Source organism: Sciurus vulgaris (genome assembly GCF_902686455.1).
Source record: "Sciurus vulgaris genome assembly, chromosome: 9".
Lineage (NCBI taxonomy): Eukaryota > Metazoa > Chordata > Mammalia > Rodentia > Sciuridae > Sciurus > Sciurus vulgaris.
The window spans coordinates 62,424,385-62,496,473 of record NC_136469.1 but is presented as its reverse complement, the minus strand read 5'-3'; positions in this window follow the sequence as shown (position 1 = coordinate 62,496,473).

Genomic DNA, 72,089 nt, shown 5'->3' with positions numbered 1-72,089 from the left:
GATTTTGATATGATGTGTCTTTGTTCTCGTTTACTTCTAAGAATTCTTTAATTTCCCTCCTGATGTCTTCTGTTATCCATTCATCATATACTAGTGCATTATTTAATCTCCAAGTACTGGAGGAGTTTCTGTTTTTTATTCTGTCATTTATTTCTAATTTCAATCCATTATGATCTACTAAAAAGATAGTGCACCACGATCAAGTGGGTTTATCCCAGGGATGCAAGGTTGGTTCAACGTCCGGAAATCAATAAATGTCATTCACCATATCACAGACTAAAAGTTAAGAATCACATGATTATTTAAATAGATGCAGAAAAAGCATTTGATAAAATACAGCATCCCTTCATGCTCAAAACACTAGAAAAAATCGGGGTAGTGGGAACATTCCTTAACATTGTAAAGGCCATCTACACTAAGCCCATGGCCAATATCATTCTAAATGGTGAAAAACTGAAAGCATTCACCCTACAAACTGGAACAAGGCAGGGATGCCCTCTTTCACCACTTCTATTCAATATTGTTCTTGAGACTCTGGCCAGAGCAATTAGACAAACCAAAGAAAATAAAGGGATACGAATTGGAAAAGAAGAACTCAAACTATCCCTGTTCGCTGATGACATGATCATATATTTAGAGGAACCTGGAAATTCCACCAGAAAACTGTTAGAACTCATAAGTGAATTCAGTAAAGTAGCAGGTTATAAGATCAATGCTCATAAATTCAATGCATTTTTATACATAAGTGGTGAATCTTCAGAAAGAGAAATTAGGAAAACTACTCCATTCACAATAGCATCAAAAAAAAAAAAAAATAAAATACTTGGGAATCAATCTCACAAAAGAGGTGAAAGACCTCTACAATGAGAACTATAGAACACTAAAGAAAGAAATTAAAGAAAATCTTAGAAGATGGAAAGATCTCCCAATGTTCTTGGTTAGGCAGAATTAATATTGTCAAAATGGCCATACTACCAAAACTGCTATACAGATTCAATGCAATTCCAATTAAAATCCCAATAATGTACCTTACAGAAATAGAGCAAGGAATTATGAAATTCATCTGGAAGAATAAGAAACCCAGAATAGCTAAAACAATCCTCAGTAGAAAGAGCGAAGCAGGGGGTATCACAATACCAGATCTTCAACTCTATTACAAAGCAATAGTAACAAAAAACGGCATGGTATTGGTACCAAAATAGACAGGTAGATCAATGGTACAGAATAGAGGACACGGACACAAACCCAAATAAATACAATTTTCTCATTCTAGACAAAGGTGCCAAAAATATGCAATGGAGAAAAGATAGCCTCTTCAACAAATGGTGCTGGGAAAACTGGAAAACCATTTGCAACAGAATGAAATTAAACCCCTATCTCTCACCCTGCACAAAATTCAACTCAAAATGGATTAAGGACCTCAGAATCAGACCACAGACCCTACATATTATAGAAGAAAAAGTAGGTCCAAATCTTCACCTTGCTGGCTTAGGATCAGACTTCCTTAACAGGACTCCCATAGTCCAAGAAATAACAGCAAGAATCAACCACTGGGATAGATTCAAACTAAAAAGCTTTCAGCAAAGGAAACTATCAGTAATGTGAACAGAGAGCCTACAGAATGGGAGAATATCTTTGCCACTCATACTTCAGATAGAACGCTGATTTCCAGAATCTATAAAGAACTCAAAAAACTCTACACCAAGAATACAAATAATCCAATCAACAAATGGGTTAAGGAAATGAACAGACACTTCACAGAAGAAGATCTACAAGCAATCAACAGATATATGAAAAAATGTTCAACATCTGTAGTAATAAGAGAAATGCAAATCAAAACTACCCTAAGATTTCATCTCACCCCAATTAGAATGGTGATTATCAAGAACACAAGCAACAATAGGTGTTGGCGAGGATGTGGGGAATAAGGTACACTCATACATTGCTGGTGGGGTTACAAATTAGGGCAGCCACTCTGGAAAGCAGTATGGAGATTCCTCAGAAAGCTTGGAATGGAACCACCATTTGACCCAGGTATCTCACTCCTTGGCCTATATCCAAAGGACTTAAAATCAGCATACTACAGAGATACAGCCACATCAATGTTCATAGCTGCTCAATTCACCATAGCCAGACTGTGGAACCAACCTAGATGCCCTTCAGTTGATGAATGGATAAAGAAACTGTGGCATATATATACAATGGAATATTACTGTGCCATGAAGAATGATAAAATTATGGCATTTGCAGGCAAATGGATGAAATTGGAGAATACCATGCTAAGTGAGATAAGCCAATCTCAAAAACTAAAGGACGAATGATCTCACTGATAAGCAGATGAGGACATATAATGGGGGGTAGGAGGGCTTAGCATTAGGGTGAGGGTTAGGTTTAGGGTTAGGGATAAGGAGGGTGGTAAGAATGGAGGAAGGAAGGAGTGTATAGAGGGAAAAGAGGGGTGGGAAGGGTGGGGGGTGAATCAAACAACATTGCCCTATGTAAATACATGATTTTTAATAAAAAAAAAAGAATTTTGAAAACTCAGTCACTGCTGTTAACTTTCACTATCAGAAGGATTCTGCCTTGCCTATAGGAAATTATTTGAATTTAATTTTTCCCTACAAGCCCTAGAAGAAATGAGTCAAATCCTCATTGTTTCAATCCATTTAATCTTGTATTAATTCTAAAATGATAAAATTTTAAATAACACCAGAAATCTACGTAAGTAACCTCAGTTATATACTGAGTCTATGGATTTTAATAATTTGAAAAACTTCCTATTCTGGGAAATAAGTGGAACTTCGCACCTATAAGTTTACATGGAAATACTTTTTCAGATCTTTTCTACAGCAAAAAGTAAAAAAGTCAGGCAGAAATGGTTTCTTCTGTATTCTTTAGGCATTGTTTCTTAAAGAGATAAACATGACATATGCATATAAGCTGTTCTATTTCACAAACCTAAGGAAACACTTTTACCTTGGAACTTTGAAAAACTGATAAAATGATAATCTGAAGATGGAGGCCAACCTATCCCTCCTCATCTTCTGACAGGGGGAATGGCAGTTAAAGAGGAGAATACTTGCAGCTTCTCTCTCTACACCTGTTTTTTCTTTAACAGTGTAGCTCAGATTATTAATATGCACCAACGCAGGTAGTAGATTCATGTCTTCCACAAATAGAGGAATGTGTCCCATCCCCACACATTTCACATATGAACAGTCTCTTGTGTAGGGGAGAAGACAATTACACTGACCTCATTTAATTTCGCCAACAACCCTATGTAATATAACTCAAATTATCTCAATTTCATAGAAGAGGCAATCAAATCATAGAGATGTTAAATAAAATCTTTCATTCAGTCCTATAGATAATAGATAGTGAAAGTGGAGACTATTCCTGGATCAGGGACACCATCCTTTTTACCTGATGACAATGGCTTCTCCACTTACCACGTGGTTGGTAAAATGTTCTGACCCTTCAGGAAGTGTGTTGATAAATGCACCTGTAAACTTCTTTGCAGTCCCAGCTGTTTCAAGAAGCAGACTCGAGGAGGAGGAAGGAAATGATTCCCAACTTGGTCTTCTATTACACTAACAATGTAACATTACTGGGAGTTTTGACCAATATTGAAATAGTCATTTGGTATCTTGCATCTGTCCCTTTGCTTATACTGTCTGGGGTGGGACAGGAGTATTTAATTGTACCATCCAGCTATCAACAGAGTGGATGAGGATGCTAAACTATGCTAAGGTGTAGAAACACTTTGATTAGACTTAAACACACACCATCACCACCACCATAACACACAGGAATATTACAAGTAACACAAATAATGTACATTTGGGCATTGATAATTGATCAGCTGTTACTGTGATAGCAAGTGGGTTCTGTTGTTTTGATCTGGATGTGAGGTATCCACCAAAGCTCATGTGTGAGATGATGTAAGAAAGTTCAGAGGAGAAAGGGTTGGGTTGTGGGAGTCGTAACCCAATCAGTGATATTTATCTGATATGATAAATTAAGTGATAACTGAAGGCAGGTGGGATGTGGTTAGAGTAGGTGGGGCATTGGGCATGGCTTTAGGGTATGTATTTGTATCTGGCAAGTAGAAATCCCCTCCTCCTTCCTCTGCCTCTGCTTTCTGATCATCCTGGGAGCTACTTCTTTCTTCCACACTCTTCTGCCATGATGTTCTGCCTCATCTCAATCCCTGAGGAATGGAGCCAGCCTTCTATGGATCTCTGAAACTGTGAGCTCTCAAATAAACTTTTCCTCCTCTAACATTGTTTTTGGCAGATTTTTTAGTCATACCAGTGAAAAAACTGACTAAAACAGTTGCTATCAAGGTCTTGTTTTCCTTTCTTGGCTTATTGGGGATTTTTTTTATTGTTGTTGCTGTTTGGTTTTACTTCAGGTAGTAGTTCTTGTTTATCTCATTTGTATTATGCTATAAACAGCTATATACCATTCATAATGGACAAAGGAGATTAATGAGAATCTTGAATTCAAGTTCTATATTCAGAAGTTGATTTGTAGTACATATACATGTATAACCTCTTGTAGGTTATAAAGGAACTATACATTAAAATCTAGTTCTAGATGGAAGCAAACAAATATTAATCATGTCTATATTCTGTACATAACCGCAAGGACCAAGTGAATCTGATATTGTTATGCTCAATTTCATAGATTAAGGATTTGAAATTAAGGACTGGTGATTGAGGCTAGAAAGATTACTCTTTTGTTTAAGAACCTTAATAGTAGTAAATTACGAAGACAAGATTCCAGTCTATTCAGATGCCAAAACACTTGCAACATGTTTCTAGTAACACAGACTTCATTATTCCTACTTAACACCTCACAGTTACATAAACTTCCCAAACCTCCAAAATACAAATTTCATTTGGAATGTCATAGGTAGGGATGATATATTTAGGGTTGATAACTTTTTGAAAGACTTTTATTCATAGCTTAAAGATAAATCTCTTCATAGCTGTTTGCTGTCTTTGAAGTTTAACCTATTCCCTTTAGGCTGGACCAAATAACTATTTACTTAAAACAATCTTGCTGCCCCAGGGTTTGTAACCATTACATTGCTGTTGTGTGTATATATTACATAAGTGGCATTTCCTGTGATATTACCATCGATTTATGTGGCTATCGTAAATACCTTTCAAGCTTGATGCTTCTCTAGAGAAACTGAATGTTGAGCTAAGCATAGCAGGAATCTAGAAGGCATTTTTAGCAAGATATTTTTGGTCACATTTCTAAAATTATCCAGAAGCCCAAGCATGCTTTTAAAGAAGTTTTAAAAAGTAAGAAAATGAAAAAAGAAGATGCTACACCAATGTAGTTCCTTTCAAATATCAAACTTAAATGACAGAATGCTTTTTTAAAACATTGAAATAAAAACTCTTGGAAACCAGTAGTTACCACCTGGAACAAACCAAAGTTACTGGTAAGTTTGTAAAATCTCTGAGGAAAAGGATTGTTACTCAATTTTTGAGAGTCCTCTTCAGACAATGCTGAAATTTTGATAAAAAGATCAAACCGAATCAAGCCTTTGTTTAGTATAAAAAAAAAAAAAACTAGAAATGATGAAAAGCTATGATACTCTGGTATATTTATGGCTGCAACAGACTTCATCTTCCTCCAAACTAAGATCATCACACTGTGATCACAGCTTTCAGCTGCTTCTGATTTAGGCTGAATTGGAACCAGTGACCTAGAAGCAGAGTGTCATATTCCATTATTAAATGTCTTAGCCAGTCAGATACCTTCAGTTTTTTTTCTCTTTAATCTTTTTTATTAGCAGCATTCCCATTTTTACCATCAGACAATTTAAGAGCTCTCAAGAATGTGCCATGACATAAATTAAAGCTATTGTTTACACTTCCTTCTTATAAAGACAGACTATCCCCAAGTATAAGATTCACCTTGAATTATGCCAGATGCCTCCCAATTTCAGTATTTGTTCTCCCTTTATTCTCTGTTATAGTCTCTAAATGGCACTAGATGTGGTTGGAATGACAAGTGCCTTCTCGGGTCCATAAATGAAGGTGAATTAAGGAAGGTCCCAACAGACACCTGTCCATCATAACCAGGGGTAAGCTGGGCCCAGGTATAAGTTATGGAAATTAATCCAAAAATGCATTTCCTGCTTTCATTTGATTTTTTTTCCTGTTTCATTTCAAAGGCTTTAAGACCTCTAGAGTATATAATGTAAAAAATCAAATCACCTTTGTGCCTTCATATTTTATCAACAAACTAATTCAAAAATATACAAACAGAAAATAATGCTTAAAAAGAAACAACTCTTTAGGTCCTATATATTTTTCTTTGAACTTAATTTCTTGGAATGCCTGTCATGTCTACTGTGATCTGTGAAATAGAATGCCTAGATAGAAAGGGAGGTAAATCAATATTGCTTTAACAGAGACAGTGCTTCTTGAAGACACACAGGTACATAATTAAACAAAACAAACATTTCCCAAGGACAGATCTCTTTAACTGAACAAAATCAAACTCACATTCCTTTGTGCTTTCCCTTGATGAGAACTTTATAACTTTGGACTGCTGTAAAGGGATTTAGAGGACAATTCTGATAGCTGTTTTTAGAAAATGATAGGCACCCAGCTTAGACATAAACCTGAATCCAAAAGGAATACATTTAGATGAAGTGGTATGGACAATACAACTCTAAAGAATAAGATACTCAGCAAAGGATTTCCTCTTATTGGTTGGAGCTTCATGCTTTTCAGAGTTCCTCCTGTTGGCAGTCACTGAGATTTCCTTACAAGATTAAAAAAATATTTTCTTTGAATAAATTACATCAATAAAGATAGGGATAATTGAAATCAGCATGTCACATCTCTTACAACTGAAATTGTGTGGGATTATGATACATAGATATATTGATTCTATAATGTGTTTCTTAGTTGGGATTCTTTGATATCTAAAGCAAGGATTTGGACACAAGTAGACTATTCTGTGGAGATATTAAGAAACAGTGAAGAAGTGAACAATAAGAAATACAAAGGAAAGAAGTCAATAAAAGTTTTATTGGTGAGTGGGTTATTGCTATGGGAAATGGGAGCTTACTACTGATCTGGACCTTCTAAGAGATTCTATAGAATTACTTCACAATAGGAGGGAAAAACTACCTTATAGAGTCATTAACTTTTGCTTCATTGATAGAGAGACACTCCTGATGGCATTAACAACTGGCCAAGTACAATCCCAGGGCCAAAGACTGTCCCAAAGGAAAGGCAAGGATCTGTGTGCCAAGGACTTTGGAGGTGGGTGAGGAAATGAGATAGACACCTACAGCGTTCTCTATAATATGAATGGGAAACCCTAAAGCAAGGGAGAGTTGCACAAAGGAGGCAACTGTGTAGATGAAAACTATATTTAAAAATGGAGAGTCCACTCACCAGTAACTGTAACAGCTATGTAATCTTTTTTTTTCCAATGTAATTTTCTCTATATACTTAGAAACAAAGTCCTTACAGTTTTGATGGGTAACAAATCCTGTCTAAAGAGAAAATTCTTTTTGGCATTTATATATATATATATATATATATATATATATATATATACACACACACACACATATACACACACACACACACACACATATATACACACAGGCATACGTATGTATACACATATGTATGTGTATATGCACATATGCATATATACATGTATATATACACATTTATGTATTTATGTGTGCATTATTTATATTTATACACATATGCTAGAAGCATGATATTTGTTGCTTAAAAAATACCTTCTCAAGCTGTTAAGCTCTATTTTCAAAGGCTTTTCATTTTGTAGAGATGAATGACTTCATGCTCAAGGGGGATCTTGAACTGTGTGGTGTACCATTTCCTTCTTAGAGTTTAAGAGGATCCTGTACCATTGAATCAGTAAGGCTGCTTGTTCTTGAAGGGTTATTCAGATAGGATCAAGCAACGTTTCAGAGTGCTGGCAGATATCAGTGCTACCATATGACTGATGAGCGATATTCCAACTGCTCTGAAAGGAAAGTCCTTCTGGAAAGACAGAAGGAAATTTAAACATAGCTCTGGAGCAGGGGATATAAGTGTATGCTCCTGTGGTGGTCTGGGACACCGGACTTTTCTCCCCATGGCTCTCTGGAATCTTACCATGGACGATTGTGACTTGGATGGAGAACATACAGTTCTCATTAGGGACTTCAGTCCTGTCCTCATGGGCTTATCTTCCTCTCTCATACACCTTTATCTCTCCTGATAGTCCCTTGCTCACTCTGTTTCTTCTCTTAATCCTGTGAACTTTTTTTATTCCTTGGGGACATGGGGGAGAAAGTCATCTGGTACCTCTGTTCTTCTCAGTCTATTTTTATGACATGAACTCTATTCCCTACATATTTTAAGGTTTGAAAGTTTGGAACTCACCTAGCCCAACTCTTGCAAACCAAGACCTCAACCACAAATCTGTATTTAAAATAAAATCATAAAGAAAAATTCTTGTTTTTTGATTCTTCTGGGGGATCCATTATCTGAGATGTGGTCATCAGAGTGACCCAGCTAGTTGACTACCGGCAGAGCCATTGGACCCGTCCCACCTCAAAGAACAATTTTAAATAATATTTCAGAGCTTAATTCTCCCATAAATATCCTATAACCTGGGATTATAAATAATCTCTGTACATACTATAGACGAGGTGAAATAATAACAATGTATTAAACACTCATTTATTGAAATAACTCTGTTGTAATTTGGAAATAAGTAGTCCCTCAAAAGCTCCTGTAATGCAGGAATATTCAGAGGTTAAATGATTAGATTATGAGAGCTTCCACCTAATCGGACCATCTTAGTTTGAATGGACTGCCTACGTGGTAACTATAGGCAGGTGGGGCATGGCTGAAGGAGGTGGCTCACTAGGGTATGTATGCCCTAAAGGGTTGTTCACTAACACCCCGCCTTTCTCTCTCCTGACCTCACCATGAGCTGAGCAGCTTTCCTCTCCTGGGCCCCCACCCCATGTTTTGCTGCATTAGCTTGGTCCCAGAGCAATGGAGTCAGCCATCTATGGACTGAGACCTCTGAAACTGTTAACCACAGATAAATTTTCCCTCCTCCAAGTTGTTCTTCTTGGCTGTTTTGGTCATAGCAACAAAAAGCTGACTGAAACAAGCTTCTTATATCATGAGAAGGAAGCAGACAGAAACCTTCCAGTCCAGTCAGGGTCTCAGGATCTTCACCGGTTTCCAATTAAACATAATTGGTGTGCACTGAAAATGAAGCTAATGGCAATTGAAGCTCCACTGACTTGTCCTTTGTGTTCTGAAAAGATTTGCTGTAGAATATCTAGGATGTGTTTCTCAGACACTGACTCTCAATCCTGTCCATATGGTAGGATGACAAGGTCCTGAGCTATGATCCTCCTGGGGGTATGAACCACTAGAGATCTGTCTGTGATCCCTAGGTGTATCTGACTCAAGCTGTCTGCCACCTGACCCTCAGTTTCAGTTTATTTTGCCTTTTTCCAACTCTATAGTCAAGGCATCCAATCAGATTATTCATTAACTCCCTTAACATACTCAGAAATCTGAGTTTTTGACTACTTCATACAGAACTTGTTAAATTTAGTCCTTTCTTCTGCCCAATAAGCTAATTGTACTAATTTGCTCACATAATGTGTATGAGAAAGTTCTGTATTCTCTCTTCAGAGTCCAAGAAAGGAAAAGAGAAAGCCCTTTTTCCCTCAGGGTCTATTAAATGCACATAGACATTTCTATATATTACTGACTTACCCTGATTAAAGGGTTATAATGTTTGATGCAGACATTTATGTACCAACAGAAAGTGTAGCAGCCTCTCAGAATTTGTTGTTCTAGAATTTAAACTTAAAGACTCAAGAAGCATATCTGCCTTGTTCGTAGCTTCACCACAGCAAGAACAATGTATAAATAGGGTACTTAATAAGTCTTTGTTGAATGAACAAGTGACAATAACTTATGGCGTGCTGGAATTGCTCTTGAATGCACAGGAATTTTCTTCAGAGATGAAGAAAGACACTTTGGTTCACAGAGTTCTTGGAGCCTGGGATATGTTCTTCATGGGTTGTTGCACTGAATATTTTTTAAAAATTCAAGAAGAAACTGCAGCCTTGTTTTGAACACCTCCAGAATTTGAAATGGGCCCTGACAATAGCACTTGCATCAGACACTGGCAGTAGCACATTCAAAATTTTCGACATTGGCCATGAGTTGTGCTGCAACATCCAGGCGGGCACAGCCACCAGGAAGGTATCTACAGAATGAATGTGTACTTGGTGCAGGAGAATGCTGACTTCCATGTTCCAGATCTCCATGTCTCAGGAGCACCTTCAAATACCATGCCAGTACAGTTGCTGCTTTCATTAGCAGCATAAATAGAATCACACATGAGGCAAGCTGGAAGTGAAGAAGATGCAACACATGTTACATGGAAGACAAGAAGACTGATCTGTGGCAATTACTAGAGGTTTTAGAAAGGAAATTATATTTCCTCAGAGGGGGTAAGAAAAGAGTTTGATGTTTATTAATCATTATGACCAATATGATACTTTAAAAATGAAGAATCAAATGGCCTAGAAATCCTACAGTGTGTGTGTGTGTGTGTGTGTGTGTGTGTGTGTGTGTGTGTTTTCAGTTGTAATTTAGCAGCTTGAACTGTATAGAAAAATCTAGGCTCTGGCCTTGTTCTTATTCCTGTCAGTCTTGGAAGTCCAATAATTGCTGCAGCTTTCCAAGATTCCATTTCCTCATTTTAACTGAAGATACCAATACCTGTCCTCCTTACCTCACATACTTGTAAGAATAAAACAGGATAATACATATAAAAGTGTTTGAATTATGTACTGTTAGAAATTTCAGAATTCCTGTTTTCCAAATTAATCTGTTGAATAATTTATTGAATGACTTGGTAGCAAAGAACAAAGACCTAATCAAGCTAGCATAAGAATGAGATAGCGTTTTCTGAATGCACCAAGTTCACAGATCTCAAAGACCAGGAGATAATCTGAGCCAGGTCTCATTCAAATAGGATCTAGAAATGGAAACATAAAGGATTGAAGCTATTCTCTCACTTCTCTGGGCTCAGATGTTTTCTCTTACACTTCTGCTACCAGTGAATGCATCTCTTTTCTCTCTCAACTGTTTTCCTCTGAGGCTTTCTCCCTCCTAACTTCTCATGCACAATGTTCACACTTGCTAGTTTAGTTCTCACTTTACTTTCTCTTCTGTTTTAATTCATGCTCACTCAACATTGTAAGTCTTCCCCTTCATCTTGTTTCAAATTCCTGAGGTGGAGATCTAATTGATAATGAAGAAGGTCACAAAAATTAATAGTTACCAGTGAGTCTGTCTATTAGTCCTGCTTAAATAAGAGCTCCTTAGTGTTCTTCAGTAGTTCCTTTTTTTTTTTTTTATTGTAAACAAATGGGATACATGTTGCCTCTCTGTTTGTACATGGCGCAAAGGCATACCATTTGTGTAATCATAAATCCACATACAGTAATGTTGTTTGATTCATTCTGTTATTTTTTCCCCTTCCCCCCACCCCTCCCACCCCTCTTTACCCTCTATACAGTACTTTCTTCCTCCATACTTGCCCCCCTCCCTAACCCTAACTCTAACCCTAACACTAACCCTTCCCTCCCCCCCATTATGTGTCATCCTCCACTTATTAGCGATATCATTCGTCCCTTGTCTTTTTGAGATTGGCTTATCTCACTTAGCATGATATTCTCCAATTTCATCCATTTGCCTGCAAATGCCATAATTTTGTCATTCTTTATGGCTGAGTAATATTCCATTGTGTATATATACCACAGTTTCTTTATCCACTCGTCAATTGAAGGGCATCTAGGTTGGTTCCATAGTCTGGCTATTGTGAATTGAGCAGCTATGAACATTGATGTGGCTGTATCTCTGTAGTATGCTGATTTTAGATCCTTTGGGTATAGGCCAAGGAGTGGGATAGCTGGGTCAAATGGAGGGTCCATTCCAAGTTTTTTAAGGAATCTCCATACTGCTTTCCAGAGTGGCTGCACTAATTTGCAGCCCCACCAGCAATGTATGAGTGTACCTTTCTCCCCACATCCTCGCCAACACCTGTTGCTTGTATTTTTGATAATCGCCATTCTAATTGGGGTGAGATGGAATCTTAGGGTGGTTTTGATTTGCATTTCTCTTATTACTAGAGATGTTGAACATTTTTTCATATGTTTATTGATTGCTTGTACATCTTCTTCTGTGAAGTGTCTGTTCATTTCCTTAGCCCATTTGTCGATTGGATTATTTGTATTCTTGGTGTAGAGTTTTTTGAGTTCTTTATAGATTCTGGAAATCAGCGTTCTATCTGAAGTATGAGTGGCAACGATATTCTCCCATTCTGTAGGCTCTCTGTTCACATTACTGATAGTTTCCTTTGCTGAAAGCTTTTTAGTTTGAATCTATCCCAGTTATTGATTCTTGCTTTTATTTCTTGTGCTATGGGAGTCCTGTTGAGGAAGTCTGGTCCTAGGCCGACATGTTGAAGATCGGGACCTACTTTTTCTTCTATAATCTGCAGAGTCTCTGGTCTGATTCCAAGGTCCTTAATCCATTTTGAGTTGAGTTTTGTGCAGGGTGAGAGATATGGGTTTACTTTCATTCTGTTGCATATGGATTTCCAATTCTCCCAGCACCATTTGTTGAAGAGGCTATCTTTTCTCCATTGCATATTTTTGGCGCCTTTGTCTAGTATTAGAAAGTTGTATTTATTTGGGTTTGTGTCCGTGTCCTCTATTCTGTACCATTGATCTACCTGTCTATTTTGGTACCAGTACCATGCCGTCTTTGTTACTATTGCTTTGTAATAAAGTTGAAGTTCGGGTATTGCGATACCCCCTGCTTCATTTTTCCTGCAAAGGATTGCTTTAGCTATTCTGGGTTTCTTATTCTTCCAGATGAATTTCATGATTGCTTGCTCTATTTCTGTAAGGTACGTCATTGGGATTTTAATTGGGATTGCATTGAATCTGTATAGCACTTTTGGTAGTATGGCCATTTTGACAATATTAATCGGCCTATCCAAGAACATGGGAGATCTTTCCATCTTCTAAGGTTTTCTTCGATTTCTTTCTTTAGTGTTCTGTAGTTCTCATTGTAGAGGTCTTTTACCTCTTTTGTGAGATTGATTCCCAAGTATTTTATTTTTTTCGATGCTATGGTGAATGGGGTAGTTTTCATAATTTCTCTTTCTGAGGATTCCTCACTTATGTATAAAAATGCATTGGATTTATGAGCATTGATCTTGTAACCTGCCACTTTACTGAATTCACTTATGAGTTCTAACAGTTTTCTGGTGGAATTTCCTGGTTCCTCTAAGTATATAATCATATCATCCGCAAATAGGGATAGTTTGAGTTCTTCTTTTCCTATTCGTATTCCCTTAATTTCCTTGGTCTGTCTAATTGCTCTGGCTAGAGTCTTAAGAACGATATTGAATAGGAGTGGTGAAAGAGGGCATCCCTGTCTTGTTCCAGTTTTTAGGGGGAATGCTTTCAGTTTTTCACCGTTTAGAATGATATTAGCCATGGGCTTAGCATAGATGGCCTTTACAACGTTAAGGAATGTTCCCACTATCCCTATTTTTTCTAGTGTTTTGAGCATGAAGGGGTGTTGTATTTTATCAAATGCTTTTTCTGCATCTATTGAAATAATCATGTGGTTCTTGACTTTAAGTCTATTGATATGGTGAATTACATTTATTGATTTCCGGATGTTGAACCAACCTTGCATCCCTGGGATAAAACCCACTTGATCGTGGTGCACTATCTTTTAAATATATTTTTGTATGCGATTTGCTAAAATTTTATTGAGAATTTTTGCGTCAATGTTCATTAATGATATCGGTCTGAAATTTTCTTTCCTCGATTTATCTCTGTCTGGCTTGGGTATCAGGGTAATATTCGTTTCATAGAATGAGTTTGGGAGGGTACCCTCCTCTTCTATTTCATGGAATACTTTGAGAAGTATTGGAATGAGCTCTTCTTTAAAGATTTTGTAGAACTCGGCTGAGAACCCATCTGGTCCTGGACTTTTCTTTGTTGGTAGGCTTTTGATGACCTCTTCTACTTCATTACTTGAAATTGATCTATTTAAATTTTGTATGTCCTCCTTGTTCAATTTAGGCAATTCATATGTCTCTAGAAACCTGTTGATGTCTTCGAAATTTTCTATTTGGTTAGAATATAGATTTTCAAAATAGCTTCTAATTATGTTTTGTATTTCAATCGTGTCTGTTGTGATATTTCCTTGTTCATTCCGAATTTTGGTGATTTGGGTTTTCTCTCGTCTTCTCTTTGTTAGAGTGGCTAAGGGTTTATCAATTTTGTTTATTTTTTCAAAGAACCAACTATTTATTTTGTCAATTTTTTGTATAGTTTCTTTTGTTTCAATTTCATTGATTTCAGCTCTGAGTTTAACTATTTCCTGTCTTCTACTACTTTTGGTGTTGGTCTGTTCTTCTTTTTCTAGGGCTTTGAGCTGAAGTGTTAGGTTGTTTATTTGTTGATTTTTACTTCTTTTATTGAATGCGCTCCATGAAATAAATTTTCCTCTAAGTACTGCTTTCATAGTGTCCCAAAGATTTTGATATGATGTTTCTTTGTTCTCATTTACCTCTAGGAATTTTTTAATTTCCTTCCTAATATCTTCTGTTATCCATTCATCATGTAATAGCATATTGTTTAATCTCCAGGTGTTGGAGTAGCTTCTGTTTTTTACTCTTTCATTTATTTCTAACTTCAAACCATTATGATCTGATAGAATACAAGGTAGTGTCTCTATCTTCTTGTATTTGCTTACATTAGCTTTGTGGCATAATATATGGTCTATTTTAGAGAAGGATCCATGTGCTGCTGAGAAGAAAGTGTATTCGCTCTTGGTTGGATGGTATATTCTATAAATGTCCGTTAAGTCTAAATTATTGATTGTGTTATTGAGATCTATGGTTTCTTTGTTCAATTTTTGTTTGGAAGATCTGTCCAGTGGTGAGAGAGGCATGTTAAAATCACCTAGTATTATTGTGTTATGGTCTATTTGGTTTCTGAAATTGAGAAGGATTTGTTTGACATACATGGATGAGCCACTGTTTGGGGCATAGATGTTTATGATTGTTATGTCTTGCTGATTTATGGTTCCCTTAAGCAGTATGTAATGTCCTTCTTTATCCCTTTTGACTGGTTTTGACTTGAAGTCCACCTTATCTGAAATGAGGATGGATACCCCAGCTTTTTTGCTGAGTCCATGTGCATGATATGTTTTCCCCCATCCTTTCACCTTTAGTCTATGTGTATCTCTTTCTACGAGGTGAGTCTCTTGCAGGCAACATATTGTTGGATCTTTCTTTTTGATCCAATCTGCCGGTCTATGTCTTTTGATTGATGAGTTCAGGCCATTAATATTCAGGGTTATTATTGAGATATGATTAGTATTCCCAGTCATTTGGTTCATTTTATTTATTTATTTATTTATTTATTTATTTATTTATTTATTTATTTTGAGACGACTTGGTTCTTCCTTTATTTGACAATTCCTTTAGGATGGTTCCTCCCATTGCTGATTTGTTTCTTTGTTTTTCATCTCTTCCTCATGGAATATTTTGCAGAGTGTTCTGTAATGCTGGCTTTCTTTTTGTAAATTCTTTTAGCTTTTGTTTATCATGGAAGGATTTTATTTCATCATCAAATTTGAAGGTAAGTTTTGCTGGGTATAAGATTCTTGGTTGGCAACCATTTTCTTTCAGGGCTTGAAAAATGTTGTTCCGGGCCCTTCTAGCTTTTAGGGTCTGGATTGAAAAATCTGCTGATATCCATATTGGTTTCCCCTGAATGTAATTTGATTCCTCTCTCTTGCGGCCTTTAAAATTCTGTCTTTATTTTGTATGTTGGGCATTTTCATTATAATGTGCCTTGGTGTGGGTCTGTTGTAATTTTGTATATTTGGAGTCCTATAAGCCTCTTGTACTTGATCTTCCATTTCATTCTTCAGATCTGGGAAATTTTCTGATAGTATTTCATTGAATAGATTGTTCATTCCTTTGGTCTGTTTCTCTAAGCCTTCCTCAATTCCAATAATTCTCAAATTTGGCCTCTTCATGATATCCCATAGTTCTTGGTGATTCTGTTCATGATTTCTTACCATCTTCTCTGTTTGTTCAACTTTGTTCTCAAGGTTAAATATTTTATCTTCAATGTCTGATGTTCTGTCTTCCAGGTGTTCTATTCTATTGGTTATGCTTTCTATGGAGTTCTTAATTTGGTTTATTGTTTCCTTCATTTCAAGGATTTCTGTTTGGTTTTTTTTTCAATATCTCTAACTCTTTATTGAAGTGATCTTTTGCTTCCTGTATTTGCTCTTTTAACTGTCGATGGGTGCGATCATTCAGTGCCTGCATTTACTCTTGCATCTCGTCATTTGCTTCCCTGAGCATTTTAATTATGTACATTCTGAACTCCCTTTCTGTCATTTCTTCTGCCATGCTGTCGTTGGGTTTCATTGATGTAACATCTAGATTTGTTTGCAGCATTTTCTTTCCTTGTTTTCTCATATTGTTCAGGTATCAGTTGACCGCTGTGATATTGCAGAGTTCCTCTATTGTCTTATAATATCCCTGAAGATTTCTATTATATCCCCTCTTAGTCTTCAGTAGCCTGAAATCTTGGAGGAAGTTGATAATGCAGTGCTCCACAAGGGAGCTGACTCCCTAGGGGTGGTGGCCTTCTGGTGGGGTATATTCCCTGCTAGTGGGCAGAGGTACCTTCACTTGCTGATGAATGGTCATCCAGAAGGGAAGTAGGTTGTGGGCTGATGCAAGACCAGTTTGGGCCTGTGTCTCTGATTTTACGGTCCTTTTGGGAGAACCTCACCCAACAGGGAGGAGTCACCCGGTGGGGAGGTCTCGCTGGTCGGTTTTCCTCCCAGAGGTTCCGTTCAATTCACAACTACCGCCTGAGCTGGGCAGCCTTCTTCTGCAATGTTCCCAGGGACCCGGACCTACCTCCTGGGCCTGGAAGCCTCACCCTTCGCAAACGAATCTCCTTCGGCTGCCTCTCCTCAGAGAAGCTGCCTGCAGTCCTGGAGCCTTCGCTCCGCCCCTCAGTTTGTCTGTGGGGCCCTTCCACCAAGAAGCCGTCTAGGACCCTGCTCTGCACTTTTCGCCTGGCTATGCGGCCCCTCCTCTGAGCAGCCACCTGGAGCCCCTTACAATCGCTCCGAGTCCCAGTGACCCGCCACACGCCTTTTCCTCCGGCAGCCACCTGTTGATCCGTGCAGTCGCTCTAAGACCAAGTGACCCACCACGCACCACTTTCTCCACCAGGCAGTCACCCAGAGATCTGGTGCGTCACGAGTCCCAAGAACTCACTGTGCACCTTCTTGTCCCGACTGCCTCCCGTAGCCCTGGTGCAGTCACTTCGAGCCCAAGCACCCCGCCGCGCTCCTCCTCCTTCTCCAGACAACCCCCCTATGTTCAGGAGCGGATGCTCTGGGACCAAACCACTCACCACCCTGTTCCACTGGATAGCCGCCCAGAGCCCTGGCGCAGCTCCTCCAATTCCAAGCGACGAGCCGAGCCCGTATTTCTCCTTCTCCTCTGGGCAGCCCCCCGGCTGCTTTGAGTTGGTCCCAAGTCTCTCAATATCTCCTTTTCTTGAGTCCTGAGTCCACGCTGCTCCTCCGGATAGCCGCCCGGAGCCCTGGCACAGCTGATCCAATTCCAAGCGACATGCCGAGCCCGTATTTCTCCTTCTCCTCTGGGCAGCCCCCTCTTCAATGCTCCCAGCTGTCTGTGATCACTGCTCCGGCGGGGGGAGGGGCGCCTCGCCGGCCATTCTACTTTGCAAAGATCCCTGCTTTTGGGGCTACCGCCCCGTCCAGGACTCCTGCCCCTTCCGGGACGCCTGCCCAGTGGGAGATTCTCGCCCGGCTGCTTTGAGTTGGTCCCAAGGCTCTCTATATCTCCTCTTCTTGAGTCCTGAGTCCTGGAGCAACACGAAACGCAGCCACCCTCTAGTCCGCCATCTTGAATCCGGATCTCTTCAGTAGTTCTATTATCTGTGACTGGAGCCATGTGGTCAGGATGTGGCAGCTAGTGGGTGGGGTGAGTTCTTTGAGAAAAGATGAAGATAGAGCAGATGGAGAAATTGATCAGGTTGGTTCTGAACAAGTAGCAATGGAGAAACACTTGAGTACTGGATACTGGGAACAGTGGTTGGAATTGTAGAAAGAAGCCAGAGGCAAAGAAAAATAAGAACAAAGAGGAAAGGGTTTCACCAAATTTAAAATTTTCACTAGGTACACTGATGGGGGTAAATAAAATGAAATAATACTAAAACTTTTGTACTTACAAAGTATTGTAGGACTTTGATATGGTAGCACATTTGCCTTTCTAATTATTTTCTATTAGAATAAATGTACATTTCTTGAGAATACACATTAGTGAACTTTTCTGGGATTATAGAATTCTCCCTTTTTCTGGGTAGATCAAGTAGGTATTCACATACACACAAATGAATCACCAAAATGGCAAAACCAATCAAAAGATGCTAACACCTCACATATGATTTTATTTTCTAAGAAGTATTAACCATAGAATTTTTTTTTTCATATTTCTGTGTCTTCTCTTTTAAAGTGTTCTTAACATTCTTGTCTCAGAGGTGCTTTGATTGAAGAGAATTTGCCCCTTGTTGCTTTGCTCATCTAAGTTGAGACCAGGTTCCATTGATTGCTTTCAGTTGACAAATGACACAAATGTTAGTTATCCTTTCTGTCTCCGTGTGTGAAGCCCAGATGCATTATGTCATTGTACAAAACTGCATATGAAATCAATAAACTTGAGGAAAATGGCTATAAAACCACAATTCTTTAAGTCAAGAGAAAGTAAATTGCTTGTGTTACTCAGATAGGTTGGGATTTGTTGCCTGTTTCCATAAGAGAGATTTTCTTTCCAATAACTTCAGGCTCAGGAATTATAGTTAGTCACCATAAACCTAAAAGTCTGATGCATTAATCTTTATATATGTTCCTTTCCATTGCTTCTTGCTTTATTTATGGAAATCATTTTGCTAGAGTAATACCATAAGCTATACAACTTGTTTTCATGAGGAATTGAAGTTTTAAAAAATAGATCAAAATAAAACTAGTGATGAAATACCATTTGAAAAGTACCCTGAAGAAATTACTATTTATTGGTTTTGATAAATGTTTCCCAGATTTTCTTAGAGGTTGAAAGTTTGACCGTATTTATAAATCTTCACTTAACACTTCAGTGATTTCTCCAAATATATAATGTTTTGGACCTTCACTTCTTTTGTTCTAATCTTAGACTCATCTAATTTTTGTACCTTGCACCATTTATTCATCATGAAGGACCACCCAGGGAGAACAAATCACAGTGCAGAACCTGGAAATGTGACAGGGAACATCAAAACTGTGTTTCATCCTGAAATCTTCAAAAGTTAAAATTGAAGTTGTGATTGTAATAATGCTGTCTATAAAAATGTGTTTATTTTATTAAAATATCAAATATAAAATTTCTCAAAGCAATAAATGCTTTGATGAATATCTTAGTAGTATCTCTAGTTGCCATAAATATCTTCCTAATAATATGTTCAGTGCTCCAATCACTTCAACTTATGGACTCAACAATAAGAATTTTAAATAAAATACACTGAGTAACTCTCATGAGTTCTTCAATTTAATCCATATTGACTTAGGATTCAAGTCATCAACTTTTTGTATCAAAAGGGAGATACTCCTGATAGTACATCTTATTATTGAAAATGAAACATAAGTTAAAACATACTTTATTTGTTTAACTGCTATTAAGTGTATTATCAATTATTTGGTGGTTTTTAAAGAGGAATCCAGTTTTTGAAAGAAAGTTGCTGGAGTCCAGAAGACTCAATTTCAGGGACAATTGTTTTCTTAAGTAAGAAAGTAGCCATAGTCAAGGTATTCGACTCTAATCATGTTTCTGTGAAGGCAATAGCTCAAACTTATTTATATTTCACTAAATTCAAGAGCAAGATTTTTCCTAAATTTTTTAACAATCATCTTTTTGTTTAATATTTGTAATAATTTCATATAGGAGGTATTGTTATCAGCAGTTACAGGTAGAAACAAAACAAGAACAAGAAGATTTTACTCCAGGTTATACAGGCAAAAAGTAGAGTCCCGGATTTTAAAAAAAATTGTCTATCTAGAGTCTGTGCTGAATCTCCATATCTTTCTGTAGTTATAGAAAGGTGCATGCTAACAAGTGTTTATAAAAGTCTTTATTTTGATGTATTGTGTGTACAGTACAGTTTAATACCCTGCTCATACTCCACATTTGGTGCATAGAGATGATATCTTGTTCTCCAGAGTGTTTTAGTGTACTGATCTGCTTGGACAAGGAGAAAAGTGCCCCAGTACAACTAGATTGTTGTAGCCATTCCACCCTACCTGAGGTAGTTAGTCTTTGTTCCTCCAGGTCCATTCTATCCTTTTCTGTTCCACTCTGTGCCCTGAGAGTTTGTGACTTCCTTGTCTCATAGCTTTGGGTTGGAATTGGCAAACAGAAAAACCAGCTGCAGATGACAAGTCTGAAGGGAACACATCTGGGATCTGTACTCAGAACCATTTCTTATTGATCAGAACTACTGTTTTGGTAGTGGTTCACTTTCCATGACAAAGCTAAAACAAATCCTGAAGCTATTACTCCTTATTTTACATTTAAGAACCTACACACTACTTTAGTCTTTCTAGTTAAATGGAAAGAATTCCAGCCAAAGGACTTAAATTAAATAAAACTCTGAATGCATGTTATCACATTTAAAATATTGCATATAAAAGGTTATCACATTTTCTTCAATTAAGAAATATTTAAAGCAACTTAATGATGAAAAGAGAAATTTATAAAAGGTAGTCTGGAGTTGAAACCATTTAAAAATAGATTATGCATCACACTTATAGGCACTTATAATTTAATGACTTCCAACTAGTTATCATGTTCTGTGCCCCCAGCAAACAGCATCTCTTGCTTGCCAAATTGTTTCTTCCACCCTGTTCTTTGGATGGCAGTGACTGGAGCCAGAGGCTAATATTGGAAGATGTTCTTCTAACGACAACATCTGCTTGCATTGTAAAATTTGCCATGCATTAGTGGCTTTTTGCTTTTAGTTAAACTTTAACTGTGAAGAAATGAGATGTGCACATTGCACTTCTTAAAGGATGTATTTCCCCATAAAGAAAAATGCTGGGATATCTATATGCACAAAAGTTTAATAAAATTATTGCCATGAATGTTACACATTGGAAAGAAATCAAATTTATAAATGTTCTTTTTTGTTGCAAAAAGAACCCATGTGAAAGAAATGTGAATTATAAATATTATTGTTGTTACATTTATCATGGTGTCTGCACGACAAATGTCTTCCATATTTTTGAGACCTTGCAACTTCAATAGAGATTTCTGCTCTAACTTTGGTACAGGATAGGATACTTCTGTGGCTACTCTTGCTGTGAAGATGTGGCTTCTCTGTAAACTTCGATGGTCAAGTTTATTACTACTGCACTCAGCAGAGAAAAAGGAGAAAACCTGTGATGTCACTGAAACAATGGAAAATTGCTGTTGTAGTTTAGATCCTAAATGGGAGCAATGACCTATATGTCAATGGCATGGTCACCAGCCCATGGCCCTGTTGGAAAGTGGTAGAACCTTTAGAAAGAGGGACCTTCTGGAAGAGAGTTAAGTCAAGGGGTTTTGCCCTTGTGTTAGTCAGCATTGTGTCACTGGAACCAAATTTCCTGCTCCTATTAGTTAGGTTTTCAGTTTCTGAAGTACTTTCTGAGAAAAGATTTTTCTCAAGGAAACTTCAAAAACAAATAATAAATAGAAACCAAGCTCAAACAAACAAGATGCAATGGTCAAATAAATTTTGAGAAACTGCTTATTATTTGTCCATTAGATATACAGGCATAAGCTACCACATTAGAAATTCTGGAAAACATTGCAGAAAAGAAACTGTACTTTAACTCAACATTTCCCAAATATTTTATCATCATGGAACACCTTTTTCTCACAACAGCTATTAATATCCTAAGGCACAACTGTTTCTCTGACCACTTGGGAAATGCCCAGAGACAATAAAAATGTCTTAATATCCTGAATACTTATAAATAGCTCTTCTAAAGTGCAGTTTTGTAGATTCTGATTATTTAGAGCACATTTATTTTAAAGTTGTCAAAATTTTATCCATGGAGTATAAAAGTACTGCCTGAGCTTATTATTCATGCAGAGCAACCCAAGGGAATAATTTTAACAAGTGCAATTAAGTCAGAGGCATGAATTAGTTTCAAACAACAAACTATTTTTGGAAAAGGAACATTTGAAAAAAAAGTCAAATATATCATAATAGCTTAACTAATAATCATCCTAGATTGATTCTTGGAAAACTAATAGATACATAAGAAAATATAGACCATCTATTTTAAATCATCAAATGGTATATATGATTCCAGTGATGCAGATGGCTGAGGTCAGTCTTCTCAACATAGTGAGAACTTGTCTCAAAATAAAAAGTAAAAAGAACTGGGATATAGTTTAGTAGCTAAGCACCCCTGAGTTCAATCCCCAGTACTAAAGGAGTGGGGGGCAAAGCATGCATGGCTTAGCTTTCCTTACAGTATCTATGACTTTATTATTCTTTTTTTTAGATACCCAGAAGAGACTAAAGGTAGGATTAAAAATTTTAAACAGATCAACATTGAACTTTGTGTTCATTCCCATAACCTATCTAATGCAAATCAACAAACATTTTTTGAGTGCATGACATGTGCCATTCTCTATTAGGTTTTTACCTCAGTTTGTGCCCTATGCTTAACTTGCCACCACTTCATTTCATTCTAATATCAGCACCCAAGGAAGTAGTTAGTATTGTAGGTACAGAGGAGAAAACCAAAATACATAGAAATTAATTGACTTGAAAACTTCATAGTTGGTAAATGGCAGAATTAGGATACAGACCCAGGTGTTCTTGCTCCATATCCAGGAGTCTATGCATAGGATCACAATATTCCCCTGGTGATTTTCATTATGTGAGAGCTCATGGGGCATTGTTATTAAAAATGTAGGTTCTGAAGACAAACTGACAGTTCAGACTGTCATGGTCATTTCATTATGTGTGACTTTGGAGAATAATTTTTTAGACATAGTGTCATGTTCATTACATGGGAGTAATCACTAAGAGGATTGAGTTAATAATTGTGAGGCACCTGTCAATATTTTCATGTAGTAAATATTTCAATATTTCATGTAGTAAATATTTTCATAACATTATTCAGGACAAGATTGATTTTGGAATGTTCTTTAATCTATTTTATTATTTTTAAATTTGAGAACTGATTAGTTAATTCTTTTTTTGTTGAGTTTTTCACATTAAATGAACATTGCTTAAAGATTCCAAGAACTCTACATTTTGTCCTCTTATATAGTAGACCCTAAAGACCATTGACATTGAATTATTAAATGGATTCTCTTGGTATTTTCTTCCATATCTCAAATATCTTGCATTTTACTCTTATTTATATATTTTAGGATGGAAGATTTGTCATTGATTTCTCACAATGGAAGACTAAGACTTAGCTCTTTTTCACACAGCTCTCCTTTTATTACATATTCATGCTTCCAAATTCCTGCTATATTGCTATAAAAATATCCTATATTGGGACAATTCTACATCCAGCTTTGTAGGGCCTAGTACAATTCACAGCTGAGCCATACAGAAATATGTATGGAATAATTTTTCTTACTGTACAACTTTTGACTTCCTTGAAGTCAATGATTACCTCTGTCTGCTTGATAGTCTACATAATTAAAACTAACATATCCTCCTATTCTCTTGGGTAATTCTATTGATGTACTAAATACATTTAGTATTCCATCAATTTTGATCTTGAAAATCACTTCCAGAGCCTCCCTTTTTAGGGGAGTGGGACCGGAATACCTTTTATCACCCTAATATATATATATATTTTTTTGCTTCTCCCTTGTGCTGAAATCCATACCTTCACTGTATTTAACCCCTGGGTTTTATAGTAAATCTCTCCATGATTTCCTAAAATAAATACATTAGGCATAAACATTTGAGACATTAAGTTAAGCATGTTTACATTCTAATCTAAATGTTATGCTAAAAGTTTTCTATTTTTTTGGCTTCAAATGCTGCTGCTAAAAAAATCCAATGTAGTTTTTACGTGTTTGGCCTTCATGATCTCTCTCAAAAGCACTTCTTTCCTTTGCCTTCAGGGATCTGAAATTTCACAAAAATATGTCTATATGGAATCTATTTTCATCTGACACAGTAATATTCGATTATAACTTCTCAAGATGAAATAAACATCTATGAATCCTTGTTGATATTAACAAAGGCATATTGAGAGTCTTCTAATTAGGATAGTTTCTCAAATTATGTTGACAGTAATTTGATTTTTTCTGTTCTCTATGGGATAGTATATATTTTGAGCTTCTCTTCTAGATTTCTTATATTCTCCCTGCTATTTTCTCTTTGATTAGTTTCCTGTTATCCAAAAGATTTCCTCATCATTAGCTATAGACACCTTTATTGAGTCTTGTTTCTACTATCCTCATTTCAATATGTGATGTTTTGTGTTCCAGGAATGTAATTTTTATAGTATTATGTTATTTGTTTCTTGCAGCAACATATTCTCTTATCTCTATAAGGACATCATTAGCATTTTTCTTCTTAAATTTTTTATTTTGAAATAATTTTGGATTTATAGAAAAATATGTAGCAAGTTCTCATGTAGTTATATTCATTTCCCCCTAATCCTAACATCTACCATAGCCATGGCACAATGATCAAAACTGAGAAATTACCATTGACACAATACATACACTAAATTTTAGACTTCAATCAGGTTTTACCACTTCTCCCACTATCCCTCTGTGGTCCATTATCTCTTCCAGCAGCTCATACTGCATTTAATCATTGTGTCTCTTTAGTTTGCTCCAGTCTGTGGCAATTCTTCAGTCTTGACTTGTCTTTCATGACCTTATTCTTGAAGGGTATTGATCAATTTTTTTGCAACATATGACTCAATTTGGGTCTATATGATGTTTTCCCCTGATTAAATTGAGGTTGTGGATTTTGGAGAAGAATGTCAAGGTAATGTGCCCTTCTCAGTATATCATATCAGGGATACCTATGATTGACATTATCTTGTTAATGAAAATACTTTTCCAGATCATATGGAGAAAATGTTTTTTTCTCACTTTATTCATAGCAAAACACACACACACACACACACACACACACACACACACACACGCACACACATGATTTTACCTTTATAGTTAATAAACTTTCTAGAGATCTCTTAAGACTGCAGATATCTTGTTTCATCCACAATGTTTGTTCCTATATTGAGCTTCCATTAGTGGATATTACTTGCAATAACTATTGTCATTACGTCTAATTATGACTTTTATTTGTCTGTGTCTTCTACATCTATTAATTGGAATTATTCTGTAATAAAATGCTATCCTCCCACACACGCTCATTTAATTATTTGATTATGTAAGAATGGACTCATGGATATGCATTTTACTTTTTGAGTTTAATCCAGTATTATCATTCATTATTTCCTTGCTCAAGTTGTTCATGCTTTCATCTATTAGACTGTTTCAGATTAGTTTTACTAAATTATCAACATGTGTCTACCTATTTTTGACCTCTTCCTTACTTCAAAAAGTACACAAAAATCACAAGACATTCCATGCTCACCTTGTATTTATGTAGCCTTTGGCCTGGAATCACAACTTTTCCAATGAGTACAGGTTGATTTATTGGATAACAGTATTTAAAGACCAAACTGTGGTACTTGGTGTACTTATTGCTCCCTGGATGCCATTGCTTACAGGATCTCACACAGACACATAAACATGTATATTTCTACATCTGCTTGGTTGTATATACATATTTAATGACCAGAACTTATATTTTCTCTATTGATAGCTCCAATTCTAATCGGGCAGCATACAGATCATCTAGCATTTCCATATCTGGAAACTCTTTCTCCAAATATGAGAAGATTCTCTCACTCTACATTATCTCTAATATATTCATTCATTTGTTCACTACTACTACACATGAAAGTTGTTCTAGAATTCTAATCCATACTCCTGTGAGAAAAAAAATTTTTAACTGAAATGCAGTAGTATGTGCTATAGTTTGTGTTGGGAACAATAGAATGCAGTCAAGATACTGTTTTCCACAGTGACTTACTCTATTGGTTTCTTAGGACTGCAATAACAGTGTATCATCTGGGTTGTTAAAGAATAGAAATTTATTGTTCCATAGTTCTGGAGTCTAGAAGTCTGAAATCAAGGTAACTCACAGGCTGTGCTGTCTCTGACTACTCTAGGGAAGAGAATTCCTTGCCTCTTCTAAATTCTGACATTTCTTGGCTTATAGACATATTACTCAGATTGTATGGTCAGTATGGTCACTGATATCATGGCCATTTTATCCCCGCGTATCTTCACATTGTCTTCCTTCTGGGTACATCTACCTCTACATCCAAATTTCTCCTTTTTTTATAAGAACTCTGGTCTTTGTGTGAGGGGGACACTAATAGCACTATAGTAATATGACTAACTCTGTAAAGACCTAATTTCCAAGTTACATATCTGGAACCTCTTTCTCCTGGCACTAGGGCTTAGTACTACAGCATCTTTGATGGTTGGGGGATGGTCACCATTTAATCAATGTTAATGCAGTTATATTCTATTGCGATGCTTTGTATTATATTTTGAGTTCCACTGCCATCATTTTTAAAAAATTTATGTATAATAAAGTTTATATTTACATTTACACTGTGGAATGTACACATTTTAACAACTGCATGCAGTCATGTATTTATTTACCACCAGTCACAGAGAAGTTTCCTCACCCACCCCTTAAATTCTCTCCCATTTTTTTTTTTTGGTAGTTTCCCACCCCTCTCCACCACTACTAAATTTTGAAGTTTTATTTTCTTTGTATTCAGTATTTTTTCCCCTTATTTTAGCCTCTATCTTTGATTTTAGAGGGTTTCCTATAGTGTGGTGAACATTACTATCTATTCACACCCAAGAGTAGGGCAGCCCAATATTGAGTGGAAGTTCTGAGTGTGCGATCCTGGGTGATGCTTTTAAACTTGGGCCACTCCCTTGGGAGAACATCTGGTATTTCCATCTCTTGAGCTCATCTCATTTTCTAAAGAAAAGTACTTCTAAAATCATACTGACGTCTAATCTTAAATTTTATTTTATCTTTGGAATTTGAGCTGAAACAAACAAATTTGAAGTTATATTGTTTTTGTGGAGTTTGAGAAAGGAATGAAAGCCAACTCGTGAGTCCAACCCACCATCTTTAACTCAAAGTCTGGGTTTTTTGTTTGTTTGTTTTTTGTTTTGTTTTGCTAAACAAATTGTTAAAGCTTTCCTCAAATTCCTTATAGACAGCAAATAAATTATGGTGGGAAGAGCTCAGACTTTGGAACTAGATATAAATATGGGCCTGAAATCTGACTTCATGTGACCCTATGTGCAATATGAATGACAGATATAGAAAGAGGAGGTCAAATGAAGAGAGACAATTTCAGAGATCATTGCAATAATTCATGTAAGATAAATCAAGGACCCTGATAGGGACTGTGAAAGTGCATTCTAGAGACATAAAGAAAATCGTGAATTATTTGGGGGCTAATATTGATAAAATAAGTGATTCAGGAGATTGGAAATTAAGTATGGCTTTACCATTTCTGCTTTGGGAAGACGAGAAGATAGTAATATTATTTTCTCAGTAAGAGAAAAAGGAAAGAACATTCTTTGAAGAAGTATCTGAGTTCAGCTGAAGATGAATTCATGTCGCAGTGACTAGTAGGTACATACTCATGTACCAGGCATTGGTATATATGGACAGAGTATACTGGAGAGATCTATTTTGAATGTAAATATCTGAGAGTTTTTAACATGTGGATGGAAAATGAAGCCATGAAAGATGATTGCATCAAGCAGTGAGAGTAAGAATGTTGAGGAAAAAGGTGGTGAAAAAATTTTGAAGGCCCACCGTCATTCAAGGCACTGAGTGTCCTTTCTTCTTTTTATACAAAACTTCCATACTGAGAAACATAGAGCAGGCTCTGAAGACTAACTTATACTTGGGAATCATTGAGAAGAGCACAATTTTCCCTTTGTCAAGGATCATGTGTAATGTTCAAACTTCTTTCACCAGGTGAACTAAAGTGAAAGAGCAACATTCTCCTTTCAGCAAGTCAGAGTTGCTACTAATCTGCTTTCATGTTTTCTTAATATTCCTTGACAAAAAGAGTCAAGATTTGTTCATAGGGTCATGATATGTGTCTCATTCCACCATCTTTCCCCCTCCCCCCCAACTCCCCTCCCATCATTTCTCTTTACACAATCCAAAGTTCCTCCCTTCTTCCCTTAGCCCCTCCATCCGCACCCTTCCATTATGTATTAACATCCACTTATCAGAGAAAACATTTGGCCTTTGATTTTTTTGGATTGGTTTATTTTACTTATGATGATATTCTCCAACTCCATTCATTTACCTGCAAATGCATATTTTTTTTCTTCTTTATGACTAACATTTCATTGTGTATATACCACAATTTTTTACCCATTTATCTATTGAAAGGCATCTAGGTTGGTTCCACAATGTAGCTATTGTGAACTGAGCTGCTATGAACATTGATGTGGCTGCATCACTGGAGTATGCTGATTCCTTTGGGTATAAACTGAGGAGTGTGACTCTACATTGTGTACATCCAGAGAAATGAAAAGTTGTACTTCACTTGTGTACAATGAATCAAAATGCACTCTCCTGTAATGTATAGAACAATGAAAAAGATTTGTTCATTGTAGAAAATTTAGGAAAGACAATAATCTTAAGAAGAAAATATACCCCAAAACTTACAATGTCATCACTTATGGTAAAAAATCATTAATATTTTGTTGTCCCTTCCTTGAGGGTTTTGTATTTTGTTACATTGTGAAATTTCTCAGCATTGTCTTTAAATAATACATGTTTTGCTGTCATGGTCATTGCTTTTTTTTAGGAGAAAATCTGCAAAAGATCAAAAGATTCATTATCATTATAATTTTAATTTGAGAAGAAGCACTTTTTGGAGTGATGGTCTGGATTCCAATAATTTGTCTCCTTGAAATCCAAGCAATTTAGACAACATTTACACATTCACAATATTTTTCCTTGGCTAACATTCATAGTACCTCGTGTTTTAATTTTTAAAAGTGAGAAGGTTCTCATTTGTCTGAATATACCACCTAACACCAGCAAATATATTAAGATTATAGTAATAAGTAATAGAGCTGTGGACTTCCAGCTGCTTTGAACCAACATTCTCATGATTCTTTATAAGCTTTGGTGCCGATCCTTGCATATATCTGCGAGTACATTGCTCACCTTCTGAGAGGCACATTAACTCTTTCAAGTCCCAAGGGCACCATTTAGTAAATGACTTCTTTAGTGCTCTAAATGTACTTTAGTGTCCTGAAAGAGACACATTAATCTTCAGAACATCTCATGAGTACACAGATCAGGAAATAGAATTTTCTTGGTCTTTTTTGCTCAAAACCCTATGAAGCTTACATTAATACTTGAACAATTCTCACTGGAATCTACTTACCAAAGTTCCTAAGTCTAAATTTTGTCTATATTCAAGGCTTAAAAAAAGAAAGAATTATGCACACCGAAGATTGTTTCTGTTGACTTGCTATAGCAACTGGAACGAGAAACCCCAAGCCGTAAATCTTATTGCATCATTAGGATCATTCCAAATGATTTACTACCAAGATAACATCATTTAGTCACTCAAGGAAAATGTGGAAATAAAAATGATTAAAAAAAACCAATAGGCAACCATCAGTTGCATACTTACAACTGAAATTTGCTGATTACTAAAGAAAAGAACAACCTATGACTTACAACTCAAGAGGAAAGAAATGTTTTGCTTAATTTATCCAATTCAGTATATAGAACACAAGATAATTTGGCAAGTTTCAATGTTAAAATAAAATATAATCAGTGTGAGAAACTTATATATTGCTATATTTAAAATTGTGGAGCATGAGTCTTATGCTTTGGATATGCGATGTCACCCAAAAGTTCATGTGTCAGACAAGGCAACAATGTTCAAAGGTAAAATGATGAGATTATGTGATTTGTAACCCCATCAGTGTATTAATACATTTGATGAATTAGTATTTTGAATGAAGTACGGAATGTTAACTATAGGCAAGTAGAGTGTGGCTGGAGGAAGTAGTAGAATTCTCTTGAGAATTATGTCCTGTCCCTGGTTCCTCACTCTTTTTCTCTCTCTGCTTTCTGACTGCCATGTGTTTAGCAACCTTCCTCCACCGTGCTCTTCTGCCAAGTTGTTCCACTTCACCTCAGGAAGCAATGGAGTCAACTGACCATAGAATGAGTCTCTGAAACCATAAGCACAAAATAAACATTTTCCCTTCTAAGTAGTTCTTATCAGATATTTTGGTTAAGTGTAAAAACTGATTAATACAGTGACTTCTCTGTAAGATTTTCTGTTTTTCTATTTCCAAATTTCTCACAGTGCAAAGATACCATATCTCTTAGATTTAGGTCACTAACTTTTATTTCTGTTTCGATTTTGACCACCTAAACAATAGGGAGAAATAGAAGAAATTCCTTTATTTTTTTCCTTATTAATATATTCTACTTTTCAAATTGGTCAGATATTATGTTGCTGAAATCTAACCTCCCATCTAATTCAATCTAGGAGAAACAACAAACCTCCCATCTAATTCAATCTAGGAGAAACAACAGAGGTTTTCAGTTTATTTATTTGGGGAGTAGGGTAGGAAAATGCTCCACAAACCATCACTGGCATTTAATCCATTTAAGAAACTGACACTTTTCAAGTGTTCATAATTATCAGAAATTTTAACTTTTTATTCACACACTGTACAGGGGTTTTATTAACTCACGTGCTGGAAATGACCAGCTATAGGGTGGATATGGCTCATTTGATGGATGGTTGATTTTTGCTCTTTTGCAGGTCAGTCTTGCATGTTGCCTCCACTCTCAGACTGGCTGCAACAGGTCCAAATCTCACTTCTGGGCAGCACACCATCAGGAGGAAAAAATAAATCCTTTTAGAGAACAAGAGCTCTGCATTTCATTTTGATTGGACCAACTTGGTCCAAGTGCCCTGAACAGTCATTAAGGTGGAAATGTTCAGTACTGCTTAATAGCTAAAGCTATCTAAAGTCCCTTCTATTGTTGAAAGTGCAATCAGCTTATCAGAACTATATCATTACTTTCCAGTGGCAAATAAAAGAAGTGATACAACTAGGGGAGAAAGAGGAATCAGAAATCTTCACTCCAAAATTTTAATGAATGTGGACTTAGTAAAGGGAAAAAAATGATTATTTTAAGAGTCATCTCTCTGATAATTTTTGTTGTAGCTTGTACATATTATTTTTAATTTGATAAATGTATTCTAATGATGTGTTAAGTATTTATGTGCCATAAATATATGAAAAAAATTAACAAAAAATTCAGTGTCATGGCAAAAGTTCAATGATTGCAGTTTAACTTCACAAAACCTGAGAGAGATATTCCACATTAGTGGTATAAAAATAAGAGTTGAATAACATTACAGATAAAGAAAATGTTTTGAGGATGCATGCCTGGAAAAGCAGTTTAAAGATTATTTGATGTGCTAAAAATAAGTGAATATTGTTCACATAATTAGTGGAATGAGCTTTGCGGCTAGTGCCCTAGTTACAGATCTTGTGCAGGGACAACACCTTAATATAATCACTACTGATGATGCTGTATTGGGACAAAGATGCTCACAGCAGGCAACACTGATAATCATGCAGCCTAGCAATATTTGAAAGCTTAAGGAGAAAGAATAAATGCTAACATTATGGATCCTTTCTCCTTTCAAAAAATACAGCTAACATGTCCAGGAAAGTGCAGAGAAATCAGGAAGCTATCTGTCACATGTGAGCGCCAAATGGAATAATGTGACAATGAAATGCTGTTCAACACAAGAAGAGAATGGACTGAAATAAAACTACTTTCCTTGACGGAGTGCTCCCTGACAGTACAGAAACTCAAGCTCCTTGATGAGTCATTTCTTCTCCTAGTCTTATGAAACCTTCTAGACCTTAATAGAGTTCCAGGCACCTAGGCTGAGCTCAATAAATATTTGTGAGACTCAGAAAGAGTGTGATGATAAGCACCACTTAGAATAGTATGAAAAGTAGCCACTGTTCTCAGAGGTGCCTTGGTGATGGGGGTATTTATCTTTAATCAGGTGCTTGCTGCATCCAAGGTGTCTGGTTTTCCTATTCTGGTATTCTTTTTCCTCAAGATGCCTGAAGAATGTACCCTTGTCTCACTGTCACCTCATAAATAACATGGGAGGCATGTGGGGCCGTTACCTGGCAACCCCCCCTTCCTCTGCTCATGTCTACACCTCCCAGTACCACCACCTGTCCTCCTCCAGGTATTCTAGGTCCACCTTTCCCCAGATCATAATCATAAAATTATTTAAAAGAAATTGCTCATACTTACTGGCCCATTTTTCCTAATTCCTTATCACCTATGTCAATTACAATTTTATTTCTATCACCACCATTCTAATAAAATTGTACTCAGAAATCACAGGATATCCTAATTTCCAAGTCCAACGGGTCTGTTTTCTAACTCTTTGATGTCTAAAGCTCTTTTTTCTATTGTCATCCAGTAAATTCTTTTATGTGATGCTCCTTATTTTCTTGCTTTTATTTGTTTCAAATAGTGTTCCTTTCTTTCTTTTATCAATTTTGTGTGTATACAGAGACCGTAGAGCTCCTTTTAGCTCTATCACATAGAGCAACGGTCTCCACATGGAGGTGAACATACCCTAACGTGGACACAAAACATGCACACTGCCATAAGAACAGAACATGAGGAAGTTGTCCTTCTATACCCTCAGCATAAAGCTATTGAGAAAATGTCTGTTAAATGAAAATGTGTGATCATTCCCTCATCACAGTGTGTAGTCAAAACATGCAACATCCATAATACATTCTTATTTGTACATGTTTCTCAAGCTTTCATTGCAAATGCATGTTGCCAAAAAGTTGCAATCTGTTGTGTACTTTCTGTTATACTGTTCTGAATAAATATATGAAATGCTTTGAGTGTTGAATGCCAAGGATGATTGAAATCCCTCTGAGATGTAAATTTAAAATGTGTTCTCTGTGATGATGATTTTGCATTATGCAAAAGATATAATTGGATACTCTGCTGAAAGAAAGGATAAACATTGCAGAATTCTCTATACCTAATTCCTGTCTTTTAAAAATAAAAATAAATTATATCAGCTTTCATAAAAGTAGAAAATAAATTATAAAATGATAGAATTCAATATCTATTTTGTTTTCTCTCTGATTCAAAAAGGTCCTAATTGAAATATACAGACCAGAACTTCCAATTTTTGTTGTTGCTATTGTTAAATTCAGCTCAGCATCTCTTTGAATGGATAAGAAATTTCAGTAGTAAGTAATTAGGTCCTCAAGAAATTTGAGAGACCCAAAGATTCTTACACTCCACTGTTACTGCCAAATTCTACCAGTCATTTGTCAAAGAAATTTTCCAAATAGGTAGTGTACTCCAACCTAACACCTGTAGTATCATGGGTTGTGAAGCTAAAAATCTCCCAAATATTTCCTAAGCAGACTAGAGAGATGTGAGAATTTTTTAAAATTATGCTTACTCTTTAAAACTTTTAGAGGAAAAAAATCACAATTTATATAACTAAATCATTTTTAACCTCAAAACTATAATTTACTAGATAGATAATCATCCAGATTTAGTTGACCTAATTAATTATTACATATAATTGCTTAGAGGCAGAGTTCTTTAAAAAAAATGTGTTGGCTGAAAGGGGATAAATCATTTGTAAGCATTAACTCTTCCTGGTCAATGTGTGGTATGGCAGCAACCAGAAGTTAATTAATTAATTAAGGGAGCTAGGATGAGTATACAGGGTATAAAATAGCAATGTGGGAGTAGGAATGGAAGAGCAGAGGCAAGAAACCAACGACATTCTTTAACTTCATAATTTTGCTTAGAACTAGATCGATTGCCAAGTAAACAAAATTGATCTCTCGCTCTCTCCCTCTCTTTCTCTCTCTCTCTTCCTCCTTTGAAGATCAGAATAATTTTCAATTGTACATTTCAGGAAACACTGCCACTCCAAGATGGAAAGATGATTGACATGTTTGTTCCATTGCCAGATGGTTCAGATGTGGATTTTGTTAGTGTGTATGCTGTTTGACTTGGGTGTCTATATGCTGTTTTTTGAAGGTAATGGAAAATCTCTGCAACTGCCAAATTTCATATTTAACATTCAACAGTTGGTGGTGCTGGCAGAAATATATTCGAAAGCAAAAATTTCTATTATCTGTGTCATTGTAGGTAGACCATTATCAAGCAGCAAATACATAAATGGAAATGTGGATTTATTCAAACTTGAATTCAAGGTTGTAATTTTGGTCTTCAAGCCTGCAAGACCTTTGTCTAATATTCAGCACATAATGAACTTCAGAAAAAGCATCATGGTAGCATGAACAGATAATCTGAAAGCATAAAAAACATCTGGCATTTGCCATTTTTCAATTAACATAATGATCTGCAAATGCAGAGCCACTGTCTCTGACACTTCAGCAGCTGCTTTTGCTTCATCATATTAAGCTTGCTAATATAATAAACTTTTCTGTATTTTTCCAAATTCTAAGTTGCATAATAATCGGAATATATATTTTGTTCATACCATATTTGTGAAGGTATATGATTTCAAAGGAGCAAAATGTTTTGGTATATCATACCTCCCTGTAAATCAGACCGTCGATTAAAATGCAAGAACCTCTTACTTAAATAAAGGAATCCAAAGTCACTGATTAAACATTTCTTGAGGTTTATGTTTTTATTTTTTTTGTCACACTAAAGAGCAATGTTCAATTAATAACAGCAACTAATTCAGCTAATAATATCTACTATGTATGAGGCACTCTGCTGAGAGTCAGGATAAAAGAGACAAGGAAACAGTGTTTTCTGCTTTAGTGAAGTTTACAACCTAACCATTAATATAAGACAACCTGTTCACAATGTTGGAGAACAATGATTCTTTACCACAGCTGACTCTGCCATACCAAAGAAATAAAATAATCAACATATTTAATTCTATTTCAAATAATTTTATTTTAAAAAGAATAATATCACTAGCTAAAATGAAAGAATTTCACATTTATGATTCTTAACTTCAGTTGGTCAACTAAGAAGTGCTGCTTATTGACTCCAAAGAAAACAACCTTATTACTTTTGATAAATAGAAGTTAGTACTTTTCTGAGTATAAATTAATTTTAGACACATTTACTCATTTATTTACTTCTGTATAGGACTCAAAACCAATTTATTTTGTGGGACTCATTGGAAATTACAATGCTCAAGGTCAAATGGCCAATGGAGCCCATGCTGGATTTCATAATTGCTCTGAGTATTTAAATACACACATTGTACCTTTTTCTCCCTTCAGGCTGAAATTATTATGACCAGATTCTAGGGGCTTTTTCTAATCAGTGAGTTAAAGTAGATCTCATACTGCCTCATGAAGAGATTTTTTTTAACCACCTTTTCCTAGCAGCCATTTTCTGGATAGAAATGGATTCACTATTATCCCAGCCCATTCAAACACCCCTTCTTTATTAGATGCTAATACTCTCCCAGCACACATAACAACAGAGCATGCAGCTCTGTTCTCTATCAATAACACAAAGTAGTTGCACCCCAAGTACTTGTTAGGGAGCCCAACTACAAATTTATTGCCACTCAGTACCCATCCAAACTTTAGTTAAGAGAATAATGTCTTTGGAAAATTTTCTGAGGCATAATTCAATCCTCAGAGAGGACCCACTAAAGCCTACCCACGGACTAAGCCTCACGAACAGCAAAAGGCACATATGGACTGCAAAATGTTGTCCCTACAGAAATACTTCTAATAAATGGTGCTTCCTCCTTGGCATTGCACCTTGGTCCTGCACTGAAGGACTCTGTGAAAACAGAACCATAAAACTCACTAATGTAGTGACTACAACAATTTCTGGAGGACATTCTTTACCATGTTGTGTTGTCCTTTTTATGAGGACTCAAAGGAGAAGTTTTGCTCTGGACTCGGTGCCAGGAATAGTTGTACACCTTCTAAGCAACAGGTGAGCATCTTTTTTTATGGACACTATGAAGCTTGTTTCCTGTAATGTTCTCTTTTCTAAGACAAGTTCAGAACTCAACAGTCAAATGTGTGGCCTCTCACAAGCAAATTTCTGATGACATTATGGCACACAGGAATTCATCTCCTCTTTCCTTCCTTGCCTTTGTATCCTCCCCTTTCTGCCTCCATCCATTTAGTTTTTGCTTCAATTTTATCTATATATAAAAGCTGATGTCATAAATCCTTTTCAGGAGCAAGATGTAATAAAGAAGATTAATAATAATAGACAATAAGCAGCACAGATTTCCCATTTTTCCACATGATCCTCCTTTACAGCTGAGACAATGCATCAGCACTTTCCCTTGGTACGGTTATCATCAGTAGACCAATAAAAATAAATTTAAAAAACCCTCCTAGCTTTAATTATAAGAGGATTCATTTGAAATTATGAGAAAACATAAGCCAAAAAAAAAAAAAAAAAAGGAATCAATCAAAAAAAATTAAGACTGAAAATGAACATGAAGATGATGTTCAATTCCAGTTCTAGGACCACATTAAAAAAAAGAGAAACAGAAAAGGAACAAAGAAAGTCAAGTGGGGTGGGGGAGGATAGGGGTGGAGGAGAGGAGAAAGGAAAAGGAAGGGAAAGGAACAGCAGAGACTAAGAAACAGTGTAGAGAGGTCTGTCCCATTTTGCATGTCACATCTCAGGGACTAAAATTTTCTTGCCCTAGTTGGCGCTGGTAGAGAGGATACTATAGAACTGTACTAGTAATTATTGATGGCTGAGGTCTTAAAATTCTCAGAAACGGATCACAGCTAGATCTTCCCACAATCACCCCAGGAAAATATGGCCAAGGCTGTAAAAGTTGAGTATAAGGAGAAAATGGCAGGGTTGGGTTATTGCAACACAACTCCATAGACAAACACCACAGAGATGTCAACGTGAAGAACAACACTGGAGCAAGCCACATTGGAAGGAAACATGGGTCTTTGGGGAGAGCAAAGTAGGAACTGGCAACAGTCAGGTCCCCTGGTTAGAAATGGAAGCAGGGAAGATGGTAGAAGTGAGCAAGGCAGTGAGTCCTGATCTCCTCACAACACAGAAAGGAAGTAACCAAAGAAAAGTAGAATTGAGAGACAGGTAACCAAATAAATGCTGTAAGACTCAATATTACAAAGTCTGAAATCTCAGAGAGTGAAAGACAGGTTATCAGAGTAGAAAATAAATGAAGAGTTTCCTAACCCAAAACCGAAACCTGGGTATAAGAAAGGGAGAGGGGCAATGGAGAAAGGGGGGAAGTGGAAAATCTTTTAAGCTCGCCCACGTAAAAACCTTTAGAGAGACAAAATTTGAAGTGTGATGGAAACAGCAGGTCCTTAAAACAGAGCAACCAGTTTAAAATCAAATTTTGCAAAGAAAACTGATCTGGGAGTCTGCAGTCATTTTGTGCAGACATCAACCAACTAGTTACCCGCTTAAATCAACACAATATCTTCCCATGCCCAAGACAGCTGCAAATTAAACTGGAAGGAAGTTACTTACAGTGGGACCTCTTAAGAATCCATTCAGAAAGAACTTCCAGAAGGGCCATTACTAGCCAAAAATCTCTAAAACCCCCTCTTCCTCCCCATTACCATGAATAAGGGGAGCTGGGCGGTGGGAATCTCTGTAGAGAACTGCAACTAACCGTGCTCAGGTTCTGCAACCAAGGCAAGGGCAGCAAGCTCTGTGTAGCATCTGCTCAACTCATACAGAGACAGCAGAAAACAGCTTTGACCCTGAGCAGAGGAAAGTGGATTTATCAGGCCATGACCACTGACACTGGGGGGAGGCACCATGAAAAGCCTAGAGATAGACCCCAGGACTGTGAGAAAAGTTGTCTGACTATCAGTGACATAGAGAACCAGTTCCTAGATGGTGACAGTCATGGAGAGAAGGCTACTAGTATAAGTTGCTTCAATAGCCCAGGAAACCTAAGCTGAAAGTACCCACAAAGATAGCCGGAAACAGATCAGTGAAGGTGGAAAATTATAGGAGCCTAGGCAATACTAAGTGGCTGTACCCAGTCTTAAATGGTGCCCAGGCTGACCAATGATCACAACTAGCAAATGAAAGGTCATTATTTGAATACTTGCAGGATCTTACATCAGACTTAGTAAACAGAGGGAAATAATGCCCACCATTAACAACCTAAGGCAGTGGAAACTACAGTTCAGGTGAACCACCTGAGTCCCTTTACTATAGTTCCCCAGAGAGCAGCATCAGCTGAAGGAATACATCTGTATCACAGAACACCAGTGGAAAACCCACAACCAGAGTTCTTGAGCTCACAGACAGCCACCAGGATCTTCACTACTATGAAAAGTATCCTATAGAGGGAAACAACATGATGACCTACAGCAATCACAGGGACACTCCAGAGCCTGCATCCAGAACTCTTACACACAACAGATATAGCCAAGCCACAACCCTGCACCCTCCAAACAATCAGCAGCAGACCTCTACGAACAAGCCAGAGGTTTCCCATAGGAAGTTCATTGCAACTAGGTAATTGGCTTCTGTGTCCCTGCAACTCTGGAGAAATCAACACTTAAAGACTGATGGGCATCTGCTAAATGTCCAAACCCCAATGAAATCCAATCCAAGATTCAACAAGAATTTTCTTAACCCTGGCATGTTTCACTATAAATATTTCTAATGTCAAGCTTAATCATATGAATAATTCTTTAACTTGAAGATAATTGTTAACCCAATAGCCAACATTGTACTTTCAACCCATTTGAATGTACTTCATTTAATGTTTTAAAGCATTAATTGGAATCAATTTTCCTGTCTTTGTTTTCCTAGCCTCAGTTTATACTTGCTCTTCTTATCTCCTTTTCCCCCATCCATCCTCTTGCACTACCAGTTATTAACTCAAATACCCACTATTCATCTATTTCTCCTTTCTACTTCTGTGTAAATTGTAAATTATTCTTTTTCATTCTCTCTCTCTCTCTCTCTCTCTCTCTCTCTCTCTCTCCTTCCCTCTCCTTTTGGCCCAATCTTTCTTCCTCCCACTTGTCAGCACTCATTTAAGTTTATAAGTTTACTAAATTTAACAACTAATTGTTTTGCTTATCCCATAACTTTATTAAAAGTTTATACCTGGATTTGAGGATTGTGGAGAATAGTAAAAAGTTTTTATTGCTTATAAGTTTGAATGGAACAAGGCTTGGCTCTGAAGTGATTATAATGAATAGAGTTTAGTGGCATCTGCTAAAATGGTGCTGATATTGTGATCAGCAGAGTTCACACATTAACTTAAATTATCTTAATCTGAGTATTCACCTAGCTCAGAGAGAAACTCATGAAGTATTCTTTCCCTTAAAAAAAGAAGGGAGAACTATACCAATAAATGGGTAGACATACAAATAATATGAAAAGGCAAGGGAACAAACCATCCCAAACAGCCCACAATGTTCAACAACTGACTTAAGTGATAGAACAGTTGAGGAAATGTCAGAGAGGAATTTAGAAAGTTTTTAGTTAAACTGTCCTATGAGTTAAAAGATGTAATGAGTGAAATCAAGGAAAAATACAGAAAGTGAAAGATCACTTCAATAAAGAGACATTCTGAAAAATAATGAAATGGAAAACCCGAAAATGAAAAACTCAATAAACCAAATTAAGAATTGAATGGAAAGCATGATCAGCAAACTAGGAAGAAATTACAGGAGAAGAATAGTCAAAGGAGAATCCAGTCTGATTTAAATATTAGAAATAATGAAAATGGCAGGAAATAAAAAACATTTCTTAATAACATTGAATATAAATGGCCTAAACTTTTCAATCAAAGGGTGTAAATTAGCAGATTGGATTAAAAAACAAGACCCAATAATATGCTGTCTGCAAGAAACTCACCTCACAGGTAAAGACATGAAAAGATTGAAGGTGAAAGGATGGAAAAAACTTACCATTCAAAAGGTACTCAGAAACAGGCAGGGGCAGCTATTCTCATATCACATAAAGTGGACTTTAAGCCAAGATTAAACATAAGAGACAAAGAAAGTCACTTCATAGTGCTTAAGGGAATCACATCAACAAGACCATAAATATTTATGCCTAAAACGATGGAGCATCTACACATGTTAAACAACCTTCTCAATATTAAGAATCAAACATACCACAATACAGTAACACTGGGTGATTTTAACATTTCTACCTCACCACTAGATAGATTACCAAACATAAACTAAGTAAAGATTCTACAGAACTAAAAGAATAGAATTGATAATGTGGACCTAAATGGCATCTAGAAAATATTTCATCTATTTACAATTGAATTCACTTTCTGAGCAGTACATGGAACATTTTCTAAAGCAGGCCATACTTTAGGCCACAAAGAAAATCTTAGAAAATACAAAAAATAGAGGCATTCTGTCAGATCATAATGGAATGAAATTAGAAATCAATGATAGGAAATAGAAATCACTATAACATCTGGAGATTAAATAATAGACTTGGATGATGAATAGATAGCAGAAGGAGTCAGAGGAGAAATTAAAAAAAATTTTCAGAAGTAAATGAGAATAGTGATACAACACATCAAAATCTCTGGGACAGTATGAGGACAGTTCTAAGAAGAAAGATCATAGCATTGAGCACATACATTAAAAGAATAAGAAGATACCAAATAAGTATTCTAACGTTACATCTCAAGGCCTAGGAAAAAGAAGAAACCAACACAAACCTCAGTAGAAGACAGGAAACAATTAAAATCAGACCCAAAATCAATGAAATTGAGGGAAAAAACATACAAAAGATAAACAAAACAGAGTTTTGTTTTGTTTTGTTTTGTTGTACCAGGGATTGAACCCAGAGACACTTAAACACTGAGTCAACTCCCCAACCCCTTTTATACTTAACTTAGAGAAAGGTTCTCACTGAGTTGCTTAGGGCCTCACTTAGTTGCTGAGGCTGGCTTTGAACTCATCATCCTTCCACCTCAGCCTTCCAAGCCTCTGGGATTACAGATGTGAGCTACCATGACCAGCCTAAAGAGTGGGTTTTTTGAAAGGACAAAATCGATAAACCAAACCAACCAAAATTAAAAGAGAAAAAATTCAAATTAAGAAAATTCAGGATGAAAGAGGAAATCTTGCCACAGACATTTTTAAAATCCAAAGGATCATCAGAAACTATTTTGAAAATTTATGCTCCAAAAGCTAGAAAATCTTGAGGAAGTTGACAGATACCTAGAGATATATATGACGTACACAAATTAACCTATCAGGATATAGAAAAATTAAGGAGATCAATATTAAGTAATGAAATTGAAGCAGCTATCAAAAGTCTTTCAACAAAGCAAAGTCCAGGGTCAAATGTATTCTCAGCTGAGTTCTAACATACCTTGAACAAATAACTAACACTAATCCTCCTCAAAGTATTCCACGAAATAGAAAAGAAGGGGACACTGTCAAACTCATTTTATGAAGTTAGTGTCACCCTGATAGCAAAACCAGAAAAAGACACATAAAGGAAAGAAAATTTCAGGCCAACACCCTTGATGGACATAGATGCAAAAATTCTTAATAAAATACTGGCAAACTGCATACAAAAACATGTTAACAGATAGTGCACCATGATCAAATGGGTTTCATCCCAGGGATGTGAGATTGGTTTAACATATGAAAATCAGTAAATATAGTTCACCTATAAATAGACTGAAAGAGAAAAATCACATGACTATCTTAATAGATGCAGAAAAAGCATTTGACGAAGTCAGCACTTACTCATGTTTAAAATTCTAGAAAAACTATGGAGAAAAATAACTTACTGCAACAGGATAAAAGCTATATATGACAAATGCAAAGCCAACTTGTACTTAATGGAGAAAAACTGAAATACAGTTTCTCTAAATACAGGAACAAGAAAAGGATGCCCAATTTTACCACTCCTATTAAACATAGTCTTTGAAACTAACTAGAGCAATCAGGCAAGAGGAGAAAACTAAAATGATATAAATAGGAAAAGAAAAGCTCAAATTATCTCTGGTTGATGATGACATGATCCTATATTTAGAGGACCCAAAAACCTCCATCAGAAGACTTCGATAGCTCATAAGTGAATTCAGAAAAGTAGCAAGATACAAGATCAACATTTATAAATCCATTGCATTCCTATACTCCAATGATGAGTTGATTGAAAAAGAAACTAGGAAAACTATCCCATTCACAATAGCCTCAAAGTAAAAATAAGATACTTGGGAATTAATCTAACAAAAAAAGTTTATGGACCTCTATAATGAAAACTATAGAACACTGAGAAGAGAAATTGAAGAAGACCTTAGAAGATGGAAAGACCTTCCATGTTCTTGGGTAGGCAGAATTAATATTGTCAAAATGGCCATACTACCAAAAGTGCTATGCAGATTCAACCCAATTCCCATCAAAATCCAAATGACTTTCTTCATAGAAATAGAAAAAGCAATTATAAAATTCATTCAGAAAAGCAAGAGGTCCAGAATAACCAAAGCAATCCTTAGCAAAAAAAGCAAAGCAGGAGGCATCACATACTGGACCTCAAATTATACTACAGAGCTATAGTAATAAAAACAGCATGGTACTTGCACCAAAACAGGAATGAAGATCAATGGAATAGAATAGAAGACACAGAGACAACCCCACATAAATACAGTTATTTGACACTATGCATAGGTGTCAAAAACATATGTTGGAGAAAAGATAGCCTTTTTAACACATGGTGGTGGGAAAACTGGAAATCCACCCATAGTATAATAAAATTTAATCCCTATCTCTCACCCCACACTAAAGTTAACTCAAGGTAGATAAAAGACCTAGGAATTAGACCAGAAACCCTGCAACTGGTAGAAGAAAATGTAGGCCCAACATTCCAACATGTCAGCTCAGGAACTGACTTCCCTAACAAGACTCCAAGGAACAAGAAGCAAAATAAAAAATTAATAAATGACTTGTAATCCCATCAACTCAGGAGGCTCAGGCAGCAGGATCACAAGTTCAAAGCCAGCACCAGCAACTTAGAGAGGCCCTAAGCATGTTAAATAAACCCTCGTCATAATAGAAATATAAAAAAGGGCTGGGGATGTGGCTCAGTGCTTAAGCACCCATGGGTTCAATTCCCAATAACAGAGATAAATAAATAATAACATAATAAATGGGATGGCATCAAATTAAAAAGCTTCTTCACAGCAAAGGAAACAAGATGTGAAGAGAGCGCCCACAACATGGGAGAAAATTTACCGCCTGCTCCTCACAGGATCAATATCCAGAGAACTCAAAATACAAAGAACTCAAAAACCTTAACACCAAAAGACAAATAACCCAATCAATAAGTGGGCAAAGGGGGGAAAAAAAAAAAAAAAAAAACCAAGAACAGACACTTTTCAAAAGAAAAAATACAAGTGGTCAACAAATTGTATAAAAAAAAGTTCAACACCTATAGCAATTAGAGAAATTCAAATTAAAACTACACTGAAATTTCATCTCATTCCTGTCAGAATGGCAATTATCAAGAATATAAGTAACAATAAATGTTGGCAAGGATCTGGAGAAAATAGTACACTCATACATTGTTGGTGGGAATGCAAATTAGTGTAACCACTCTGGAAAACAGTAAGGAGATTCCTCAAAAAACCAGGAATGGAACCACCATTTGACACAGTTATCCCACTCCCTGGCTTATATCCAAAGGACTTAAAATCAGCAAAATATAGTGACACAGACACATCAATGTTTATAGCAGCTCAATTCACAATTGCCAAGTTATGGAGCCAACCTAGGTGCCCTTCAACATATGAATGGATAAAGAAAATGAGGTATATATACACAAAGGAGTATTATTCAGAACCTAATCCAAAATAAGGTGGTGGAGGATAAAAAAAAAAAAAAAAAAAAAAAAAAAAAAATAGAAGATCAGTGGAGTAAACAATGGGGAATGAAGGGAGAGGATTGGAATAGGGATAAATCTGACTTAACTTTCCTATGTACATTTATGAATACACCATGTACGAATCTCACCATCAGGTACATCCACAAGACATTAATTAGAAAAAACTAAAGAACTGTTAGTAAAATAACCCAAAGACCAGTCAAATAGAGGGAAAGGTACAGAGGGTGGAGGAGGGAGGAGAAAGGGTAAGTACTGGGGACTGAATTAGGACAAATTATATTCTGTGCTTTTATAACTATGTCAAATTAATCCTAATGTTATGCATAAATAAAAAATGAAATGGAAGTAGGATGAGAGCAGAGAGGATCCTGAGAACAGGAAATGTCAATGAGACTGTGTTAAACTGAACATAAATGAGAAAATCTTGTGGTTACAAAGTCCATAAAGAACTAGAGCCAGGTTCACACCTCAGTGTAAGAAAATTGAAGGAGGAATATTTTAAGAGTTATATTTTTGCAACTAGCAATGCTATCAAGTAAATGAATAACACTCACACGTAAGTGTACACATGAACCTGTAATCTCCACTGTCTTCCAATGATATCTCTATTAGATATTGTTCTTTTTGTATATCATAATGAAATACTTCAATATCTAAATTTTTATCCCTATCTTCTTTGACTCTCGGGAACAGTTCCTGGACATCCAATTGTTTTTTGGTTTATATGGTACTAGCCTCCCTTAGATTTCCTTCTATTATTTTGAACATTACTGTCATAAGCTTGAATGTGTGTTATTCAAATTTCAACATATATTTTTTTTCTGACCAGTAACTATCTCCTTTTCTTATTTTCTCTAGTGGAGATTTCATTCTCTCTCAGTAAAGATGAGAAACAATTGAGAAACATTTTTTTTTGGCCCAACTCTATCTCTCTCAAATTCTTACTCCAAACCTCAAATGGCTTTCTTGACATTCCTCTCATTTCATGATAGCCTCCATACAACATCTCAAAACTGGAATTTTCCCTAATGCCATACTCCTGTGTCACACTTTCTAATGTCATGTACTCACCATACTGTCATGTCCCAATCAAAATTCATTTTTTCCTTTCCGCCCATAAAATTTTAGTCAAAGCCTTTCTATTAGCTTCACATCCATGTATATTCTGTTTACACTGTCATATCCAAAGCATAGATTAAATCTGGTCTCTCAATTTCTATGTCTAGGTGTGGTATATAGAACATAGATTTGGGTGTTCAAATGAACCTGAGTTAAACTCCCTGTATAACCTTCATCAACTTATCAAAAACTTACGGTTTTGTCATCTGTAAAATGGAGATTTTTCTGTTCATTCTCTAAGGATGAACAGAAATAATTTATCTGAAGATCTAGCACAAAGTCTAATACCATTCAGGAAAGCTTATCATCTCAATTATTCTCACAATTTGATTTTCTTTTCTTCTACCTCAGGCTGCTGAGAATTATTTAGGAATATTGCACAATTCTGTAATTTCTGGTTCAGGAAGAGTAACTATGCTCTTCATAATAATTCAATAATTTCAAACCCCTTTTCCTTAAAAGGAGTTGTCACTCATCACCATTCTCTGTAAGCCATTTTACTTGTTCTCAAGCATATGCTCTCAGGTATGATTTTTGCTATTTACTTGATCTATGCAGTCAAGGCTGTCATGACCAATACATCGCATTTTCCTATCTTCAGAGTAATATACTGATCTCAGTTAGCTTTCTTATTCCCTTGCTTTCAGTCTTAAAGAAACAAAGATATGTCCATTTCCTTGAAGTCCACCCATCACTTCTGTTTTAGTTACATTTTTGCTGCTGTGACTAAATGATCTCACCAGCACAATTATAGAGAAGGAAAGGTTTATTTGAGGGCTCACAGTTTCAGAGTTCTAAGTCCATAGAAGGCTGGCTCCATTCCTCAGGGCTCAAGGTGAGGCAGAACATCATGGTGGAAAAGCATGGCAAGGAGAAGCAGCTGGCATCATCAGGAAGCAGAGAGAGAGAGACTCCACTTTCCAGATAAAAAATATATATCCAAGAGCTATACCCCAATTCCAGTCTCCTCCAGCCACACCTGACCACTTCAATTAATCCCATCAGAGCTCAATTCACTAATTGGGTTAAGACTCTTACAACCCAATCATTTCTCCTTTAACCGTCCTGCATTGACTCACCATGAGCTTTTGGGGGACACCTCATATCTAAACCATGACAACTTCCTTTATCTAATTCAGGAACTCATCCCCTTAATAATACCATATCTCTGCCACACCCCAAACATCCATGACAACTTAATTCTTTGCCTTAGCTATTAAGTACATTTGGATCTTCTCATCCTAAAATATTCTTGCCTGGATTCTAATATCTATCTAATATCTAATAATTCTAATATCTAGCCCTTTTTGCCTTTTCAGGCAAAATTTCATAAAGGGATATATTATAACTCCACAGTTCTGTAATTCTTAGCCTACTGGAAGCAGTCTTGCCTCTCTACCCATTGTCTCACCTAGGTCTTATCTAGATTTTGAGTGGCCTATTTCAAAATAGGCCACAAAATCTACATGTACCACTTTAAATGGAACAAATGTTTATGTTCCCTAAAATTCATATTTTGAACTCTAACTCTAAAGGTAATAATATTTGGAAATGGGGTCTTTGAGAGGTGCTAAAGTCACAATGGTGGAGTCCTCATGAATGGGATGAGTGCCATCATTTAAAAACATAAAACTCTTGAGAGGTTCCTTGCCCCTTCTGCCATGTAGGTTATAGTGAAAAAATAACCAACTATGATCCAGGAAGTGGGTCCTCACACCAAATCTGGACTTCCCAGTCTTCAGACTATGAGAAAGAAATTTCTGTTGTTTACAAACCATCCAACTTATATTTTTTTCTGTTATAGCAGTCTGAATAGACTGAGACAGCATTTATCCATTCTTTTTTTTTTTTTTTCTTTTGTGTGTACTGAGGATTGAACCCAGGGGTCCTCTACCACTGAGTCACATCCCCAGCCACATTTTGTATTTTACTTAAAGACTGGTCTCACTGAGTTGCTTAGGGCCTCACTAAATTGCTGAGGCTGGCTTTGAACTCACAATCCTCTTGCCTCAGCCTCCCAAGCCGCTGGGATTAGGCATGTGCCACCATGCCCTACTCCATTCTTGAATTCTCTTTTCCTCTAGCATTTGTGACTCTACTCATTTCTACTTACAGAACTATCACTTGGTATTCTTTGTTGTTAACGCAATCTCCTCTGTTCAAGGCTTAGGTATTGACCTATACTGATCTATAATGAAATCTTATGTACTCTCATTCTTTAAATATCATTTGTATGCTAATTGTTACCCATTATATACTTAGATTTTCAATCTTTAAGTCTTTTCAGAGCTTTGGTTCTCCATATGCAATCCTTGAATCAATCACTCAGTTATACCTCATCATTTAAATCCTTCTCAGGTCCATCCATTGCAACTTGTCCAAACATAACAACATTCTTTCTCAAAGACTATTCCTCTTTTATTCCAGATTTCAGTTACTAATGCTGTCATTGCAATAATCAGTTCTTGTTAGAAACTAATTTTCCTTTTTACCCTATGTTGAATCAATGCCCCTAATCTGCATAGCTAACTTACTAAATGTTGCTCCTATTCATATTATCTTCATTTCTACCATCCATGGTATTATTCAGATACTCAACATTTCTCAACTGGACTATGGAAATACGTTCCAAATAGCAATCCTGAGAAAAGACAATACAGTATAGTGGTAAAAAGTGTACATTGGAACAATATTGCTTGTGTTAAAATACAAACTCCAATAACTCATTGGCTCTACAATCGTACGCAATTTATGCAAGTTCTTTGTGCTTCAGTTTCCTCTCCATCAGGGGAAATGCACTTCTCACCATCTTTGCGTGGTCATTATTGCTCATTCCCCAAATGAAATTCCACTGTTTCCAGGGAGCCCTTCTCAAACACATCAAGTTAAATCAAATGCCCCTTCTCTGTGATTCCTTGATAACCTTTGTCGCAGCTATCCTAATATATTTCAGTCTGTTCTACTATAATAGGTGTTTCTTGGAAATTAGTTCACTTATGATAGCCAAGTAGGTGAATCAGCTCAATATAATACAGAAGTCAAAGTAATGTTGATTCATTCATAAATTTTGTAAGGCTATTAATATTTTGAAAAGATCAAGAGTAAACTTTCTCAGTATCACTGGACATCTATAAATAATAAGTGAAAACCTTAAGAGAAAAAAAAGCTGAAAATGTAAGAACTATCTTATATTAGTTTTCGGAATAGTTCTTCAAGAACTGTTGTACTTTCCACAATATTAAGCAATCTAGGGAATTTGAAAGTATAGATGAAGTAGCTGTGAAGATGTATCTCATGAGTTAAATATACTGGATAGAAAATTTTAATTTTGATGTACCTGTTCTCTATTATAAGTGAATGTTCTCAAAAATATTAAAGGGAATCATGAGCTCAGGGATTAAGTCAGCAAAGGATCAACTGACTTTATTATTGGTGCAAATGTAGAGTGCATGAAATAAACAGTGAAGTTATAGCTATGCTTCTGTTTTTATTAAGATTGTTATTGCTTTTGTTAGCGCTCTGGCACTAACAAAAGCAGAGTTACATAGGTTGTGGATGATCTATGCAATCCCATTTTTCCATTAAGCTCTGGTTTTGTAATGTGTAATTTTGCAACACGTAAGATTTTTCAGGAACATATATAGGACATGATGACAGCAGTGATTGTACATTAAAAAAAGTACCTAATACCCCATTAACCTGTGACTTTCTAGAGATAAAGGACCATTGTGTGTTAACGTTTGTACCTTCATTCCCTAACTCAGTAATATTTGATGATTTGGGTGAAACTACAGAAGATGCTGATTAAATGCTAATTCTTTTTCCTAATGTCTTCAATTCAACTTAAAAAAGTTTTGTGTGAAATTTCTCTAGTAAAAATAATTTCAGCTGCATAAAGTCCAGTTCTCCTTAGTTTAGAATCCTGGGCTATACCTGCTCTGCTGTCAATCACTCAGAATTCCTGTGCCAACCCCAGTCATAGTGCTCTTGCTACACGACATGAATTTCCTCCCTTATTTTTCTCATGCCGCCCTTTTTCTAGGCATCTTCCCCAGAATCTCTCCAGGTTCCACTCTAATCACCAAAGTCTCTAGGCTTCTTTTAGAGCCACTCGTTTTAGAAGGTTTTTCTCACTCTCCTCTTCATTGAAGAGGCTGTTGTAATAAAATACAATGTGCATTTGTCATTGACTATTTATTTTCATATCCTATTTGTCAGCCTTTTATTAAATAGGAGCTAAGTTTAACTAAACAGTTTGAAATAAGGTAAACCTAAGAGAGCAGAATAAGTTACATTGAGACAAAGTGAAAAGGCAAATAAGCAAAGGGAGGTAGGCGGTTACTGCAATAACTAACAGGTAAGGATTTAAGGAACTGAACTCTCTTTGTTGCAGAGGAAATGAAAAGGAAGAGAAAGAAATAAAAAGAGCTACATTAGGTAAATAATAGAGATGAGTAAAATCATGAATCTAAGTTATAAAGTACTGTTAACAAGCAATTAGGATCATACTACTGAAATAGGTAAATGATGTCCAGGATTATTACAGGAAAAACACTAAGAATGGAAATTCCTTTTCTTCTATATTCTGGGAGAATGGAATGTAACACAATGCATAAACTTCACCTCAATTGAAATTCAACAGTATCCTTTATTCCTAAGCCTTTGTCTAACTCTTGTATATAAGGTATCCTAAAACACAAGGTAAAACAGCAGCTTTCATACAATTAACTAATGTCTGGTCACATATCTCTGAATTATGCAATCTAAGGTAAAAACATTATTTTAGTTCATAGCTACGTAGTTGCTTTTGTTTATTTTTCTTCTTTGTGACTGTGAAGTGTATTTTCACATATCATACATACACGGAGTATAACTTATTCTAATTATTCTGAAAAGTAAAGGGTAAGGATAAGAGTATATGTTGCATTCACAGAAACATTCATACTGTAAATCTGGACTCCTTCATGTCTTGTGGGCTATAATGGATATATTAAGCTCATTTAGGAAGTGACAATTTCTGGAGAGTCACTGAATTATTTGCCTATTTTGCTTTACCTGTATTTCCTCCCTCAAAATCTGTTCAAAGTGTGTAAAAATATTTTAAATGAAAGTCAAGAAATTATAATTATTTCAAATCATTACATAAATCTGGAATGAATGAAACACACAGATCGTATTGCTCCTGAAGGTAAGGTTCAGTGAGGTGAAGCGTGAGGTGCTAGGTGTATGATATGATCTATGCATTTCTTACGTGTTTTTAGAATTCAAGTTAGAAGACAAACCCAATACTCCCAAAAACACATAGAGTTCTAAAATCTTTTTAATATTTTCTACACAAATTTGAACGTTCCATTCATTGATACTATAGAATTATTATTTTAAAGTCACTATTTGGTATCATTAAGGTTTAGGAACTTTGGTTGTAACTTGTTTTTTAGGCTAGTAGGGCTTTTTCCTATGGAGGACTTTCTTAAAAATTAAAATATTTTCTGCAACAAAACTTCTCTATCTTCACTCAAATTTAGAGCAGGGGAAATTATTCCTTCCCATCAGTTCTCTGAGGTCATATTAACAACTACATTTTGTTTTCTTCTAGGATTTCATGATGATAATGAAAATTAAATAGTTCTTGAGTGCTTAGCACTGTCAGATATACTGACATATTAGCTCATTTAATCCTCTCAAACACTATTGTCCCTATTTTGTAAAGGGACAAATTGTGACTTTAAAAGGTTACATAACACACATAATTACCAAGTTGTCACAGTGATATTTAAAACTATGTTTGTCTTAAATGACACAGCTTACATTGTACAAAGAAAATATTTCCCAAATTCTCCATCAGTTTTTATACGACATTTATTTACTTTTACAATGTACTTTTCATATCTCTTTTGAAACCATGAGCAACTTGTCTTCATGATAAGGTGTGAAAAGATGATTTAAAAATACTTTATGATATCATTAAGAAAATGCTATTAGTTTCAAATAACATTAAGATTACTTAGTAATGCAAATCTTTCTGGTTCACTCAGACCCACGGTTTTAATGTCATCAGTTAAACATATGCAGCATCTGTGATCTTGGTCCTGCATGGTTGTCAGAGACTGTTGAAATAAAAGGAAGGTTTTCATTGCTGAAAAGGCTGAGTGAGTGTGGAGCTGGTCATTTTTCAGCTTACAGGCTGATTAGTTACAACAGTTCTACTAGAAAGTCATTGCCCAGGGCCGTGTTCAAAGTAGTAGACTCTAGGATATCAACTGGCAGAGGGATAATAAAGCAAGTGGGAGAAGGGGATCCTTTTGGAGAGGAATGTGGTAGAAAACATGAAAAACAACAGGCACTTTGAGACACTTCTGGCCTTATGGGAAGGCCAGCCCCAGGAGTCACATCCTATTGTAACTGTGCAGAGAGAACCCTCCTCATACATTTGCATCTATTTCATGTTCCTTTTTTGGGAGTAATGTGATTTAGCACTGGTGTCTGCAAGGATAAAAAGAATCTGATTAATGTGGGGCACTTCATGCTATAGCATAGACTTCCCTGTAAGTGATGGAAGACCCTCACATAATTGGATCTGAAATTGAATAAAATGATGAAAAATTTAGCACAGCCTTTGTCTTTATATGCTACAGTGGGGACAGCCAAGAGGTCAGGATACTTGGAAATGATGAGGGACATTTTATAGTCTCTGCTGGTAAAAATTTGTTTAACACAGTCTCATGATTAAAAGGAATGTGTATCCTGCTGTGGCACCAAGGTACAAGAGAGGGAATAATAAATTGGTGCCATTGACAAGATGTCATTTGTTATCTGCTTTAAAATGTCAGGTCATGTCATCGTGGTGAAATATTTTCCCTCTTGATGTATGTCTTACAAAGCAGGTTCAGTGTTTGGCACTATTCTATTTCAATAAAAGAAAACAGCTTTTAATCTGGAAAGCACTATCACCAGGAGGGAAATAAGGTCACCCGCAACTCTTATTTGGCCATTTCGCCACAACCCTCCATTAGCAGTATATTTCATTTGCCCAGTTGGTCCAAATTCTTCCTTTAATTTATCTTTTGAGGATCGTAATTATCCATCTGCTCTCTTGGCCAAAGGCAGAGAGAAAAGGATTTCTAGATATTGTGAGTTTACAATAAGGCCCAAACCTGGTAACTGCACATTTTTATGTTCTATATTTATGTGTTTGTTAGATTCTTCATAATTCCATCTCTCTAAAAGTCTCAGAATACAAACATAAAAGCAAATCTCTCCTAGGTTATATCATTTACAAATAAAAGAAAATAATTTTAAAATAAAAAAATGGATAAAAATATGAAAGTTTTGCATTTGAGGACTTTGACATTGCTATGCCAGTATATAACTTAAATTACCATGAGCCATGAATTAACACAAACGTAGGACATTAAAAGATTTAGCAAGTTGGTTTCCATTTTTCACATGTCCATATTTTCAGTGTAAACTCTCTGTAGTGACCTTGGATGGAATATATTTCTCTTGCACACACTACATCAAGCATATATCTTGAATTATGGAACCATATTCTCATTGAGCTGGAAGAGACAAATCTGGTTGGGATGGTGAAACCAAAGTTTTGAGATGAAACTCACTGCCCACTTCTGTTGGCAGGTGGGGCCTGTGTAAGGTTATAGGCCTCTGCAGTCAAGAAATGGTGCAGCTCTTACTGGTGGCCATGCCCCCCAGCGTTGTAGTAGACCACACCAGCTCACTGCCAATTTCTTCTTTCTAGGTTCTTGTCTCATAAATTCAAAGACTGAAATTCACAAACCAGGATGAGTGAGTGCAAGAGTAGGATCTACTGACGAATAGAAACAGGAAGAGAACTTTTGCAGTGAAAGAGGGATCCTGTAACTAGTTTTCTCCATTCGAATGTGCTAGCCTAGGAGTTTATTTAACACTTGGGTCTCTGTGGTTGTTCCAAACTTATGCTAATTAGGATTTGGGAAAGTAACTACCATTCTTGGTTAACTCTCGAATCCCCTGAATCATCCCAGTTTTTATTCAGCTCGGCCCCCACTTCCATTTCCTCATATGCAGTGAAGAAGCTGAAGGCCGAGGTCGTGGGATGGTTTATGCTAGCAGATTCCAGGCTGCAGTGCTGTGTGGAGCTGGCTTGTACAACAAATATCCTTGCTTTTTCCAGGCCTGGCCAGGGAAGGGTGACAGGTCAGTGCACCTTGTCTTACAGGTCTCAGGATTGCCTTTCCTGCTTGACCAATTCCATGCAGGCTGTGCTTGCCAACCAGGCCTCCACAGCTCCACCACTCTGCTGTCACTACTGGGCAGGGACCAGTAGGTGGGCTGGTGAGTGGGCAGTAGGGGATCCATATCAGTGATAGGAAACACATTATCCAACAAATGAGTAAAGAAGATATTTTATTTCTTGTTAGACATAGCTTGGCTCAATATTGTTTTTTACAAAAGTCAACACTCCAAGTGTTTAACTATAGAACTAAATAAAGTGAGAAGGAGCAAGAAAAGCTTTGCTTAGCACAAGATAAAATCATTATTGATGTGCTAAGACACATAGGTTGTTAGGAGAACTGTAGATTGCATACAACCCAGCATAAAACTTTGCCTTAAGTATCCTTGAATGGTTTTCCAAATGACTTGTAAAATATAAACTGGCAATTTTATTTTTATCTACCTAGCAACCATCTCCACAGGTTCTGTATCCATGGATTCAACCAACAATGAAATGAAAATATATACTTTTTAAATTGTGTATTTACTGACAGATCACTGGACAGATTACCTTTTATTACCATTGTTCCCTAAACAATGCAGTATAACAACTTTCTACATAGCATTTACTTTGCCTTCAGTGTCATAAGTAATCTAAAGATGACTTAAAGTATGCATGGGCATGTAGTAGAATATTAACATTATCCCATTTGCTATAAGGAACTTGAGTATCTTCAGATTTGGGTATCTTTAACAGTCCTGGAACCAATCCCCCACAGATACTGAGGAACAACTATATATTTTTTTTTGACACATAGGACACCATGTGGGAAATCTCAGAGGCTTAGGGAGGGTTATAAGGAAGATGAAAAGTGAACTTAAACACACTCAAACCTCACACTGTACACCAAGTGAAAAGTTGTTGTTTCTTTTCATTTTTTTTAAAGGCATTGGTCTGCCTTTTAGTTTGGAAGTGAAAGCCTCTTTGCCAGAAATCAACTACATAGATCCGTGTTGTAAATTTAAGGGTGCATGGTAGCCAGGTCACTTTATGAAGAGACAAGGTGAAAGTGCTGTCTGGATGGGGCTATTCACTCTTCTTACAGCCAGATCAAAATGTATCACAGTACTGCACCAAATCTCATTTTTTCAATAATAGCTTAAAACTTCATATGTTTTCATTTGAAATCTTGAATTTGTGAATACTTACAAAGAATTCAAATGGAACGATACGATTAAAATCATGAGAGCCAAACCAAGTCTGTCTATCATGTATGACTGCCTTTTAATCACTATAAACAGTTGTTCTTTGAATTACTAAGGAGTATTTTTCAAAACTTTTTTGAACTAAATATAAATTATTCAGTATGGACTTGCATTATTATTATATTCTTCTAAACTGGAAAGAATTGAACAGGATATTCCAGATGAATAGAAATCTCAATGAACTCTACAGCTGCTTGTCAGGTTCATGAACCCCAATAGAAAAAGGCAAATTGTTTATGTCAGAAACACCATCTTCCATAAGCTTACCAATAAGTGAGAAGGGCAGTGTAAGCAAATAAAGGATAAGAAAGTTCATGAGAGATTTCTATATTTAAGGATCTGTGTACAATAAGAAAAGTCTTCCTTAGAATAATGAGTATGTCCCTCAGAGAGTGCATTTAAGTGAATTTCCTAAGGTGGTGGCAGCTGCTTCATCTGTTATAGTTAAAAATACCAAGTATCTATGTTCCTTTCATTTAAAATGTTTACACAGTTAACCAATGTAGGTGAAGATAAAACTCTCCTGATTCTATGCGTTGATTTTTTAAACACATTTGTGCCTTCAGTTCATGGGAACTATATGCATCTATGTTTAAGAGAAGAAAAACCTAGGGAGATTTTTCAGACTAAAGCACATTGGGCTGTGGAGATAGCTCAATCGGTAGAGTGCTCGCCTTGCAAGCACAAGGCCCTGGGTTCGATAAGGAAATGTAAACCTTAAGGGATTTGGACTTTGGAAATATAAGATTAGAATGGTTATATGGACTTAGTACACTTTAATGTAGTTTAATAAAAACAATACACTGTCTCTAAATCCCAGAAAAATATACACACACTCACACACAGAAAAAATAAATAAATAAAAAGTAAAAAACCACAACTAGGAAAAAAAAATAAAGTCAACAACTGTAGAGAAGACATCAAATTTGCACAAGAGATGATAATTATGGTAGGTGATCTATTGAGACATTAGCTTGGATTTTGCTTGAATTGCTATAAATACTTTTCCCTTCAAATTCCAAGATGATCAATGCTATGAAAACTGGGACAGTCTCAAGCAGGTAAGTCCTCTCCCAGGTTCAAGCAGGTAAGTCCCAGGCTCAAGCAGGTAAGTCCTCTCCCAGGTTTTGTTTTTAAGAGTTATGGGATTTTACCTCAGAAGGAAAAGAATAAGAAAGCCAAAGTTACTACATGGGAAAAGTTGGGAGAATCTCCTTTCTAAGCTGTAAAAGGCAGAGGGTTGTTTGAGTCCCTTCAGATGCTGGGAATGGCAAGATTTCAGTAGAAAGTGAACATGTGCTGCCTTCAAGGAGGCTGACAACAGAAACCAAATATCATAAGGCTGCAAGTCAATAGCACCTGAGCTTGGTAATTGCTTCCTTAAGGTTAAGGTAGTTCAGATACTGAGTAAATTAACTGGAAATCAAACAGCCCTTCTCCAAATGTTCTGCAGATACCCACAGAGCCCCAGGGAAGTTTGCCCTCTGGTTCCCCACCTCTTTTCTCTCTCCCTGTACTGAGAAGTAAAGCTGGGGGTGATTTACCACTGAGCTATATCTCCAGCCCATTTATTTGTTGTTTATTTATTTACTTATTTATTGGTACAGAGTCTCCCTAAATCACAGAGGCCAATTCCTACCTCAGCCTCCCAAGTAGCTAGGATTACAGACCTGAACCACCAATCCCAACCACAATTTTTAATCTCTATGTTCTTCCCTCCTAAATAATCCTTAGTAAACTACAGTTTGACTTCAATCTCTGTCAAAACAGCTTTAGCCTAGATGGCCACTTATCTCTTTGCTGCTAAAACTGAAGAAAATTTATGGTTCAGGAATTTATTCTAATTTACTACTTCGTAATAGTCTATAGTTCCTTTCTTCTTGAAATCTCTCTTGCCTTGGGTTCTGTGACTGTTTCTCTCTTGCCTTGGGTTCTGTGTGTATGCATGTGTGCACTTTTTTCTCTTATCTATGACAATTCTCTCATCCTGTTTCTTTTTCATGACCAACATTCTTCTGGGTGATACTATAATATCAATAATCATCAATAATCATGTATTTTTTAATTCACCAATCAGATCAATCTAAACACTGCTTTCTCCAGAAAATTCTTCTGCACTCTCTGGGTTTAGAGATTATTCATCCTTTTGTGTGATCTTTAAAAACCCAATTTTATGATGTTATGTTTCCTCTTCTACTGTAATTATTGTTTCCTGTATTGAATGATAAGCATCTCAATATAAAAACTGATCTTGTTCACTACCATATCCCCAAAGAATACCAGACATGCAAAGGCCATTTAATAAACATTTGTTGATAGTTAAAAATTTGTTTGGTATAATGGAACACCCTCAAAATCTCTCTCTGCATTCTATGGATTGTGGAGAAATCTTTTACACTAAAAAGAAATTCTTCTCAGATCCCACATGATCCAAGGCCCTTGCTACTCTCTTTACCTATAATTGAACCTATTTAATTCAGATGTTCTTCCAGTGGCTGAGATCAATCCTCAGCCTAAGCTGGTCAGAGAAGTGTGACTGTTTAAAGGCAGAAGAGTAAGGACAAAGTCATCTAAATTGTACTAACCTTGCTCTCTGGTATGGCATCAAATCACTCTTATAGCTGTACTGACTTCGTCCTTCTGCTTTGATTTTTAAAAACTTGGCTTCTTCCCATCCCATTCCTGAGGCTGTGTCTTAGCAATGACCTAGTGGCCCAACCTCTGTGGAATTGTCCCTGTCGTATTCTTGACAGCCTCTTTTCTGCAGCTTGGAGTCTGCTTAAATATCACCTCCACAGGGAAACCTTCCATAATTCTGTTGACTAGGTTATATTTTCTTGCCATATGGTCTCGGAGCATAGTATGGCACTTATTCAAAATACTCTCACACTGATTATAGTTATATAATTGCATATGTAAATTTATCTTTGTTCATCTCTCCACTAAACCATTGGCTCTGTGAGGGGAAATACCAGGTCTACCTTGTTCACAACTCTATTTTACATCACCATCATGGTGTGTGGCACTCAGCACTTATCCAGTAGTAAGCACACAGAGAATAAAGGGACTTAGGCCATTGCCTGAAGGGTGGCTGCCCTCTCCTCCAGATCTTCAGTGGTCTCCATCTATGGCTGCTCCAATCAACTACTGCCACTGGGAACTAATCCAGAGCATTGACTGTGTCTTTGCTCGCCTGGAACAGAGCATTTGGGTGCCACCCTTAGCACCTAATGTTTAATCATGTCTTCCCACATGTAATTCCACAATAACCTACCTATCCAGACCTCAGAATCCTTCAGATTTAGTCAGTTACTTGAGTCCCGCCTATTTTAGTCACATTATCTAAGTCCCATCTAGTTATGCCCAAAATTAGGACAATTTGTTCTTGTTTCTGAAGAGATGTTGAATATGGTTTGGCCCAAACTGTTAGTACTCCGAAGGTCCTATTTGATGTTCCTTTCCTGTACAAGAAATGCCAAAGTAAGGCACACTGGTCTCTATCTACAGCAAAATTTACAAATAGAAAGCTAGTTCAAAACGTTCCCCTTTATCATCAACACAAAGAAATAATTAGCATGCTAATGTCTGCAGAGAGGATGAATTCACAGAGAAAACAGAGTGATCAGGATCCTAGAAAGACTGAGCACTTCTGCATTGTGTATACTGGTGAAGTCAATTCTTCAAAGGCTATTTACGAGTGGTAGATTTTCAGAAACCACATAAGCATAGACTAAGTGTAAGTATAGATAAAGTCAATAGACTACTCAACTCCTAGGCTTACAGTCTTGGTTTAGCAATGAAGACTGATATTAACTAGAACCTGCCACTTTATACAAAGCGGCTATGAACTTACCACCTCTTTCATCTTTTGTAATTTTGTATCAAGGTCATGTTCTGTCCCTACCTCTGGTAGAAATTTACCTATATGTGATATAAAGCCATGTATTTTATTAATTTCTAGTTTATGTTTCTTTGAATTTTGGTTTGTATAAAATGTACCTTTTGATTTTGTACTCCTAGGTTTAATAAAATTATTAGGTTTTCTAGAATTTAACGCATTGCTTCGCCCCCTTAGCAGCATAAAGATTTATTGTTGAATCTTTTCCTGACAAAAATCTTCAGTTTTTTAAAAAAAGGATTATTCATTCTAGTATAATGCCCTGAAAGACATGCTTGACGTTTAAAATAACCTCAATAAAAGCAAATAAAACAATCACATGTATTTCAGCATTATTTCAGAAAGATTTACCACATCTGCCTCTCCCTTAAACATCTAAACAGTTCGTTATGTAATTTGTCTCCTCAGAGATTGGCTGATATTTGCATTCCAATGTTTCTGAAGATTTGTGCATACAGAGCCATTTCTAGACAAAAGTATCTTTTCATCAATGTATCATTATATCATAGAATCTTACAGGCACAACCTCATTTTATCTGCAAGTTGATACATAAATTTTCTGCTATAATTAAATATGATATATGAATGAAATTTTTCTAACCACAACAAAAGTATGAATGTCATGAAGAGCTAACTGCTTGAAGGGATCAGATGATGAATCTATCTATTTTATAAAAGACTAAGTAAGTGGAACATTGATAACAAACATGGGCTATATTGTCATCTGTTACCTTTCCGTGACAAGACACAATTTACAAAATAAAGAATAAATATAAATATGTAAATATAGACTTGGAGCCACCACACCGGAGCTCCGGGTGGCTGCCCGGAGGAAGAAGTGTGTGGCGGGTCGCTTGGACTCGGAGTGACCACACAGAACACCAGGCGGCTACCCAGAGGAGGAGGTGTGTGGCGGCTCGCTTCCAGGCGATTAGGTGTAGAGCACAGTCCCAGCACCTAGGAGGCTTCTCGGCGGAAGAGCTGCACAGAGACAAGCTGAGGGGCAGAGCGAAGGTTCTAGGACTGCGGGCAGATTCTCTGAGGAGACGCAGCCTAAGGAGATTCTTCTGCGAAGGGTGAGGCTCCCAGGCCCAGGAGGTAGGTCTGGGCCTCTTGGAACGTTGCAGAGGAAGGCTGCCCCGCCCAGGCTGTAGTTGTGGATTGAGGGAAACCACTAGAGGGGAACTATCAGCAAGACCTCCTCACCAGGCGAATCTTCCCTGCCAGGTGAGGTTTTCCTACAAGGACGGTAAAACCAGAGACACAGGCCCAAACAGGCCTTGCCTCAGCCTGCAGCCTAGTTCCCCTTTGGATGACCATTGGTCAACAAGTGGAGGCACCTCTGCCCACTAGCAGGGAATATACCCCACCTGAAGGCCACCATCCCTAGAGAGGCAGCTTCCTTGTGGAGAATCACATTATCAACTTCCTCCAAGACTTCAGCCTATTGAAGGCTAAGAGGGGATATATTAGAAATCTTCAGGGACACTATAAGTCAATAGAGGAAATCTGCAATATCTCAGAATTCACTGATACCTGAACAATATGAGAAAAGAAGTAAAGAAAATGCCCCAAACAAATCTAGATGTTACATCAATAAACTCGAATGATAGCATGGCAGAAGAAATGACAGAAAGGGAGTTCAGAATGTACATAATTAAAACAATCAGGGAAGCAAATGAGGAGATGAAAGAGCAAATGCAGGCATTGAATGATGGCACCAATCGACAGTTAAAAGAGCAAATACAGGAAGCAAAAGATCATTTCAATAAAGAGTTAGAGATATTGAAAAAAAACAAACAGAAATCCTTGAAATGAAGGAAACAATAAACCAAGTTAAAAACTCCATAGAAAGCATAACCAATAGGATAGAACACCTGGAAGATAGAACCTCAGATATTGAAGACAAAATATTTAATCTTGAAAACCAAGTTGACCAAACAGAGAAGATAGTAAGAAAACATGAACAGAATCTACAAGAATTATGGGATATCATGAAAAGGCCAAATTTAAGAATTATTGGGATTGAGGAAGGCTTAGAGAAATAAACCAAAGGAATGAACAATCTATTCAATTAAGTAATATCAGAAAATTTCCCAAATCTGAAGAATGAAATGGAAAACCAGATACAAGAGGCTTATAGGACTACAAATACACAAAATTACAACAGACCCACACTAAGGCACATTATAATGAAAATACCTAACATACAAAATAAAGACAGAATTTTAAAGGCTGTGAGAGAAAAGAACCAAATTACATTCAGGGGGAAACCAATACGGATATCAGCAGATTTTTCAATCCAGACACTAAAAGCTAGAAGGGCCTGGAACAACATTTTTCAAGCCCTGAAAGAAAATGGATGCCAACCAAGAATCTTATACCCAGCAAAACTTACCTTCAGATTTGATGATGAAATAAAATCCTTCCATGATAAACAAAAGCTAAAAGAATTTACAAAAAGAAAGCCAGCATTACAAAACATTCTCAACAAAATATTCCATGAGGAAGAGATGAAAAACAACGATGCAAATCAGCAAAGGGAGGAACTATCCTGAAGGAATTGTCAAATAAAGGAGAAACCAAGTCTTGTAAAAACAAAAAAAAAAAATGAGCCAAATGACCGGGAATACAAATCATATCTCAATAATAACCCTGAATATTAATGGCCTGAACTCATCAATCAAAGGACATAGACTGGCAGATTGGATTAAAAAGAAAGATCCAACAATATGTTGCCTGCAAGAGACTCATCTCATAGAAAAAGATACCCATAGACTAAAGGTGAAAGGATGGGGAAAAACATACCATGCACATGGACTCAGCAAAAAAGCTGGGTATCCATCCTCATTTCAGATAATGTGGACTTCAAGGCCAAGTTAGTGAAAAGGGATAAAGAAGGACATTTCATACTGCTTAAGGGAAGCACAAATCAGCAAGACATAACAATCATAAATATCTATGCCCCAAACAGTGGCTCATCCATGTATGTCAAACAAATCCTTCTCAATTTCAAAAACCAAATAGACCATAGCACAATAATACTAGGTGATTTTAACACACCTCTCTCACCACTGGACAGATCTTCCAAACAAAAATTGAACAAAGAAACCATAGATCTCAAAAACACAATAATTTAGACTTAATGGACATTTATAGAATATACCATCCAACCAAGAGCGAATACACTTTCTTCTCAGCAGCACATGGATCCTTCTCTAAAATAGACCATATATTATGCCACAAGCTAAAGTTAGCAAATAAAAGAAGATGGAGACACTACCTTGTATTCTATCAGATCATAATGGATTGAAATTAGAAATAAATGAAAGAATAAAAAACAGAAACTACTCCAATACCTGGAGATTAAACAATATGCTATTATATGATGAATGGATAACAGAAGATATCAGGAAGGAAATTAAAAAATTCTTCGAGGTAATAGAGAACAAAGAAACATCATATCAAAATCTCTGGGACACTATGAAAGCAGCACTTAGAGGAAAATTTATTTCATGGAGCGCATATAATAAAAGAAGTAAAACTCAACAAATAAATGAAAAAACTTCAGCTCAAAGCCCTAGAAAAAGAAGAACAGACCAACACCAAAAGTAATAGAAGACAGGAAATACTTAAAATCAGAGCTGAAATCAATGAAATTGAAACAAAGGAAACAATTCAAAAAATTAACAAAATAAATATTTGGTTCTTTGAAAAAATAAACAAGGTTGATAAACCCTTAGCCACACTAACAAAGAGAAGAAGAGAGAAAACCCCAATTGCTAAAATTCAGAATGAACAAGGAAATATCACAACAGACACGAGTGAAATACAAAACATAATTAGAAGCTATTTTTAAATCTATACTCCCAACAAAATAGACAATTTCAAAGACATCAACAGGTTTCTAGAGACATATGAATCACCTAAACTGAACCAGGAGGACATACACAATTTAAATAGATCGATTTCAAGTAACGAAATACCAGAAGTCATCAAAAGCCTACCAACAAAGAAAACTCCAGGACCAGATGGGTTCTCAGCCAAGTTCTACAAAACCTTTAAAGAAGAGCTCATTCCAATACTTCTCAAAGTATTCCCTGAAATAGAAGAGGAGGGAAACCTCCCAAACTCATTCTATGAAGCCAATATTACCCTGATACCTAAACCAGACAGAGACACATAGAGGAAAGAAAATTTCAGACCAATATCCTCAATGAACATTGACGCAAAAATTCTCAACAAAATATTAGCAAATCGCATACAAAAACATATTAAAAAGATAGTGCACCACGATCAAGTGGGTTTTATCCCAGGGATGCAAGGTTGGTTCAGCATCCGGAAATCAATAAATGTCATTCACCATATCAACAGACTTAAAGTCAAGAATCACATGATTATTTCAATAGATCCAGAAAAAGCATTTGATAAAATACAGCACCCCTTCATGCTCAAAACACTAGAAAAAATAGGGATAGTGGGAACATTCCCTAACATTGTAAAGGCTATCTATGCTAAGCCCATGGTTAATATCATTCTAAATGGTGAAAAACTGAAAGCATTCCCCCTCAAAACTGGACCAAGGCAAGGATGCCCCCTTTCACCACTTCTATTCAACATTGTCCTTGAAGTTCTAGCCAGAGCAATTAGACAGACCAAAGAAATTAAAGAGATACGAATAGGAAAAGAAGAACTCAAACTATTCCTATTTGCTGATGATATGATTATATACTTAAAGGAACGAGGTAATTCCACCAGAAAATGTTTAGAACTCTTAAGTGAATTCAGTAAAGTAGCAGGTTATAAGATCAATGCTCATGAATCTAATGCATTTTTATACATAAGTGATGAATCTTTGGAAAGAAAAATTAGGAAAACTACCCCATTCACAATAGCTTCGAAAAAAAATAAAACACTTGGGAATCAATCTCACAAAAGAGGTGAAAGACCTCTACAATGAGAACTATAGAACACTAAAGAAAGAAATTAAAGAAAACCTTAGAAGATGGAAAGATCTCCCAATGTTCTTGGATAGGCCGAATTAATATTGTCAAAATGGCCATACTACCAAAAGTGCTATACAAATTCAATGCAATTCCAATTAAAATCCCAATAATGTACCTTACAGAAATAGAGCAAGCAATCATGAAATTCATCTGGAAGAATAAGAAACCCAGAATAGCTAAAGCAATCCTCAGTAGAAAGAGCGAAGCAGGGGGTATCACAGTACCAGACCTTCAACTCTATTACAAAGCAATAGTAACAAAAACGGCATGGTATTGGTACCAAAATAGACAGGTAGATCAATGGTACAGAATAGAGGACATGGACACACACCCAAATAAATACAATTTTCTCATTCTAGACAAAGGTGCCAAAAATATGCAATGGAGAAAAGATAGCCTCTTCAACAAATGGTGCTGGGAAAATTGGAAATCCATATGCAACAGAATGAAACTAAACCCATATCTCTCATCGTGCAAAAACCTCAACTCAAAATGGATTAAGGACCTTGGAATCAGACCAGAGACCCTTCATGTTATAGAAGAAAAAGTAGATCCAGATCTTCAACATGTCGGCTTAGGATCAGACTTCCTCAACAGGACTCCCATAGCCCAAGAAATAAAAGCAAGAATCAATAACTGGGATAGATTCAAACTAAATAGCTTTCTCTCAGCAAAGGAAACTATCAGCAATGTGAAGAAAGAGCCTACAGAGTGGGAGAAAATCTTTGTCACTCATACTTCAGATAGAGCACTAATCTCCAGAATCTATAAAGAACTCAAAAAACTCTACACCAGGAATACAAATAATCCAATGGACAAATGGGCTAAGGAAATGAACAGACACTTCACAGAAGAAGATGTACAAGCAAACAGATATATGAAAAAATGTTCCACATCTGTAGTAATAAGAGAAAATGCAAATCAAAACCACCCTAAGATTCCATCTCACCCCAATTAGAATGGTGATTAATAAAAATACAAGCAACAACAGGTGTTGGCGAGGATGTGGGAAAAAAGGTACACTCATACATTGCTGGTGGGGCTGCAAATTAGTGCGGCCACTCTGGAAAGCAGTGTGGATATTTCTTAGAAAACCTTTTGACCCGGCTATCCCACTCCTTGGCCTATACCCAAATTACTTAAAATCAGCATACTACATAGATACAGCCACATCAATGTTCATAGCTGCTTAATTCACAATAGCCAGATTGTGGAACCAACCTAGATGCCCTTCAATTGATGAATGGATAAAGAAACTGTGGTATATATATACAATGGAATATTACTCAGCCATAAAGAATAATAAAATTATGGCATTTGCAGGCAAATGGATGAAATTGGAGAATATCATGCTAAGTGAGATAAGCCAATCTCAAAAAACCAAAGGTCTAATGATCTTTCTGATAAGCGGATGATGACCCATTATGGGGGGTGGGAGGTGTTAGTGTTAGGGTTAGGGTTAGGGAGGGGGGCAAGAATGGAGGAAGGAAGGACTGTATAGAGGGAAAAGAGGGGTGGGAGGGGTAGGGGGGAAGCGAAAAAATAACAGAACGAATCAAACAACATTACCCTATGTAAATTTATGATTACACACATGGTATTCCTTTACGCCATGTACAAACAGAGAAACAACATGTATCCCATTTGTTTACAGTAATAAAAAAAGAAAAAAAATATGTAAATATATCTACATATCAATCCATCATTTACCAAATCATACAAAAAGTGCTTTTGTTTTTGTTATTTTTGTTGTTGTTAAAGATAACTCATGTATATTTAGTGCAGGTAAAGTATTTGCAGGTAAAGTATTTTGGAAATTATAAAAATCAGTAAATGTAAACATCATCATTTATAACTTTAGTTGTAGTGAGGCAAAGAAATATTCACGCAATGTCATATTCTATAATTTAGAGTAGTCATGTTAAATAAAGATAAAAACTGGAAGATTATAAAATAAATTAATTTCAATTAGACGCTACTCATGGAGAATAACCTTGAAATTTGTAAAGTATTTATTATTTTACAATCACAAGAGATAGCCTTTGTTTTATATGTATTATTTTAAGTGCTTTGCAATTATCATTGAAACTATAAAACTTCTGGATAAAAACATAGGGGAAAATCCAGGTGATCTGAATTTGACAATTACTTCTTGGATACAACACCAAAACACAATCTGTTAATGAAAATAACTGATAAGTTGGACTTCATTAAAATCATAAGTTTCTGCTCTACAAAACATTAGGAAATGAAAATGATAAGCCAGAGAGTGGGAGAATATTTTTTGCACAACACAGATCTGATAAAGGGCTAGTATCCAAAATATGCAAAGAACTCTGAAAACCCAACAACAATACCAAAACTCAATGTGTGGACAAATGATTTGAGTTCAAATCTTACCAAAGACATTATATAGGTAACAAGTAAACATATAAAAATATGTTCAGCTCCTGTATCATTAGAAAATTGAAAGTTAAAACGAGATAGCACTACACAGCTATATAAATGGCCCAAGTCCAGAACACTAACATCACATTTTGGAAGGATATGAAGCAACAGGAATTCTCATTCACTGAAGGTTGGAATGCAAAATAACATAACTATTTTGGAAGACAATTTGGTGGTTTCTCATAAAATGATACATACCCTTACTATATAATTCAGCAAACATTCCCTGGTATTTACCCAAATGATTTGAAAAATTATGTCCACATGTTATAGTTTGAATCTGGAATGTCACCCAAGTTCCATGTATTAAAGGTTTGGTTCCCAATGAATCAATGTTCAGAGGTGGGGTTTGGGGTAAGTGGTTGAATTTTGAGGGTCAAACCTCATCAATGGATTAATTTATTGATAGCTAAATGGATTACTGGGAGAAGGTAGAAAATGGGTGGTGGACATGGTTGCCTCCAGCCATGGGAACGGGAGCATGCACTGGGAGGAAACGGAATAATTCTTGCCCCCTACAGTATGACTTGCGAAGCTTTCCTCCACAATGCCCTTCCACCATCATGTTTTACCTTGCCTCAGGCACAAAGCAACAGAATCAGCCAACTATGACCTGAAACCTCTGAAACCCAAACCAAAATAAACTTTTCCTTCTTTAACTTGTTTATGTCAGGTATTTTGGTCTCAGCAACAAAAAACTAACATAGCACAGAAAAGCTAATACGTGAATGTGCTCAGCAGTTTTATTTATAATCAATAAAACTTGAGAGCAACCAAGATGCTCTTCAATGGTAAATGGATAAACTATGATCTATACCAAGGAATATAATTCCATGGCAAATATAAATGTTATTAAGCCACAAAAAGAAATGGATGAGAACCTTAAAAGCATACTGCTAAGTGGAAGAAACCAACTTTAAAAGGTTACTTACTATATGATTCAAAGTAAATGATATTCACAAAAAGGCTGTGGAGATAGTAAAAAAAAAAGATCAGAGTTTCATGGATGTTGCTGGAGAGGAGTGGATGAATAAGCAGAGCAGAAGAGATTTTTAGGGGAGTGAAACTGTTCTGTACTGTACTATAATGGTGGATATGTAATATTATATTTTTGGTAAATCCACAGAACCAACACAAAAATTGAAACTTGCATGAACTATGAATTTTAGTTAATAATAATTACAAATACATATGTATTTATATATGTCCCAAGCAGTAATAGAGGAATCAAGTTTGGTTCCAACACGTGGATTTTATTCATGCAATACACACTCAACTTAACATTCCTAATAATAGCAAATCACAAATACATTGAGATTCACTCCCTTGTTCACCTAGTGTCCAATCCCCGTGGACTTACTCAAGGCAATGTCTCTTAGCCCAGAAGTCAGTCAGCAAGACCCAGGGGATTCTTCTCAGCCATAGCCTCTCTCAGCTCCTTGAATGTCTTTGGATGTCCTTGGGTGTCTCATAAGCCGGAAGCTGGGTGGCAGTCGTCATCACGGGGGAGATGGTCAGTTGTCTGGCCTCGGTGACAACAATCAATCAGCAATCAGTGATGGAGTAGACAGCAGCAGGGGCAGTCAAGAGAAAGAGTGATGTGGAGTCCTCTGGTCACGGTGCTGCTGACAGTTTGCTCCAAAAGTCCAGGGGTTTAAGTAGTGATTTTCAGCCCAGTCGTGCTCTGGTCTTCATTGATAAAGACCAGAACACGGCTAGACTAGGAGCCACCACTCAAATCATAGATAAAGGTTCATATCGGCATTATTCAGGAGTGTCATCCTGCCACACAGCAAGTTTGTCACTATGCGCCTTTATTTTAGTTTTACAAGTTCAGGCAAATAGCAAATACAGCTTATTATTACTGCATAACGCACAACTATAGCAATTCCTATTATTTCCTTGTCTCATTACAATATATTTATATTCATCAATTGTAGCAAATATACCACACTATGTAGGATGCTAAATGATGTTAATAGGGAAATTGAGAAGAAGGAATATTGATCGTACAACTAACACATAGTGGGTTAAAACTGTAAAAGTGCTACATGTCTTACAATGAAAAGGATAGTCTCCCCTATAATAATTACATGGTCTAAAATATCAATATTCCTCAGGTTGAGAAGGCTGTTGGAGATGGGACTTTTTCTCTCCATGTGTCAGACACTTTAAAAATAATTTCCCACTAATGTAATTAATCCGAAGAAATAAAGTTTTGATTAGTATCACTTAATATGGACAATATAAATAAAAAGACAGTTTTTTTTTGTTTGTTTGTTTGTTTTTTACCAACAGGAATTTTCAGTCATCATTCTAACAGCAAAAGCATAGACAATTAAAAATAAAACCCTTTCTTCACTACCAGATATTTTCAAACAGAAGAATTTATTTCGCTGGTTCCAGGGAAACAAATGATGACTTTCGAGCCAGCCATAACTGCAACACTTAAACATAGAGTTTTCACAAACTTTTGTTATTGGAAAAAGCAACAACCCTAGCAAGGGATGACAGGAATTGAAGGAAATCAGGCATCCCTAATGACTCTATTCCGGCCTAGCACAGGTCTCTGGTAATTTCTTTTTTTAAGGATTTTAGAGTTCAGGCTTTTGATCTTGATGGGAAAATTCAAGTGTAGGCAGGAAGGCACACTATTTGTTAGAACCTAATGAATGCAACATTCCCAACTTGACTGGAGCTGTCCCAGCAGGAGGGTTTATTTTACACAGAATGGATGTGAGCCCAAATACCCAGGGTGGGCTTCATTGTTTTCTTTGGGAGTTTTCTAAAAGCTTAAGAAAATTAAAGGGCTAATTGACTATGCTTTGCCTATGGGGTGTTCAAATTAGATTCTTCATTGCTAAGCCACTGCTAGCCACATTTTCCTTTTCAGTCCCCAGATCTACTCTCTATCTAGGACAAAGCAGAAAAGTTGCAATCTCTGAGATTTGACTGGCATTTCTAGGACTTGATTGGAAAGAGGCTTTGGCAGTTTTGCAGGGCTAGTGGTGCTGAGAGTACTACTATTGGGGTTCAATATCGACTGATTCTCAGGGAGTCAAAGTGCACACACAGCAATGCAAATCACACAACGAGGTTTTATTGCAAGCTTGAACCTGGACCGGAACCAGCCTCTCAGACCACTACCACGGTTGAGTGGGGAGCGGCCCCAAGGGATGAGAAAGCCCTCTACTTAAGAAATTTCCAATCATTCACATACAAAGACCTGTACATTATTGGTTAACATTCGAACAGCTAAACATTTGTTCTCTTTTGGTTGGGTTCTGCCAATTTATTCGAAAGTCATTGGGTCCCTCCAGAACTGAACAGTCCTGGAGGAAGAAGGGAGGAGGGATGTGGTGAACTATGCAGGAGATGAGTCGGGGCTAGGCCCCCTCCCCTGTCCTTGATAGATAAGGTTTCCGGGCAGCTGCCCATTTCTCAGACAGGTATCTCTTAACAGCCTTGATAAACCCCAGGGGCCCAGTACGTCCTGTTGGTCCTGTACTGGCTCTTTAGGGTAGCACCTGTGCACCCTTTGCTGGGGGGAGGTTTTAAGGGCCAGTTCCCGAAATGGCTTGTTCATACAACATGGCTGCACAGATGTCACCTTGTTCTCAACACTACCAAGTACACCCCTATGGCAGTGATTATAAGGCAGGACAATTTTGTCTCCCAGGGGACATTTGTCAATGTCCAGAGACACTTTAGTTGTCACATTTGGTGGGAAGGGTACTACCAGCATTTAGTGGGGAAGAAACCAGGCACACTACTGTTAAATATCTTACAATGCAAAGCACAGACCCTTACAACAAAAAATTATCTAGCCCCAAAATTTCAATATTGCCAAGGCTACAAAACCCTGATAGAGGGATTCATTTATCTTCATAACTTATAAATTTTATAATAAGTTCTTTCAAACTTATAAATTTTATAATAAGTTATGTAGACCATGCCTTAGATGAGAACTCTTTAGACATGATCTTTCAAAACATGTGGTATCTGTCAAGTCACAAAATCTTGGAAAGTATTTTTTGTCTTAATTGTCTGAACACACTCAGAAGGAATCTTTAGCACTCTGATTTAACTTAGCAATTCATAAGGTCTTTATAAATTTAAGTTTAATATATCTTCCATCTTCTAGCTTCAGAGTATAAGTATTTAAAATAAAATATATGCTTAATTGTTACTTGTGATACAAATGCTTAAAATGGTCACAATGTTAAGTGGTTCTCTCCAAATAGCATTATAGTTTCCTGCTTTATTTTTTTCTCACACATATCTGTAGAAGCCCCATGTTATATTCCATTTGCCCCTACATAACCACTTTCACCTGGAATTTTTTCAGTATTTGTATTGTTTAGAAAGATAAATCTAATCATCAAAGTGATACTATTATGACTGAATCAAAGTGCTAGAGTCAAACTGTCATTTGAAAAACCCTACCTTAAATGAGTTTGTCAAGTATTTACAACACTTAGAGAACATTGACGCAAAAATTCTCAATAAAATTTTAGCAAATCGCATACAAAAATATATTAAAAAGATAGTGCACCACGATCAAGTGGGTTTTATCCCAGGGATGCAAGGTTGGTTCAACATCCGGAAATCAATAAATGTAATTCACCATATCAGTAGACTTAAAGTCAAGAATCACATGATTATTTCAATAGATGCAGAAAAAGCATTTGATAAAATACAACACCCCTTCATGCTCAAAACACTAGAAAAAATAGGGATAGTGGGAACATTCCTTAACATTGTAAAGGCCATCTATGCTAAGCCCATGGCTAATATCATTCTAAACGGTGAAAAACTGAAAGCATTCCCCCTAAAAACTGGAACAAGACAGGGATGCCCTCTTTCACCACTCCTATTCAATATCGTTCTTAAGACTCTAGCCAGAGCAATTAGACAGACCAAGGAAATTAAAGGAATACGAATAGGAAAAGAAGAACTCAAACTATCCCTATTTGCGGATGATATGATTATATACTTAGAGGAACCAGGAAATTCCACCAGAAAACTGTTAGAACTCATAAGTGAATTCAGTAAAGTGGCAGGTTACAAGATCAATGCTCATAAATCCAATGCATTTTTATACATAAGTGATGAATCCTCAGAAAGAGAAATTATGAAAACTACCCCATTCACCATAGCATCGAAAAAAATAAAATACTTGGGAATCAATCTCACAAAAGAGGTGAAAGACCTCTACAATGAGAACTACAGAACACTAAAGAAAGATATTAAAGAAAACCTTAGAAGATGGAAAGATCTCGCATGTTCTTGGATAGGCCGAATTAATATTGTCAAAATGGCCATACTACCAAAAGTGCTCTACAGATTCAATGCAATCCCAATTAAAATCCCAATGACGTACCTTACAGAAATAGAGCAAGCAATCATGAAATTCATCTGGAAGAATAAGAAACCCAGAATAGCTAAAGCAATCCTTCGTAGGAAAAATGAAGCAGGGGGTATCACAATACCCGAACTTCAACTTTATTACAAAGCAATAGTAACAAAGACGGCATGGTACTGGTACCAAAATAGACAGGTAGATCAATGGTACAGAATAGAGGACACGGACACAAACCCAAATAAATACAACTTTCTAATACTAGACAAAGGCGCCAAAAACATGCAATGGAGAAAAGATAGCCTCTTCAACAAATAGTGCTGGGAAAATTGGAAATCCATATGCAACAGAATGAAGCTAAACCCATATCTCTCACCCTGCACAAAACTCAACTCAAAATGGATTAAGGACCTTGGAATCAGACCAGAGACTCTGCAGATTATAGAAGAAAAAGTA